The 72,089-nt window shown below is 37.5% G+C and overlaps 2 protein-coding genes and 2 pseudogenes across 2 annotated transcripts; all 4 read right to left on the reverse strand.

Annotated features, from left to right (window-relative positions):
- Nucleotides 1-9,084: 9,084 nt before the first annotated feature.
- On the reverse strand, nucleotides 9,085-10,013 carry LOC116752674 (olfactory receptor 5K1-like). The gene is given in 2 exon segments (XM_032629428.1): nucleotides 9,085-9,248; nucleotides 9,251-10,013. Coding segments are annotated over 2 exon segments (927 nt in total).
- A 26,630-nt stretch (nucleotides 10,014-36,643) lies between these two features.
- On the reverse strand, nucleotides 36,644-37,488 carry LOC116752675 (annotated as a pseudogene).
- Nucleotides 37,489-44,904: 7,416 nt separating this feature from the next.
- LOC116752676 lies at nucleotides 44,905-45,920 on the reverse strand (annotated as a pseudogene).
- Nucleotides 45,921-50,003: 4,083 nt separating this feature from the next.
- On the reverse strand, nucleotides 50,004-59,398 carry LOC116752677 (olfactory receptor 5H1-like). Its single transcript, XM_032629430.1, is given in 4 exon segments — nucleotides 50,004-50,096; nucleotides 51,665-51,741; nucleotides 58,838-58,987; nucleotides 58,990-59,398. Coding segments are annotated over 4 exon segments (708 nt in total). The 5' UTR covers nucleotides 59,378-59,398.
- Nucleotides 59,399-72,089: the final 12,691 nt, after the last annotated feature.

Consider the following 72,089-nt stretch of genomic DNA (forward strand, 5'->3'; position numbering starts at 1 on the left):
TGTTCTTCTGCCTCAGTTATTCTGCTGTTGATCCCTTCTAGAGTATTTTTAATTTCATTTATTGTGTTGTTCATCGTTGCTTGTTTCCTCTTTAGTTCTTTTACGTCCTTGTTAAATGTTTCTTGCATTTTCTGTATTCTATTTCCAAGATTTTGGATCATCTTTAGTATCATTATTCTGAATTCTTTTTCAGGTAGACTGCCTATTTCCTCTTCATTTGTTAGGTCTGGTGGGCTTTTATTTTGCTCCTTCATCTGCTGTGTGCTTTTCTGTCTTCTCATTTTGCTTATCTTACTGTGTTTGGGGTCTCCTTTTTGCAGGCTGCAGGTTTGTAGTTCCCGTTGTTTCTGTTGTCTGTCCCCAGTGGCTAAGGCTGGTTCAGTGGGTTGTGTAGGCTTCCTGGTAGAGGGGACTAGTGCCTGTGTTCTGGTGGATGAGTCTGGATCTTGTCTTTCTCGTGGGCAGGTCCACGTCTGGTGGTGTGTTTTGGGGTGTCTGTGGACTTATTATGATTTTAGGCAGCCCCTCTGCTAATGGGTGGCATTGTGTTCCTGTCTTGCTAGTTATTTGGCATAGGATGTCCAGTACTGTAGCTTGCTGGCCGTTGAGTGAAGTTGGGTGCTGGTGTTGAGGTGGAGATCTCTGGGAGATTTTCGTCATTTGATATTATGTGGAGCTGGGAGGTCTCTTGTGGACCAGTGTCCTGAAGTTGGCTCTCCCACCTCAGAGGCATAGCACTGACTCCTGGCTGCAGCACCAAGAGCCTTTCATCCACATGGCTCAGAATAAAAGGGAAAAAATGTAGAAAGAAAGAATTAGTAGAAGTAGAGAGAGAGAAAGAAAGAAAGAAGGGAGGGAGGGAGGAAGGAAGAAAGGAAGGAGGGAAGGAAAAAAGAAAGAAAGAAGATAAAGTAAAATAAAATAAAGTAAGATAAAATATAATAAAATTATTAAAATAAAAAAAAAATTATTAAGAGAAAAAAAATGGATGGATAGAACCCTAGGACAAATGGTGTAAGCAAAGCTATACAGACAAAATCTCACACAGAAGCATACACATACACACTCACAAAAAGGGGAAAAGGGGAAAAAATCATAAATCTTGCTTTCAAAGTCCGTCTCCTTAATTTGGGATGATTCGTTGTCTATTCATGTATTCCACAGATGCAGGGTACATCAAGTTGATTGTGGAACTTTAATCCGCTGCTTCTGAGGCTGCTGGGAGAGATTTCCCTTTCTCTTCTTTGTTCTCACAGCTCCCAGGGTCTCAGCTTTCGATTTGGCCCCGCCTCTGCATGTAGGTCGCTGGAGGGCGTTTGTTCTTTGCTAAGACAGGACGGGGTTAAAGGAGTCTCTGATTCGGCGGCTCTGGCTCACTCAGGCCGGCGGGAGGGAGGGGCACGGCGTGTGGGGCGTGTCTGCGGCGGCAGAGGCCGGCGTGACGTTGCACCAGCCTGAGGCCTGCCGTGTGTTCTCCCGGGGGAGTTGTCCCTGGATCCTGGGACCCTGGCAGTGGCGGGCTGCACAGGCTCCCCAGAAGGGGGGTGTGGATAGTGACCTGTGCTCGCACACAGGCCTCTTGGTGGAGGCAGCAGTAGCCTTAGCATCTCATGCCCGTCTCTGGGGTCCGCGCTTTTAGCCGCGGCTTGCGCCCATCTCTGGAGCTCCTTTAAGCAGCGCTCTTAATCCCCTCTCCTCGCGCACCAGGAAACAAAGAGGGAAGAAAAAGTCTCTTGCCTCTTCGTCAGGTCCAGACTTTTCCCTGGACTCCCTCCTGGCTAGCTGTGGCGCACTAACCCCCTGCAGGCTGTGTTCACGCTGCCAACCCCAGTCCTCTCCCGGTGCTCCGACAGAAGCCTGAGCCTCAACTCCCAGCCCCGCCCACCCCGGCGAGTGAGCAGACAAGACTCTCGGCCTGGTGAGTGCTGGTCGGCCCTGATCCTTTGTGCGGGAATCTCTCCGCTTTGCCCTCCTCATCCCTGTTGCTGTGCTCTCCTGCGCGGCTCCGAAGCGTTCCCCCTCCGCCCGCGAAGGTGCTTCTAGTGTGTGGAAACCTTTTCTCCTTCACAGCTCCCTCCCACTGGTGCAGGTCCCGTCCCTATTCTTTTGTCTCTGTTTATTCTTTTTTCTTTTGCCCTACCCAGGTATGTGGGGAGTTTCTTGCCTTTTGGGAGGTCTGAGGTCTTCTGCCAGCGTTCAGTAGGTGTTCTGTAGGAGTTGTTCCACGTGTCGATGTATTTCTGGTGTATCTGTGGGGAGGAAGGTGATCTCTGCCTCTTACTCTTCCGCCATCTTCCCGGAAGCCTCTGTTTTATTTTTTCCTATGCTTATTTTCTCTTGAGAACTCTGAACTCTTTTAGCTCTAGGGTATTTGTGGAGTCGGCACATGCTATCAGGGGTCTGTATTATATTGGGTCTCTCCCCCTGACAAATCCTTTAAAACTCTTTCTTCCACAAGAGTTATCCCCCAGGGCACTCTCTAATAAACATCCAGCACAGAAAAATCCATTGAACAGACTATTTCTCTGGAAATCTAACTTGTGACAATTAGTTTTGAGAGAGATAATTTTGGCATAAGAGGGAGAATATATATTTTTCATTCCTGGTCTGGCCCCTGTGGTGAATTTGGGCCCCTCTAAAGAAAAGTGTCAGAGGCAGAAATTAAAGTTTGCATGAAGTACCTGCTGAGATAGTGGGCAAAGACTGAGGGCCACTCTGATTATGGGATGACTCACAGATATTTTAATGAGATTCTGGGTATAAGAAAAGATGCTTGATGGTCATGCTACTATTGGAATTATTTGTGAATATATATTGGAATGAACCATGACATTGTCAATATTCTATCAATTTTTGTCCTACAAAAACATTTCACAAGGGTTAACCTGAAATAGCTTTGCTTCTTGAGAACAAATTCTATCCTTTCAAGTCAATATTAGGTCATATTTAATTTTTATTTCCACCCAGGATCTACCTTAGGGCTTCACATATTATAAACCTCAAAAATAGGTTGGCCAAATGCAAGGACAACTTTTGGAAAAAGTTAAAATGAAAGAAAAAGCCTTCTGATTTTGTCCAGAGACAAACAGGAAACAGGGAAACAGATAGAAAAACAAGCAAGAGACTGTTTTTTACAGTCAGTTTTAGGTGAAAATTGGAATTGTCATGTATTTGTTATTTTACAGAGAAGATGAGAAGAGGCCACATGGGAGAATTTATACCATAAAATAATCTGAACTTTTTCAGCTCAGCATCATAATGAGTATAGATGGCAAAAGAGCAGCAGAAACCAGAAATCAGATGAAGACTTTGAAGGGATAAAATGAGACTGGTCTTTGCTAGTAACTGATAAAATCACAGAGCACTTGGTTAGGCAGAGCTGAGATAAGAAGATTGCTGTGTGAGCTACAGACTGTGTTTGATTTTTGCTTATGTTTAATAGACATTATTTATGAGAACAGCTTTAGGTTCACAGCAAAATCGAGCAGAAAGTGCAGAGATTTTCTATATACCCCTTGTTCCCACACATGCATAGTCTTCTCCATTCTCAACATCCCCACCAGAGTGGTACATTTATTACATTGGTTGACACATCATTATCACCCAAAGTCTATAGTTTACATTAGAGTTCACTCTTGGTGTTGTACATTCTACGGCTTTGGATACCTTGATAGTGACAAGTATCCACCATTATAGTATCATACAGAATATTTTTACTGTCCTAATAATCCTCTATGTTCCTGCTATTTGTCCATCTTTTCCCCCAACCCCTGACAATCACTGATCTTTTTACTATCTCCATAGTTTTATGCCTTTTCCAGAATGCTATACATTTAGAATCACACAGTATATAGCTTTTTCAGATTGGCTTCCTTCACTTAATAAAATGCATGAAAGTTTCCTCCACGTCTTTTCATGGCTTTGATAGCTCATTTCTGAGTAATATTTCATTGTCTAGACATACAACAATTTATCCATTCACCTACTGAAGGGTAACTTGGTTGCTTCCAAGTTATGGCAATTATGAATAAAGCTGCTATAAACATACACAGGTTTTTGTGTGGACATAAGTTTTCAACTCCTTTGGGTAAATACCAAGGAGTGAGATTGCTGGATGATATAAGAATATGTTTAGTTTTGTAAGAAACTCCCTAACTGTCTTCCAAAGTGGCTGTACAATTTTGCATTTCTACCGGGAATGAATGAGAATTCCTGTTGCACCACATCTTTGCCAGCATTTGGTGGTGTCATTATTCCAGATTTTAGCCATTCTACTAGGTGTGTAACCGTGTCTCATTGTTTTAATTTGCATTTCGCTGATGGCTATGAGCACCTTTTTAAATCTGGTTGTTTGTTTTCTTATTGTTGAGTTTTCAGAGTTCTTTCTATATTTTGGATAACAGCCCTTTATCAGATGTGTCTTATGCAAATATTTTCTCCTGATTTGTGGCTTGTCTTTTCATTCTCTTGGCAGTGTCTTTTGCAAGCAGAAAATTTTAATTTTATTGAAGTCCAGCTTATCAATTCTTTCTTTTATGTATCATGGCTTTGGTCTTATATCTTAAAACTCATTGTCAATCCCAAAGTCATCTAGATTTTCTCCTGGTATCTTCTAGGAATTTTATAATACTGCATTTTTCCTTTATGTCTGCAATACATTTTTTAAAATTAATTTTTATTGGAGTATAGTTGCTTTACAATGTTGTGTTAGTTTCTATTGTACAGCAAAATGAATCAGCCACACATATACATTTATCCCCTCCTTTTGGACTTCCTTCACACTCAGGTCACCATAGTGCATTAAGTAGAGCTCCCTGTGCTATACAGTATGTTCTCATTAGTTATCTATTTTATACATAGTATCAATAGTGTATATGTGTCAATCCCAATCTCTCAATTCCTCCCACCCCTCTTCCCCCTTGGTGTCCATACATTTGTTCTCTATGTCTGTGTCTCTATTTCTGCTTTTCAAAAGGGATTATCTATACCATTTTTCTAGAGTCCACATATATGCCTTAATATACGATTTTTTTTTTCTCTTTCTGACTTACTTCACTCTGTATCACCAAAAAATCTACAAACAATGCTGGAGAGGGTATGAAGAAAAGGGAACCCTCATGTACTGTTGGTGGTAGTGTAAATTGATACAGCCACTATGGAAAACAGTATGGAGTTTCCTTAAAAAACTAAAAAAAGAACTACCATCTGACCCAGCAATCCCACTACTGGGCATATACCCAGAGAAAACCATAATTCAAAAAGACACATGCACCCCAATGTTCATAGCAGCACTATTTACAATAGTTAGGACATGGAGGCAACCTAAATGTCCATCAACAGAGGAAAGGATAAAGAAGATGTGGTACATATATACAATGGAATATTACTCAGCTCTAAAAGGGGACGAAATTGGGTCATTTGTAGAGATGTAGATGGACCTAGAGACTGTCATATGATACATTTTGAGTTAATTTTTGTGAAGGGTGTAAGGTATGTTAGACTTTTTTGTTTATTTGTTTTGTTTTGCATGTTCAGTTGTTCTAGCAGCATTTGTTGAAATGACAGTCTTGGCTCCATTGCATTGTTTTTGCTCCATTGTCAAAGATCTTATGATCATGTTTATGTGGGTCTATTTCTGGTCTCTCTCTTCTATCCATTGATCTATTTGTCTATTCTTATGCCAATACCATACTGTCTTGATTACTGTAGTTTTACAGTAAGTCTTGAAGTTAGGTGGTGTCAGTTCTCCAACTTTGTTCTCCTTAAATATTGTGTAGACTATTCTGGGTCTTTTGCCTCTTTATAGAAACTTGAGAATCAGTTTGTCAATAGCCACAAAATAACTTGCCTGGATTTTGATTGGGATTGCATTGAATCTATAGATCAATTTGGAGCACCTTTACAATATTGAACCTTTGTACCCATGAACATGGAATATCTCTCCATTGATTTTAGTCTCCTTTGATTTATCAAAGTTTGATAGTTTTCCTCATATAGATCTTATACATATTTTTAAAATATTTATACCTGAGTATTTCATTTTTATGGGTGCTAATGTAAATGGTACTGTGTTTTTAATTTCAAATTCCACTTGTTCATTTCTGTTATATAGAAAAGCAATACCTTAAAATATACTTTTGTGTAACCTTTGTACTAACCTTGTATCCTGCAACTTGGCTATAATTGCTTATTAGTTCCAAGAGTTTTTTGTTGATTCTTTCAGATTTTCTTCATAGCCAGTCATGTCATCTGTGAACAAAGACAGTTTTATTTCTTTCTTCTCAACAAGTATCCCTTTTATTTCCTTTTCCTGTTTCATTGCATTAGCTAGCACTTCCAGCACAATGTTGAAAAGCTTTGGTGCTTTTGCTTGCTTTGTTTCTGATCTTAGTGGGAAAGCTTCAAGTTTCTCACCATTAAGTTTGATGTTAACTCTAGGTTTTATGTAGATATTATTTGTCCAGTTGAGGAAGTTTTTCCCCATTTCTAGCTTACTGAGAGTTTCTATCATGAATGAATGTTGAATTTTGTTGGGTGTTGAATTTTGTCACATGCTCTTTATGTATCTATTAAGGTGATCATGTAATTTTTCTTCTTTAGCCAGTTGATGTAAAATATTACATTAATTCTTTTTTGAATATTGAGCCAGCCTTGCATACCTGCGATAAATTCCACTTGGTCATGGTGCATAGGCTTTATATACATTGTTAGATTCACTTTGCTAATATTTTGTTGAGAATTTTTGCATCTATGTTTATGAGAGATATTTGTCTGTAGTTTTCTTATATTGTCTTTGGTTTCGTTTTAGAGTAATGCTGGCTTTATAGAATGAGTTAGAAAGTATTCCCTTTGCCTCTATCTTCAGAAAAAAATTGTAGGGAATTGGTATAATTTCTTCCTTAAATGTTTTGTAGAATTTATCAGTTGAACTTATCTGGGCCTGGTACTTTTTGTTTTGGAAGGTTATTAATCATTGATTCAATTTCTTTAATAGGTATAAGCTTTTTAGATTGTCTATTTTTTTTTGTATGAGTTTTGACAGATTGTGTTTTTCAAGGAATTGGTCCATTTCATCCAGATTATCAAATTTATGGGCATAGAGTTGTTCATAATATTCCCTTATTATCCTTTTTTTTTTTTTTTTTTTTTTGCGGTAGGCGGGCCTCTCACTGCTGTGGCCTCTCCCGTCATGGAGCACAGGCTCCGGATGCGCAGGCTCAGCGGCCATGGCTCACGGGCCCAGCCGCTCCGCGGCTTGTGGGATCTTCCCAGACCGGGGCATGAACCCGTGTCCCCTGCATCGGCAGGCGGCCTCTCAACCACTGCGCCACCAGGGAAGCCCCCTTATTATCCTTTTAATGTCCAAAATATGTTTGATTTTTAAGAGTTTGTATAGTTAACCACTAAGTATTTCCTTAAGAAATATTTTAAATCATATTGTCTGTGTCATTATAGAGTCATAAAGAAAATTGTTACATATATTTTAAAAAATTTCTTTAATTTTTTAAAATTTTATTTTATATTGGAGTATAGTTGATTATGCTATATTTTTAAAAAACTATCTTTAAAATTCAGTTTTCTGAAGTTTTGAAAATTGTTTATCCATTAACTATAAGATCCGTGGAATATTAGTAAATTTTTGCTGAAACAAGTACAGTGTAAATATTTGTAGCAAAATGTAACCTTTTCTACTTGTGACTTGTGAGCTATACAAGATGGAACTAAGTTATGACTGTATCTGTTAAGTATTTATACATGAAATATTTTGAATAAATATAGTCACTATACTATGTTATATTGTATACTTATGTTGTTTTGTTTAATAGCATATTTCCTCTCCTACTTCATATATCCAGTTTTGATGCTACAGACATATTAATAAACATTTTTTCAAGTAATGAATGAACCCGATCCCATTAACAAGTTTACCTTCTTTGAAAAAAATGGGGAAATCATATCTTTATTTAGTCAAAAATTTATTTTAGTAAAAAATTAATGAAAACTTCAAATTAATAGAAATAATTTATGATACCAATTTTAAATTTCTGAAAGACATACAAGACTCGGGCATGTCCAAGGTTACCGTGAAACTATTAGTTTCAAGTTTATACCCTCAAACATCTCTCCAATTCTCCCATCCCCCTGCCCCTAGTAACCACGATTTTACCCTATTTTTATGAGTTTGGCTTTTTTATTTTTTTTGTGGTATGCGGGCCTCTCACTGTTGTGGCCTCTCCCGTTGCGGAGCACAGGCTCCGGACGCGCAGGCTCAGCAGCCATGGCTCATGGGCCCAGCCACTCTGCGGCTTGTGGGATCTTCCCGGACTGGGGCACGAACCCGTGTCCTCTGCATCAGCAGGAGGCCTCTCAACCACTGCGCCACCAGGGAAGCCCGACATTCCATCTTTAATTATGCAACTCCATAGGAAATTCAACTTGGAAATATAACATTCACTTTTATTTCACACCTTTGTTTCCTAACTGCCTCTATTCTAACTACAATGTCCTTCAAAATGCTATTAAAAGTAATTCCTCAAAATTCACTTGCCTCAGCTTTGTCACTCATGGTTGTAAGTGATTTCATTGGTTGAAGGTTCATATACCCTTAAACCCTTTTAGCATAACTGGAGTGCTCATGCTCCAAACTATTAATGTGGGCTGGCTATTAATGCGTAATCGGATTTTCCTTTATACTTGAAATTGCTAATTTTGTTGGTTTTCTTCCTTTTCTTTTCCTCAGTCTGAAAATTTAAAAACATTTTTCAGTTTTACTGAGATATAATTGTTTTTCTTTTGGGTGCTGATATTCCCCGATGCTGACACAATCCATGACCTTGGAAGCATACTGTGTTTTTCTTGAATTATTTCAAAATTTGGTTTTGATTTTTGTTAATTTGAATTAAGATTTAGTATAATTTTCTCCTTCTTGTATATTTTCTCCCTTATGTACTGCTACTTAAATTGAATGCATTATGATATGTTTTAATATTTTACATACAATTTGTGCATTTTCTCTGTGTAATTTCACTTAGAAGTTTTTTTTTCTGCATTTAAGTCATTAAGGTACAGTAGACCCCATTTGTTTCAAATTTCTTTCTTCAGAATTTTCCTCAAAACAATTATTACTTCCTTATTTCTCAGGCTACAAATAAAAGGGTTTAGTAAAGGAACTACTTCTGTAAACACAATAGCAGCTGGTATATCTTTATCCCATTCTTCAAGCAAATTTGGTCTAATGTACATGAAAAAAGAGATCCATAAAATAATGAAACTGACAAAAAGTGGGATGCACAGCTAGAAAAGGCTTTGACCCTTCCCTCTTTGGATTTCATTTTGAAAATAGTAAAGAGAATGTAGAGATAAGATATTAAGACACTACCTATTGTGAAGACTTGAATTGAGCCTGAAAAGATAAACAGTACCAGTTCATTGACATAAGGGTCAACACAGGAGAGCCTATATAAAGGAAGAATATCACAATAAAAGTGTTTGATGTGATTTGATCCACAGAAAACTAACCTAAATAGAAGCCCTATATGAATCATAGAACGCAGGTTTCCAGCTATGTAAGCCCCTGTGGTCATCTGAATGCAGAGTTCCTTTGACATCCTGGTATGGTACTGCAGAGGGCTGCATATGGCCATATAGTGATCATAGGCCATTACCACCAGAAGAAAGCAGTCTGCAGTTTCAACAGTGCAAAGATAATAAAATTGTGCCATGCATTCATAGAGGGAAACCGTTCTGTTTTCAGAAAAGAAGTTCCTTAACATCTTAGGAGTAATGGCACAGGCACAGCAAGAATCCACGAGAGCGGGGTTGCCCAGAAAGGTGTACATTGGTGTGAAAAGATGATGCTTTTTTGAAATCAGTATCACCAGGCCAAGATTCCCCACCATGGTGATCAGATACATGGCAAAGAACACCACAAACAGAAGGGTCTTCAGCTCTGGGTAGTCTGCAAATCCTGTGAGGATAAACTCATGTTTTACAGTATGATTTTCTTTAGCCATTCCTGACTCTGCTGTTGAGAAAAAGTTGTGGAGAAATGAGATACTAATTTATAATATGCCCAATTCAACTCTTGAGCTCTCTCTGGCCCAGAAGGACGAGGAACATCTTCCATAATGCCTTCACAAGTCACGTGGATTTTGGTGTATGCCCATTTCTCTGGGCGTATCAATCTCCAGGAGCTCTTAACTTTTAAGCTAGTTATTTAACATTTTCCCAGCATATTTTCAAGAGAAAACATCAGATTAGATGCACAAAGATGGCTTTTGAGGTCTTGAGAGGAATATTCAGTGCAAAAAACTTCTCTATATGGATTAGCTAAAGCTGATTCATAATTTAGGTGTCAGCAATTGGTATCAATGTTCCCAAACAATTTCAGTGACAGTATCTGTACAGATTAACAGTGTTGTTTGAAAGACTATTTTTGTACACCCATGTTCATAGAAACATTATTCAGGATGGTCATAGGTAGAAACAACCCAACTCTCCACTGCTGGATGAATGAATGAACAAAATGTGGTATAGACAAAAAGTGGAATATTATTCAGCCTTAGAAAGGAATGACATTCTGACACATGTTAAAACATGGGTGAAATTTGATGACTTTATGCTAAGTGAAATAAGCTAGGCATAAAAGACAAATATCGTGTGATTCCACTTACACGAATTAAAGGTTGTCTGGGGAGGGAAGGAATGGGGAATATTGTTTAATGGGTACAGAGTTTCAGTTTGGGAAGATGAAAAATTTCTGTAGTTGGATGGTGATGATAGTTGCACAACAATATAAACTTAACGCCACTGAACTGTAAATACTTAAATATAGTTAAAATGATAAATTTTATGTTATATATGTTTTCTACTATAAAACATTAAAAAAAACTATTTTCATGGTCTTTATGGTATTGATGATGTCATTTAGGCACACAATATAAAATTGCTCCTGTGTGCATGTGCATATTAAAATCTAAAGAAATTTAAATGCTATCAAAAGAAATTGAAGCATCCTTAAGGGTTAAAAATTGATAAATTCAGGGCTTCCCTGGTGGCGCAGTGGTTGAGAGTCTGCCTGCATTTTGGAGAGAAGATCTCTTTCCTTTGGCTTCCTGCAACTGTTTACTAACTTTTAAACTCAGACTATTTGTGACTGATACATTTAGAAACAATAATAGAAATGAACATTTGAAAGCTATATAATTTGAATTATTATTTTTTCATTAAATGCCTTACTCTTGATAACCTGAAGTCTAAAAAAAATGAACATTTTAAATCTACGTAATTTGAATAAGTTTTTTCATTAAATGCCTTACACTTGCCAACTTGAAGTCACATAACATAGTTTTCCTTCATTTTCCCTAGTCGATGATAATTAATCAGACAGAAATAAGTTTTACATTGATAGTTTATTTCCCTAAAAATCAAAAGATAAACTAAAAAGCTCCTTAAAATTACATCAGGGGTTTAAAAGAATGGTTTAAAAATATATTCCTTCCTCATATAATTTATTTAATACATAGGGAATGTCTGACACAAAAATTTTAAACAACATTTCATTGTAGAGGCTGTTAAGCTGTAAGTTATATGGCAAACCACATTTTTAAAAGAAGTTCACAAAACTTTGATAAGGTTTTCTGTAATTACTATAAACGTATGCTTTTACTTATCTATTTTTGGGTAAATTTAGGCTTCTCTTAAATTCAGAAGTGATGCAAATAAATGATAGTCATTTGTCCAGTTCTTACACAAATGGACCTTAGGGTAGAGGAAAGACTTTAAGGAACTTAAAAAATTTTTAAATAAGAATTGCAAGGCAAAAACCTTAAAGAACTTAAATAAATGTTTCTGGAGGTTAGTATTTCTACCAAAAATTTTTTTTAATTCTTTCCCACCTGGATTTCTCCAATAAGAGTTTAATAAAGGCTAGATGGTTGCCTGATGATGGTTATTAAAGTAGATCCAGAAATAAAACTCTATCGTCTTGATTGTTTAGGAGAATATTTCTACCAACAAGTCAATGATAATATTTGTATCATTGCTAGAGAATGGTTCAAATATTTTCAATAATTCTAAAGGGATTTAATTGGCGTTGACATCAGAGTATTTCCTGAGAGACCTAATCTCCTAAACATTACAAAGCTACTAAGTTGGAATAATTAAATGTATCATTTGAAACCTAAAGAGTAAGGCAAATGCCCATTTCTAAGCCAATTTTAAGGGACATGTTTTGATTTTAATTTATATAAGTTTATACTATTTATCTTTATTACCACTCTGAATATAAAATTCTAGGTGGGAAAAAAAATTCCCACTGGATTGGTCAGCAAAAGCCTCATAGAGGAAGTGGGAACTGAACTAGGACTTACTGACTCAGAGGAGAGGTTGTGTGAGCAGAGGTCTTAAAGTAGCACCTTTCTCACCTCTTTTTAAAGTCAATATGTAATTTCTAGAATATTCCTTTGAAGTTACATTCATAATATCTTTAATCTTATACCTTAGTTACTAGAAGTAACCTTTACATTTTTTAATAATAATAATTTAAAAAATAACCATTAAAATTTCCTTGAAAATCCAGAAGCACCTTCTGGAGATATTTCTTTCCTCAAAATATTCCCTTATTAGGACTTTCTCATCATTTATAGTGCAATGAATCCCTATTGCCCATCAATGACTAGTCGCAATTTGTTTGGTTAATTACATATCTTGATTTTCCTAATCTACATCATTTGAATTCACTTTATCTTCTTGTACTTTGCACTACCCTTTACCATCCCTAAGCGAAGCCTGTCTCTTCATGGCTTTCTGAATAAGTCACTGTCATTCTTCATGTGGTGCATTTTACCTTATCTATATTATCTTCACCATTTTCCTCCATCTATCCAAATCCTACCCCTTCCTTAATGGTCAATCCAAGGTCTACCCCGGACAAGCTCATCTGTCTTCTTCCCTCCTCCCAGGCTCTTATTACCCATGTAACACCTTCTCAAGTCTCAATATTTGCCTTGTGTGGTCCTCTGGCATTTATAGGTGTAAGTCTTATTCCCCCAGTTTGATTACAACCTCACTTATATCAGGATTATGCATATTTCTGAGATGTACCCTGAAGATACACCAAACAACAAAGCAGAAGTAAATCCCTTCCCTCAGAATTCGATTCTAGAGCAATATGATTATTTCAGGTGAGGGCTACATTACTATGACGATGCAGGACCAAGTCTGTGCTGAAGTACACTGAAGGGAAACTTTCTCCTATAATGAGAGTTTGTTAAGATTTCCTGGGACGAGGCTCTACCAAAGGAACTGTGGAAGAATGATGAACGTTGCTTCTAGTTCACCTCCTACCCGTGAAACAATGTGAGCTCAGCCAAATATTCATGGAGTCAGTGAAAGGGATCATGTAGCTCATTTCTTGTTATTTTAATTTTCTTACAAATATATAACAATTTTTAGGCTTACTTAAACATTTCGAAAAGTCCTTATGTTCAGTACCACAAAACAGCTGCCGTTTCTTGCATCATTTCTTTGCACATTCATGCGATAAATACTTTATAGTGCCTACTATTGTCAGAGGAGTCAGCCAGAGGACGTGACCACTGGTTGACCTGAAACCTGGACCTGGACAGTTGGGTAATTGCCCCCTCCCCGTCCTTAGAATGTACTTCTTGCCCACTGTTCCCACTGTGGAAGCTGTTCCAAGGATGCAGCCTTGAGAGAGCAAGGTGCTGTTGAGACCATCCAGATGGTATATGTGACTGAAAACATTTAAGGCCTCTACATAAACTTTTAAGATTCTGGCGGATGGGTGTGGAGATCTACTTGTCTTGCAACCAACTGCCCAAGACAAACCTGATATATAAGTTCTCTTGTTTATTAAAACTACCACCTACTAATCTAGAGTTGTTTGCCTCTTTCTTTGGTCTCTCCTTGCCCTCTGTGTATAGGGGCCAGTTTGCAAACCAACAACTCCGTATCATCACAGTTATAGATTCTGTTCTCATGGAGCTTACATTCTAATAGAGGAGACTGGGGAAGAAAACATAAATAAATACACAAATAAGAAAAATAGCAAAAATTAGTAAGTGCTGTGCTGTGGGTAAAATGGAGTGGTGTGATAAAGAATAACTGGGAGTCACTTTAGATCAGATGATTGGAAAAGGTCTATAGGAAAGGTGAACAGTCAAGCTGAGACATGAGTAGCAGGAAACCAGCTGTGGCAGTTTAGGGATGAGCATGTTAGGTACAGAGGCTATAGTGAAAATTCCTTAAGGCAGCTATAAGTTTTGCATGTTTGAGGAACCCATAAAAGGCAGAGAAAAGTGGATGATGATGGGATTGAAGAGTTGATCTTGCCGAGTTTGTAATGCAGAGTATGGAGTTTGCGTTTTATTTTCAGCTCAATGAGAATGCTTGGGAAGGTGTATTGATTTCCTATTGTTGCTCTAACAAATTGCCACAAACTCAGTAGCTTGAAACAACACATATTTTTATTCTTTCACAATTCTGGAGGTTAGAAATCAGAAATGATTCTCACTGGGCTAAAATTAAGGTGTCGACATCCTTCCTGGAAGCTGTAGGGGAGAATCCGTTTCCTTGCGTTTTTCAGCTTCTAGGGTCTGTCTGCATTCCTTCGCTCATGGCTCCCTTCCATCTTCAAAGCCTGAAAGGGCCGGTTTAATCTTTCTCACATTGTACTACTCTGATTCTGACTCCTCTGCTTCTGTTCCCACCATTTAAAAAATTACACTGGGCCCACCTGGATGATCCAGGAGTATGTAATTCACCCTTGTCGTGTAACATAACATACTTACAATTTCTGATTACTGTAGGTGGACAACTTTGGGGGGACCATCATTATGTCTACCAAACCAGAGTTTTTTAAAGCAGAGAAATGGCATTACCGTATTCACATGTTTGCAGAAAATGGATCATTACGGGTAAGGATGAAAGTGGGGAGACCAGCTAAAAGGACACTGTAGTAGTTCAGAATTAGGCCGATAGCAGTGGACATGGAGAAACGTAGATGGATTTGGGTTATGTTTGGGAGGATGAGTCAGCAGGATTTGCTAATGATTTCTATTTGAGAGGGGGGTAGAAAGAGCAAGTGGGGAAAATGCCTGGATTTTTTGCCTTGAGCATCTGAGAACATAGTAGCATTTATTGAGTTGAAGGAGACTTCAGGAGAAATATTCTAGGGGGGATAATGGAGCTAGACATATGAGTTTTATTTTATCCATGTTATGTTTGAAATGCTTATCAGTTATCTGAGTGGAGATGTCAAACAGGTAATCGAATATAAAAGACAAGGCTGGAGATTAGGAGTCATCAGCATATACATTTAAAGCCTTGGTACTGAGTGAGATCATTTAGGGAGAGTGGGAAGACAGAATAGAGAAGGGTGACTGAGAGAGAGCCCTCCGGTACTCTCTGGTTTAGATTAGACCAGATTATCTACCATACAAAATGCCTGGTGGGTATAGAATTCAGTGGTGTAGAAATTACAGGAGGTATCCTAAAAAAGATGAGGTCAGAATGCCAAATCAAGGAGCTTGAATTCTATTTAGTAGGACCTGAATAAATTTGTCAAAGGACTGACTCTATCAAATCTGAGTTTCAGAAAAACAATTCTGTGTGTGACTCATTGCTTTATTCTCTATGCTATATTTTGCATGTTGACATGGGATAAATGATAAATTAATAAACAAGTGTTTGGGTGCCCCTCATGTATCATGTTAAGATTAAAGCTGTGGAATAAAGATGACTTTAAGATTGTTATTAAAAAACCCTAAGACAACAAAAAGGACCCCAAATTTAATGATGAATTTTGGTTTGCTCTTCTGATAAGGTCTGACCCCTTGTTCAAGAGTTGACAGTGTGGGAATTCCCTGGTGGTCCAGTGGTTAAGACTCGGTGCTTTCGCTACTGAGGACCCGGGTTCAGTCCCTGGTTGGGGAACAGGATCCGTGTGGCGAAGCTATAAAGAAAAAAAAAAAGAGCTGCCAGTGCTTATTACAATGCCAAGCACAGTGCTAATAAGCAACAGTAATTCAAATCTGTGTAAGTCTCAGTCACTGTTTACAGTAACTTCTCAATGCACTAGGGAGGCAGTCATGTAAACAAATAATTAGAATGCAAGGTGAGAGAATCTATAGTATAATCATACGTTTGGAACTATGGGAGAAGAGATGAGAATGACTGAATTTGTCTGGGGGTGTTAAAAATGCTTTCTGGAACAAAACTGTCTCTTTCATAATAAAATAACATTCTAGTTTGGCAGTAGAGCAAATCTCCATGTGGGAGGGGCAAAACACATCCTTGAAACCTTTTCCCAGGTTCTCATATTCCCCCCTGGGGAAGTAGTCACCACTACTGCCAAAACCACGGCATTGGCTGCCAAAAAGGCATTGCTCTCCCAATCACTCTGGCCCAAGTGATTTCCTGTAGCAAAGAGAAGATTAAGAGGGATCATTCGTACATGCCCTGACTAGACTTAGAGGTAACCACCGGAAACAAAATGTAGTAATATGCAACTAGAGGAGTAGTACTCAAACCTTTCTCTCCACTGAGAAAGCAAGTTGGCAAATGATGTTGACTGCGTGATACATTCCTGTGGGCTTTGTCAGGTAACGAATAATTGCTCATTGGCTAGCTATGATACCCCTGCATTTCTCCCATTCAAGGTAGTATATTATAATGTAAAGGAATGAGGAAGGTATTATTGAGATAATATGGAATCCATCCTAGTTTATGTGTATATATATATGTATATATAATTATATTAAACTATGGTAGTTTATTATTAGAAATGGATTAATTGTGATGCATCTCATAACTGATTGTGACACATCAAGGCGTTGAAATCATCTGAATGCTGCTGATCTCGATAATCTGGTTTATATAAGTGGGTCAGTCATCCTGTCCTTAGGGTTCCCTATAGCAAGGCCTCCTTACCTATCCCTAAGTCTATCTCTGACAGGCAGATTTTGTGCTTTCCCAGTTGCCTGGAAATTTAGGCATGGCTAAAACCCACTAGATCTATTGCTAAGAATGAGAGAGACAGGAGCGCTCCTTCTGTTATTTTGTCTGAGGACTTAGTTCTTCCCCTTGAGATTGACATTAGGAATGCCCAACCCTTAAGGGAAGCTTCCAACCTTAACCACAAGAATAGAGCCACATCTTTAACAGAGAAATCATATTAAAATATCCTATGATTAGGCTCACTATCTCTATAAGAAATCCACATACAAACACACAACAAAAACAGTTGGGGGTATTTTATTATGGATTACTCAGGAGAAGACATTTGACCCTGGCCTTGAAAGATATGTAGACATTTTCTCAGCAGAGAAGGTTGGAAAGGGAATGCTAAGTTAAGTATCAGAGGCATGAAAGCTCATGAAGTGTTGGAGGAATGGAAAGCAGTCCCCAGACTGGCTGGAGTGTAGGGTGTATTAGCGAACTTCATTCTCATAATTATGTTATAGGTGGATTACTCAGTGCTTGATCTGGTTTTGACATCTTCTGCCTGAAATACATATTGAATGACTCAGCTATTCATAATCAAGTAATTACTCAGGAGAAGTTCTAAAGTCATTTAGTATATACCAGACAGCATTTCTGAATTTGTTCTTATAGTCAGAAGACTTCCTAAGACAAATGTAGAAATTAAGAGATAGAAAGTGGTATACTGAGCTGTACTTAATGGAATAATCCATAACTGGAGACATGGAACTTGCTTTCTTATTCTTTCCTCCTCCCTCCCTCGTTCCCTCCCCTATCTTCCTTCCTTTCTTCTTTCATATATACTTACAACTGTTTTTTTATCATTTTATTCACATATATTGTGTGTCTACTCTATGTCAGCCACAATACTCAGCACTAAGGTTAAGCGATAAACAAAAGCAGATGTGGTATCTGCCTCCCCTCACCTTATAGAATTGGGAAGAAGAGACGAGAGACAGACATTAACCAAATAATCACCCAGATGAATTGAAAATTACAACTTTGCTATTATGAAGGCAAGGTTATTGGAGATATAAGACTTACAATAGAGAGGTTTATCTTAGTCTGAAAACGCAAATAATGTAGCAGTTAACCCTGTGGGTTTTGAAAACAGGACCTAATTTTGAATCTTGGCTATGCCACTTTATAGCTGATAGTGGGAAAATTACGTAACCTCTCTGTGTGTCAAGTTCCTCATTAAAATATGGATATTATAATAGATTATACTCTGAAAATTGAGACTAAAAGGTAGTTTAGAAGACTTAGTGAATTATGTGTAAAACACCAGAAGAGAGCCTAGGTTATAGTAAGTGTTCAATAAATACTAAATGCTATCACTACCACCACCACCACTGTCATTATCACTTGAGGTAGGGAGGAGGTGACAGAAAGATTTCCTAAAGAAGTGATGACTGAACTGAAATTTGGTAAACAGAATTTTCAGGGAAAGGTGGATGGGTGAGTTGTGAGGTTAACATATACAAAGGCCCTATTTCTGGAGGATACATGACAATTTCAAGGCACCGAAACAAAATCAGTGAGGCAGAGAGAGTTAGGGGGAAAATGGTCTAAGGGAGGGTGGAGAGGTGGGCAGGGTATAGATAATATGGGGGTATGGTAAACAATATTAAGAATTTGGGTCTTTATTCTAACAGCAATAAGAATCCATGGGAATTTCTTATAAAGAAGGTTGACATGATCAGATTTAGGTTTTATAACTTAATTCTGGATGAAGCATGAAAAATAGATTGGAAGCTGGCAAAACTGGATATGGACAAACTATTGAAACTGTCCAGGAAAAAGATTATGGTAGCATGGATCAGGTGGTGGTGATGAGTGGAATGGAGAACTTAGAGCAGGTGAGCAGGATTTAGTGATAGATTGAATGTAGGGTTTAAAGACAAAGGATCTAAAATTCTGGCTAATGCAACAGAATGATGATGACCCACTGAGAGAGGTAACCCTGCAAGAGGATCAGGTTTGGGGAAAGAGGAGAGCAGGAGATAAGTTTGATTTCACATTTACTTAGCAAGAGGTGCCTTGGAGACTTCTAGAAAAAGGTGTTTAATTGGCAATTGAGGGCTTCCCTGGTGGCGCAGTGGTTGAGAGTCCGCCTGCCGATGCAGGGGACACGGGTTCATGCCCCGGTCCGGGAAGATCCCACATGCCGCGGAGTGGCTGGGCCCGTGAGCCATGGCCGCTGAGCCTGCGCGTCCGGAGCCTGTGCTCCGCAACGGGAGAGGCCACAACAGTGAGAGGCCTGCGTATCACCAAAAAAAAAAAAACCCTCTAACTGGAGACTCAGGTACCCTTAAGGTTTTGGATCAAGGATTTGCTCTCTTAGCAGAGTATTATAAACCATTCAGAAACAAAACAAAACAAACAAAAAACCCCCCAAACCCCAAAACTCCCTGGTGTACTATGAAACATGCTAGAGGAAGTGCTCCTGCCTTTGGGACATTAAGTGACCAAAACCAGAATTGCCTTCATGAGCTGGGATTTGTCACACTAACAAGTATAAGGTTGAGCAGAACCAGGAGCAATTCATTAGAAGCTGAAGGTGGCAAATTCAAGGATCTGGGCTAAGCAGGGCAGAGAATCCCATAAGCCTCACCAGCAGGTGACCCAGACCTTGTCATCTACCACCATTGCACTGACATCTTTCCCTCAGCTCACACATCTGGCCTCAGAAAGCCAAGTAGGTTCTTGGATGGTCATCTTGGTGTGTTGATGTCATAATGTACAGCTGTTGAACTATAGCTCCACCCAAGGTGACCATGAAAGGCATCACTAAGGGGAAATTCTCCCTTATAGCAGTGGAATGATCATCTATTTCCATTGTATAGAAATAGAAGTGGTCCAAGCTAAGAATATATAGACTCAGGGTAGAGGTGTAAAGTTGGGATATTGGTCAGTGTCCTGTGAGGGGAAACATGAGAAGGTCAGGGACAAGGAAATCTGAGGAAGAGGCATATGAGTGGATTTACTAGAGCGGATACAGTGTTTGGTGATCCTCATATTCCATATAAATGTCCGCCAGAGAGCATCTACCATGGAAGAGCTGTTAAACAGCCAAATAGACAGAATTAGCCAGTTGAGGTCATCCTGCTTTGTTCATCTGCCATGCCAGTGCTGGCACAATGGGCACATGAAAAAAGTGCTGTATTGGCTGGGATGGAGGAATGCATATGCATAGGCTCCAACATTTCCATGCTGATCTAGGTAATGTTGCTTCCAAATGCCTAACTTACCAGAAACCATCGTGGCCCCCAATATAGCAACATCCCTCAAGAAGATCAGCCAGCCGCTGGTGTCAGGTTTGCTGCTATGAACCTCTTATACTCTGAAAGTGGCAGAAATGCATCTTGACTAATATCAGCATAATTCAGATACGAGTTACCTTTGCTATCTGCAAGACCTCAGGTAGCACCAGTATCTGAGGCTGATAGAGTGGTGTATAACATGGCATTGGGCCAGAAATCCACTTTTCAGTAAAAGAAGTGTCATATTGGGCAGTGACTGGTCCACTGGTTCTCTCCCATTTCACATCAATGGGAAACTACTAGCTTAATAAACAGATGAAACGGCCTGTTGAAAGTATAATTGAGGTGTCAGTACTATGACCTCCAGAGTGTACCTTCCACCAGAAATCAGTGACCATTATATGGGGCTGTGTCTTCAGTGGGTTCAATACCTGAATCCAGGACTTCCCTAAGTGACCCACTTGGGGAATCTGTACTCTATGTCCCCACATACCTGCACTCTATGGGTTTAGAAGTCCTGTTTCTCAGAGGGGAAATGCTCTTACCAGGGAATGCAGCAAGAATTCTATTATACATAAAGCCTCAGCAGCTACCCAGTCACTTTGGATTCCTTGTCCAAGAGACCACCAGGAAAGAAAAGGAGTCCATGAGAATTGAAGGAGGTAATTGACCCTGTTTTCAGGAAGAGACAGGGTTGCTATTATGCAATGGAAGCAGGAAAAATTCTGTTTGGCATTCAGGTGATCCATAGGTATCGGCTGGTACTCCCTTGCTCAAGTTTGATAGTAAATAGACAAATGCAGCAATGAGGACTGAAAAGGGCATGGTGATGATGTAAGGTTCACATTCCCCAGGGATATGACTTCTGGATTATCCTCCCGTATTATCACCTAGAGCAGCAGAGGTATGAGGCAAATGTGAAGGGAACCAAGAGGAGGAAGACGGATATTAGTGTGGCTTTGAGACTAGCTGTAGCCGTTGGAACTGCAGGTGTCCCATTAACCTTCATTTTTTAAGATTCTCCAGGAAAATAGAAAAATCCAAATTCTGGCGGGGCTTTCCCCAGAACTTATTATAAAAATAAGTAGTTCTGAGCAGTATAAGAGGTAGCCAGTAACGGATCTACTGTTCACAGCCCAGATCCCACCTATTTCCCTAGCAGTAAGAGTGCTAGTGGCTGACAGCTCTCAACTAAGTCCCTTTCTAGGAAATATCCTTATCTGAAGATAAGTGTCTTATGAAGGTCATATTACTGCCTTGGGGTCAGCCTGTATCCAATGACTATTCTTGTATAAATTCCAGGCCCCCGACTTAGGGCTTGGGAACTTTGAAGAGACAACACAAACCCCACTTCCCCACAGGATTGGCTAAGGTCTTTGTTTTGTAACTACATTCAAATTATCTTTCTGTCTGATCTTACTTCCTTCATTCAGTTAATAAGCACTGTGCCTGAGGGCATTCCCCAACAGACTTCTTTCATGCACATCTCCATCTCAGAGTCTGTTTCTTTACCTTTAAATAAGCATTTGAAGATAATGGAAAAACACCTTTTATCAAAAATTCCAAAGCCAAATTAGAGATGGAGAAAACAAAATACATAAGATGAAAAACGACTAAATGTGGAAATGATTTGGAGAAAATTACATAATCATTTTGGACATTAAGATTAAATTACAAGATCCTCAAAGGTAAGAGATACTATTATCTTTAAAAGGGTAATTGAAGAGAGGAGAGGAAATGATTAAGAATGAATGTGAAAAAGAATCAGAGGATGATGGTATGGAAAATAAGCAAGGGTTATACACAAACAAAACTGGAATCCTTGAAAAAGAAAAAAAAATAATGGAACAGAAATAGTATTTAAAATAATTCAAGAAAAATCCATGTGGAAAGACAGCCTCACTTACAAAGAAAGGAAATCATATAGGCATCTCAACAGCACGTATTAACAGTGGATCGATCTCTTCTGAGCTGGCGATGGGATTATACAGGAGGAGCTTCAAGATGGCGGAAGACTAAGACGCGGAGATCACCTTCCTCCCCACAGATACACCAGAAATACATCGACACGTGGAACAACTCCTACAGAACACCTACTGAACGCTGGCAGAAGACCTCAGACCTTCCAAAAGGCAAGAAACTCCCCACGTACCTGGGTAGGGCAAAAGAAAAAACCGAGACAAAGAATAGGGACGGGACCTGCACCAGAGGGAGGGAGCTGTGAAGGAGGAACGGTTTCCACATACTAGCAGCCCCTTCGCGGGCGGAGACTGCGGGTGGTGGAGGGAGCCGTGGAGGGCAAAGCGGAGATATTCCCGCACAGAGGATCGGGCCGAACGGCACTCACCAGCCCGAGAGGCACGCCCGAGAGGCTTGTCTGCTCACCCGCCCGGGGCGGGTGGGGGCTGGGAGCTGAGGCTTGGGCTTCAGAGGTCAGATTGCAGGAAGAGGACTGGGGTTGGCGGCGTGAACACAGCCTGAAGGGGTTAGTGCGCCACAGCTAGCCGGGAGGGAGTCTGGGAAAAGGTCTGGAGCTGCCGAAGAGACAAGAGACTTTTTCTTGCCTCTTTGTTTCTTGGTGCACGAGGAGAGGGGATTAAGAGCTCCGCTTACAGGAGCTCCAGAAACGGGCATGAGCCGCGGCTATCAGCGCGGACCCCAGAGACAGGCATGGGACGCTAAGGCTGCTGCTGCCGCCACCAAGAAGCCTGTGTGCAAGCACAGGTCACTATTCACACCTCCCCTCCCGGGAGCCTGTGCAGCCCACCACTGCCAGGGTCCCGGGATCCAGGGACAACTTCCCCGAGAGAACGCACGGCGCGCCTCAGGCTGGTGCAATGTCACGCAGGCCTCTGCCGCCGCAGGCTCGCCGCACATCCATACCCCTCTCTCCCCCTGGCCTGAGTGAGCCAGAGCCCCCGAATCAGCTGTTCCTGTAACCCCGTCGTGTCTGAGCGAAGAGCAGTCGCCCTCAGGCGACCTACACGCAGAGGCGGGTCCAAATCCAAAGGTGAACCCCGGGAGCTGTGCGAACAAACAAGAGAAAGGAAAATCTCTCCCAGCAGCCTCAGGAGCAGCGGATTAAGTCTCCACAATCAACTTGATGTACCCCGCATCTGTGGAATACATGAATAGACAACAAATCATCCCAAATTGAGGAGGTGGACTTTGGGAGCAATGATATATATATATTTTCCCCCTTTTTCTCTTTTTGTGAGTGTGTATGTGTATGCTTCTTGTGTGATTTTGTCTGTATAGCTTTGCTTTACCATTTGTCCTAGGGTTCTGTGTGTCCTTTGTTTTTTTTATTACTTAAAAAAATTTTTTTTCTTAATTTTTTTTTTTAAATCTAACATTCCTTTTCTTTTTTTTTTTGGATGACCACAACAAAAGCAACAATGGTTACAATTACCAAACACGAAAAAAAACTCATACTATTTCATAATATTGACATTCAGTCCAGTAATCCTCCACTGTAACAGCTCCTTTACTTTGCAGTGAAAATTGATTTGTATATTTTTTGCCTTTGAGTCCTTGTGGGGTTTTTTTTATTCAAACAGAAAGCCACAAAAATTATAATCATCCTCATCAGTTCACTCACTCCCATGTAATTAATTTTTTTTCATCTTGATCTTTTGTTAGCACTTTTGTGAATTCATCAGTTTTCCATTAGAGTTCTGAAAATGCTTATTCATTCAGTTCAGCAGCATAGTCAGTTACCAGAAACCTGTACTTGTCAGAGAGTATTCCATGAATTCCTTGAAGATGAAACCCATTTATAGGAACATTTTTGCAAAAGCATCAAAGTACACCCAGAACTGTCTGTACATAACAAAAGACTTAGAAACGACCACGGTTAAAGATTTGATGAAAGTTCATAATAATGCAGTTGACAAGGAAATTTAGTTATTTCTGAGATATACATTTTAAAGTAATAACTAGAATTATGACTTATAACATTATACCAGAACATAAGATTTTTAGAAATTTCATGTAATGTCTGAAATATTTATATTAACATATTTCCATTCAAATAACCCAAAGAAAGTTAGTATTAGTTGTGTTTCTTTTGTTTGTTAGTTTTCTTATACTGCAGATTCTTTTTTTTTTTTTTTTTTTTTTAATTTTTTATTTATTTATATTTGACTGTGTTGGGTCTTCGTTTCTGTGCGAGGGCTTTCTCTAGTTGCGGCAAGTGGGGGCCACTCCTCATCGCGGTGCGTGGGCCTCTCACTATCGCGTCCTCTCTTGTTGCGGAGCACAGGCTCCAGACACGCAGGCTCAGTAATTGTGGCTCATGGGGCCAGCTGCTCCGCTGCATGTGGGATCTTCCCAGACCAGGGCTCGAACCCATGTCCCCTGCGTTGGCAGGCAGATTCTCAACCACTGAGCCACCAGGGAAGCCCTGCAGATTCTTATTAGTCATCAATTTTATACACATCAGTGTATACATGTCAATCCCAATCGCCCAATCCAGCACATAATAACTTTATTTTACTTTATCTTCTCTTCTTCATTCTTTCTTTTTATTCTCCCTTTTATTCTGAGCCGTGTGGAGAACAGGCTCTTGGTGCTCCAGCCAGGCGTCAGGGCTGTGCCACTGACGTGGGAGAGCCAAGTTCAGGACACTGGTCCACAAGAGACCTCCCAGCTCCATGTAATATCAAACGGTGAAAATATCCCAGAGATCTCCATCTCAATGCCAAGACCCAGCTCCACTCAATGACCAGCAAGCTACAGTGCAGGACACGCTATGCCAAACAACTACCAAGACAGGAGCACAATCCCATCCATTAGCACAGAGGCTGCCTAAAATCATAATAAGGCCACAGACACCCACAAACACACCACAAGACGTGGACCTGCCCACCAGAAAGACAAGATCCAGACTCATCCACCAGAACACAGGCACCCTCCACCAGGAAGGCTACACAACCCACTGAACCAACTTTAGCCACTGGGGACAGACACCAAAAACAATGGAAACTACGAACCTGCAGCCTGTGAAAAGTAGACCCCAAACACAGTAAGTTAAGCAAAATGAGAAGACAGAGAAACACACAGCAGATGAAGGAGGAGGTAAAAGCCCAACAGTCCTAACAAATGAAGAGGAAATAGGCAGTCTACCTGAAAAAGAATTCAGAATAATGATAGAAAAGATGATCCAAAATCTTGGAAATAGAATGAAGAAAATACAAGAAACGTATCATACAAGAACTAAAGAGCAAACAAACAGAGATGGACAACACAATAAATGAAATTAAAAATTCTCTAGAAGGGATCAATAGCAGAATAACTGAGGCAGAAGAACGGGTAAGTGACCTGGAAGATAAAATAGTGGAAATAACTACTGCACAGCAGAATAAAGAATGAAAAGAATTGAAGACAGTCTCAGAGACCTCTGGGACAACATTAAATGCACCAACATTTGAATTATAAGGGTTCCAGAAGAAGAAGAGAAAAAGAAAGGGACTGAAAAAGCATTTGAAGAGATTATAGTTGAAAACTTCCCTAATATGGGAAAGGAAATAGTTAATCAAGTCCAGGAAATGCAGAGAGTCCCATACAGGATAAATCCAAGGAGAAACATGCCAAGACACATATTAATCAAACTATCAAAAATTAAATTCAAAGAACAAATATTAAAAGCAGCAAGGGAGAAACAACAAGTAACACATAAGGGAATCCCCATAAGGTTAACAGCTGATCTTTCAGCAGAAACTCTGCAAGCTAGAAGGGAGTGGCAGGACATATTTAAAGTGATGAAAGAGAAAAACCTGCAACCAAGATTATCCAGCCAGGATCTCATTCAGATTTGACGGAGAAATTAAAACCTTTACAGACAAGCAAAAGCTAAGAGAATTCAGCACCACCAAGCCAGCTTTACAACAAATGCTAAAGGAACTTCTCTAGGCAGGAAACACAAGAGAAGGAAAAGACCTACAATAATAAACCCAAAACAATTAAGAAAATGGGAATAAGAACATACATATCGATAATTACCTTAAATGTAAATGGTTTAAATGCTCCAACCAAAAGACATAGACTGGCTGAACGGATACAAAAACAAGACCCATATATATGCTATCTACAAGACACCCACTTCAGACCTAGGGACACATACAGACTGAAAGTGAGTGGATGGAAAAAGATATTCCATGCAAACGGAAATCAAAAGAAAGCTGGAGTAGCAATTCTCATATCAGACAACAGAGACTAAAACAAAGACTATTACAAGAGACAAAGAACACTATATAATGATCAAGGGATCAATCCAAGAAGAAGATATAACAATAGTAAATATTTATGCACCCAAAATAGGAGCACACCAATCCATAAGGCAAATACTAACAGCCATAAAAGGGGAAATCAACAGTAACACAGTCATAGTAGGGGACTTTAACACTCCACTTTCACCAATGGACATTTCATCCAAAATGAAAATAAATAAGGAAACACAAGCTTTAAATGATACATTAAACAAGATGGACTTAATTGATATTTAGAGGACATTCCATCCAAAAACAACAGAATACACTTTCTTCTCAAGTGCTCATGGAACATTCTCCAGGAGAGATCATATCTTGGGTCACAAATCAAGCCTTGGTAAATTTAAGAAAATTGAAATTGTATCAAGTATCTATTCTGACCACAACACGATGAGACTAGATATCAATTACAGGAAAATATATGTAAGAAATACAAACACATGGAGGCTAAACAACACACTACTTAATGACCAAGAGATCACTGAAGAAATCAAAGAGGAAATCAAAAAATACCTAGAAACAAATGACAATGAAAACACAATGACTGAAAAACTATGGGATGAAGCAAAAGCAGTTCTAAGAGGGAAGTTTATAGCTATACAAGCCTAACTTAAGAAACAAGAAACATCTCAAATCAACAGCCTAAGGTGACACCTAAAGCAATTAGAGAAAGAAGAACAAAAAACCCTGAAAGTTAGCAGAAGGAAAGAAATCATAAAGATCAGATCAGAAATAAATGAAAAAGAAATGAAGGAAATGAGAGCAAAGATCAATAAAACTAGAAGGTGGTTCTTTGAGAAGGTAAACAAAATTGATAAACCATTAGCCAGACTCATCAAGAAAAAAAGGGAGAAGACTCAAATCAATAGGATTAGAAATGAAAAAGGAGAAGTAACAACTGACACTGCCGAAATACAAAAGATCATGAGAGATTACTAAAAGTAACTATATGCCAATAAAAAGGACAACCTGGAAGAAATGGACACATTCTTAGAAATGCACAGTGTTCTGAGACTGAACCAGGAAGAAATAGAAAATATGAACAGACCAATCACAATCACTGAAATTGAAACTGTGATTAAAAACCTTCTGACAAACAAAAGCCCAGGACCAGATGGCTTCACAGGCGAATTCTATCAAACATTTAGAGAAGAGCTAACACCTATCCTCAAACTCTTCCAAACTATAACAGAGGGAGGAACACTCCCAAACTCATTCTACAAGGCCACCATCACTCTGATACCAAAACCAGACAAGGATGTCACAAAGAAAGAAAACTACAGGCCGATATCACTGATGAACATAGATGCAAAAATCCTCAACAAAATACTAGCAAACAGCATCCAACAGCACATTAAAATGATCATACCTTATGATCAAGTGGGGTTTATCCCAGGAATGCAAGGATTCTTCAATATACACAAATCAATCAATGTGATACACCATATTAACAAATTGAAGGAGAAAAACCATATGATTATCTCAATACATGCAGAGAAATCTTTCAACAAAATTCAACACCCATTTATGATAAAAACCTTCCAGAAAGTAGGCATAGAGGGAACTTTCCTCAACATAATAAAGGCCATATATGACAAACCCACAGCCAACATCATCCTCAATGGTGAAAAACTGAAACCATCTCCACTAAGGTCAGTAACAATACAGGATGTCCACTCTCACCATTATTATTTAACATAGTTTTGGAAGTCCTAGCCACAGCAATCAGAGAAGAAAAATTAATAAAAGGAATACAAACTGGAAAAGAAGAAGTAAAACTGTCACTGTTTGCAGATGACATGATAGTATACATAGAGAATCCTAAAGATTCCATCAGAAAACTACTAGAGCTAATCAATGAATTTGGTAAAGTAGCTGGATACAAAATTAATGCACCGAAAACTCTTTCATTCCTATACACTAATGATGAATAATCTGAAAGTGAAATTAAGAAAACACTCCCATTTACCATTGCAACAAAAAGAATAAAAGATGTAGGAATGAACCTACCTAAGGAAACAAAAGACCTGTATACAGAAAATTATAAGACACTGATGAAAGAAATTAAAGATGATCCAAATAGATGGAGAGATATTCCATGTTCTTTGATTGGAAGAATCAACATTGTGAAAATGACTCTACTACCCAAAGCAACCTGCAAATTCAATGCAATCCCTATCAAACTACCACTGGCATGTTTTGCAGAACTAGAACAAAGAATTTCACAATTTGTGTGGAAACACAAAAGACCCCGAATTGCCAAAGCAATCTTGAGAAGGAAAACCCAAGCTGCATGAATCAGGCTCCCTGGCTTCAGACTATACTACAAAGCTACAGTAATCAAGACAGTATGGTACTGCCACAGAAACAGAAATATAGATCAATGGAACAGGATAGAAAGCCCAGAGATAAACCCACACACATATGGTCATCTTATGTTTTATAAAGGAGGCAAGAATATACAATGGAGAAAAGACAGCCTCTTAAATAAGTGGTGCTGGGAAAACTGGACAGCTACATGTAAAAGAATGAAATTAGAACACACTCCCTAACACCATACAGAGAAATAAACTCAAAGTGGATTAAAGATCTAAACGTAAGGCCAGACACCATCAAACTCTTAGAGGAAAACATAGGCAGAACCCTCTATGACATAAATCACAGCAAGATCCTTTTGACCCACCTTCTAGTGAAATGGAAATAAAATAAATGGGACCTAATGAAACTTAAAAGCTTTTGCACAGCAAAGGAAACCATAAAGAAGACGAAAAGACAACGCTCAGAATGGGAGAAAATATTTGCAAATGATGCAACTGACAAAGGATTAATCTCCAAAACTTACAAGCGACTCAATATCAAAAAAACAAACAACCCAATCAAAAAATGGGCAGAAGACCTAAGTAGACATTTCTCCAAAGAAGATATACAGATTGCCAACAAACACATGAAAGAATGCTCAACATCATTAATCATTAGAGAAATGCAAATCAATACTACAATGAGGGCTTCCCTGGTGGCACAGTGCTTGAGAGTCCACCTGCTGATGCAGGGGACACGGGTTCGTGCCCTGGTCCGGGAAGATCCCACATGCCACAGAGTGGCTGGGCCCATGAGCCATGGCCGCTGAGCCTGCGCGTCTGGAGCCTGTGCTCTGCAACGGGAGAGGCCACAACAGTGAAGGGCCCCCGTACCGCAAAGAAAAAAAAAAAAGCTACAATGAGATATCATCTCACACCGGTCAAAATGGCCATCATCAAAAAATCTACAAACAATAAGTGTTGAAGAGGGTGTGGAGAAAAGGGAACCCTCTTGCACTGTTGGTGGGAATGTAAATTGATACAGCCACTATGGCGAACATTATGGAGTTTCCTTAAAAAACTAAACATAGAACTACCATGTGACCCAGCCATCCCACTACTGGGCATATACCCTGAGAAAACCATAATTCAAAAAGAGTCATGTACCAAACTGTTCATTGCAGCTCTATTTACAGTAGCCAGGGCATAGAATCAACCTAAGTGTCCATCAACAGATGGATGGATAAAGAAGATGTGGCACATATATACAATGGAATATTACTCAGTCATAAAAAGTAACTTAACTGAGTTTTTGTAGTGAGGTGGATGGAGCTAGAGACTGTCATACAGAGTGAAGTAAGTCAGAAAGAGAAAAACAAATACCATATGCTAACACATATATATGGAATCTAAAAAAAAAAAAATGAAAGAAAATGGTCAGAAGAACCTAGAGGCAAGATGGGAATAATGATGCATACCTGCTAGAGAATGGACTTGAGGATATGGGGAGGGGGAAGGTTAAGCTGGGACAAAGTGAGAGAGTGGCATGGACATATATATACTACCAAATGTAAAATAGATAGCTACTGGGAAGCAGCCACATAGCACAGGGAAATCAGCTCAGTGCTTTGTGACCACCTAGAGGGGTGGGATAGGGAGGGTGGGCGGGAGGGAGATGTAAGAGGAAGGGAGATGCAAGAGGGAAGAGATACGGGGACATATGTATATGTATAACTGATTCACTTTTTTCTATAGCAGAAACTGACACACCATTGTAAAGCAATTATACTCTAATAAAGATGTTAAAAAAATAGATAATAGTGGATCACTATTGTCAATAATTTATTGTCAATGAATTCAAGGAAAAGAGTGTAAGCCAAGGGTTTTATGTCTATTTATAAGCTATATTTTCCAATTAATACATGTAGAAAAAATCAGGGAAATAGAAAATTGCTATGAAAGTAAAAAGTAATAATTGCTACAGGTAAGATCCACTGATGCAAAACTTAAAGGAGAAACAAGATAGTTTATAGTCTCAAAATATCTCTACCAAATATTTATTAATTGCTAAGGTGGTGTTAATGTATTTTCATAGATTTTTTGATTCTCCTCCCTCCAGGCAATAGAGCATAGTATCTCTTGTTCCTGATCTTAGTGGAGATGCTTTTAGCTTTTCACCATTGAGTATGATGTAAGCTGTGGGCTTAGCATTTATGGCTTTTATTATATTGAGGTATGTAACCTCTATACCCACTTTCTGGAGAGTATTTTTCATAAATTGATGTTAAATTTTTTCAGAATGTTTTTTCTGAATGTATTGAGATGATCATATGATTTTTATTCTTCAATTTTTTTGCTGTGGTGTATCACATTGAGTTGCAGAATTTGAACCATTCTTGCATACTTGGGATAAATCCCACTTGATCATGGTGTATGACTCTTTTAATGTATTGTCGAATTTGGTTTGCTAATATTTATTTGAAAATTTTTCTGCCTCTATGTTCATCATTGATATTGAACTGTAATTTTTTTGTGTGTGATATATTTTTCTGGTTTTGATATCAGGGTAATCCTGGCAATGTAAAATGAGTTTGGAAGCTTTCCTTCCTCTGTAATTTTTTAGAATAATTTGAGAAGAATGGGTGTTAACTCTTCTCTAAATGTTTGGTAGAATTCACCTGTGAAGCTCTCTGGTCCTGGACTTTTATTTGTTGGGAGTTTCTTTTCTTTTTTTTTTTTTTAACTGATTCAATTTCTGTACTGGCAATTGGTCTGTTCATATTTTCTGTTTCTTCCTGGTTCTGTCTTGGGAGATTGTACACTTCTAGGCATTTATCCTATTCTTCTAGGTTGTCCATTTTATCGGCATATAGTTGTTCATAATAATCTCTTATGATCTTTTGTAATTCTGTGGTGTTGATTGTCACTTCTTCTTTTTCATTTCTGGTTCATTGATTCAGGCCCTCTCTCTTTTTCTCTTGATGAGTCTAGCTAAAGGTTTAACAGTTTTGTTTATCTTTTCAAAGAACCAGTTTTTAGTTTCATTGATCTTTTCTATTTTTTTCTTTTAGTCTCTGTTTCATTTATTTCTGCTCTGATCTGTATGATTTCATTCCTTCTAGTAACTTTGGTTTTTGTTTGTTCCTTTTTTCTAGTTCCTTTAGGTGTAAGGATGGGTTGTTTATCTGAGATTTTTCTTACTTCCTGAGGTAAGCTTGTTTCGCCATAAACTTTCCTCTAATAACTGCTTTTGATGCATACCATAGATTTTGGATCACTGTATTTTCATTTTCACTTTTTCCTGTTTTTTAAAATTTCTTCTTTGATTTCATCATTGATCCATTGATTGTTTAGTAGCATGTTGTTTAGCTTCCACATGTTTGTGTTTTCTGGAGGGATTTTTTTTCTCATTATTGATTTCTAGTCTCATAACATTGTGGTCAGAATGCTTGATATGATTTCAACTTTCTTAAATTTCCTGAGGCTTGTTTTGTGCCCTACCATGTGTGATGTATCCTGGAGAATGTTCTAAGTATACTTGAAACAATGTGTTTTCTTCTGTTATGGGATGGAATGTTCTATATACATATCTATTAAGTTCATTCAGTCTAATGTGTCCTTTAAGGCCAGTGTTTCCTTACTGATTTTCTGTCTGGATGATCCATCCATTGATGTAAGTGGAGTGTCAATGTCCACTACTATTATTGTGTTATTATCAATATCTCCTTTTATGTTCACCAATATTTGCTTTATGTATTGAGGTGCTCCTATGTTGGGTGCATACATATTTACAATTGTTGTATCTTCTTGGATTGATCCCTTGATCATTATGTTATGTACTTCTTTGTCTCCTATTACAGTCCTTGTTTTAAAGTCTATTTTGTCTGATATAAGTATTGCTACCCTAACTTTATTTTGATTTCCATTTGCATGGAATAACTTTTTCTTACTTTTTCAGTCACTGTGTGTCTTTAGATCTGTTGGGAGTGTCTTGTAGGCAGGATAAATATGGGTGTTGTTTTTGTATCCCTTCAGCCATTCTACGTCTTTGGATTAGAGCATTTGGTCCTTTTACATTTAAAGTAATTCTTGATAGTATGTACTTACTGCTATTTTGTTAATTGTTTCAGGGTTGTTTTTGTACTTCATTTTTGTTCCTTCTTCTTTTGTTTTCTTCCCTTATGATTTGAATACTGTTTTTACTGTTATATTTGGATTCCTTTCTATTTTTTTGTGTTGTATCTATTATGATTCTTGGTTTGTGGTTACCATGAGGTTTATATGTAGCAATCTATATAGGGGTATAGGTCTTGATTATACCACAACTCTGCCCCTGTTACCTATCTCTATGTGGTTCCTTCTTTATATCTTTAGTTGTAGATATTTTCTGGTAGATTCTGGTCTTATCATGTTCTGTAAATAGATGTAATTTTGACGTGTCTGTAAGAAGAGGTGAGCTCAGGGTTTTTGTACTCTGCCATGTTGGCCCAGGTAACCTATTGTCTCTGTTTGAAGTTTAAATATAGTTTAAGAAATTATGTGTGGTAGCCAAGTTGACAACAGGTGGACTTGTGATGGTTAATTTTTTGTGTCAAGTTGACATGGCCTAGGGATGCCCAGATATCCAGTTAACATTATTTTTTTGTGTGTCTGTGAGGGTGTTTCTAGAACAGATTAGTACTGAACTAGTGGACTAAGTAAAGTTGATTGCAGCACCCTTTGTGGGTGGGTGTCATCTCATCCATTATGGGCTTGAATGGAACAGAAAGGCAGAGGAAGGCTGATTGATCAGGAACATGAATCTTATTTTGCCCTCCATGCTCTTGTTTCTCAGGGTTTCATACATGTAGTGGAATATATACCATTGGCTCTCCAATTTCAAGCCTAAAACTACCATCAGCTTTCCTGGATCTCTACCTTGCCGATAGCAGATCATGGGTCTCCTAAGCCTCCATAATAAGGTGAGTCACATCTAATAATACAGGTCTTTAGATATAGGTGTAGATATGGATATGGAAGTACATGAAGATGTAGATTTATATAGAGAGTGATGTAGGTTGATCTCTATATCTGTCTACATGTATGTGTGTGTATGTGTGTATATGTATTGTGGAGATAGATATAGATTTCCTATTCTATCCTGGACAATTCTGACTAATACAAACACTGAATATTTAGTGAACCACATTCTTTATATTGAAAAATAAATGGAAATATCATGATGCTGTTGTTAACTGTAACCCCCAAATGAAGCTGACTTAGAACGTACCTTCTCAAACAAGGTATCATCATATTTTTATAGCACAAGGAATAACTTGTATATGAAACTTCTTTGAGAATGGTGGTCCAAAATTTGATCCAGCCTGACAGCTAATTTTTTTCTAGTGAAATCAATGTATCTCTCCTGGAAGTTGACCTGGTCTAATCTTGTACCCACCTCCTGAAATATGTAATAATGACATTGTTAGAAATACTTTAATCCAAAGATCTAACTAAAGGGCTTCTCCTGATATATCCCAGGAGCTAATCCTCATGATAAAAAGAATAAGATTAATTCACTTTATGTGTATGATACTTGTGATTATCTTAAAAGAAACAGGGTGGTGAACTGACATGCAGTAGCCATCCCAGGCAAAGTGATCTCCCTGAACTTATTACAAGATTGAAAATAAGGGATGCACTCTTACTTCATCTGAAGTATTTTTGAAGTCATATTTATTTCAATTGTTTGTATATTTCATAAATACTTATTTAGGACCTCATGTGTGTAAACAGCTGTGCTAAGTACCACAAAAGATTGAAGAATAATCAGACTTGTAAGTCACAGTCTGAAAAAAAATGCTTGTAGGCCAAAAATAAGTATTATAGGTCATTTGTGGTCTAAAAGAACAAATAAACTACTCAGTGTTTCAAACGAGGAAGCATTCCTATTCTCTCTGAGGTAATCTGGAAATGCATCATGGAAACTGTAACATTTAAGATAGACTTTGAAGAAAGGGCCATTTCAATTGTAAACAAAGACAGATGCACCTGTAGAGAGCATTCTCAGTGGACAGACCTGTATGAACAAAACCATGTACCTGAGAGGAAGGTTTATCCAGAGGCTGTCAGTAATTCATTTTGGGTATAACATATGGTCCATTAGGAAAATTGTGGAGGCAGAGATTTCAGAATTAAATCAAATCTGGGGGGAAAGTCCTCAAATAATGCCAGCATAAGCAAATGCAAGGTAATATATTTAGATGTAGGTGTGTTTTTATATCATGTTATCTATACATAGATCTGAAAATTAAACATGTCTATTCATATATGAAGTTCTGCATACATGTACCATATATACACACAATCTGGTAGCAATGGCAATCCACTAAAATTTATTGAAGAGGAATATTATTTAATCAGAGTTTTGTTTATGAAGAATAATCTGACACTAATGTTTGGGAAGTAAGAGAATATCAACATAGTATAAAGGAAGTAACAAGACTATTGCAAATGACAAATATGAGTAATTTTAGGGTGAGGGCCTCAGTGGTGTCAGTAGGAATGTGTATGGAATCAGTGGTGAGATTTGAAGGTCAGGGATGGACCTGAAGATGAATCACTTATTATTCATAGAGTATGGAGTGAGACAAAAGCTAACATTTAAGGACTTTGGGGGGCACAAATCATGCCCCCATGATTTGGGGGACTTTGGGGGAACAACTCTTGTTCATTTTTATGTCTTTTCTAGCTACTCACTGGACTCACCAATATCATATCATCTTAAAACTATTTGAACTTTGATAATACGCATATGAAGCCTCTTTTACTCAATAATATATTCTAATAACCTTTATATATTACTTCTTTTTCTCTTATCAGTTTCTTTATTTTTAAATTGTAGGAAGGATTAATCCATTTCCTTCCTATTCTATCATTTCTCTTTTCTTCTCTATGCCCATCCCAGTTAAATCTGAAATCTCATCTCTTAGCTTTCTGAATTAGTAAAGCTTTTCAGATTACCATACAACATACAAGAAAACTGGACAGTGCCTTTCAAGGCATCATAGACAGTGAGAGGCAGCTTCCCTCTTCTCATTATTTATAGACACACACCGAGCTGAAAACATCCTGTTACAATTTGTTCTGACTTTCACTAATTTAACTCCTTTCTCATTTTTTCTTATTGCCTTCTCATTTCTGCTGATTTCTCTGTGTAATATGAGAATTAAGTCCCCACAAGAAATAAATTTCACCATGTCCCAAATAGAATGTAATGAAAGTCCTTTTGGTGGCTAGCAAAATTCCTGTAATTGGCCTCTGTTTCCTTAAACACAAACCTGCCTCCACTGTGGAGGTAAACATGATATGAGCTTCCAGGCTGCACAGCTGTTTTACTATCAAAAAATCATATTCAGTTTTTTTTCAGAGCAATTGTGCTGTTATAGTGCATCGTGCATTTATGGAGCCACATTGAGAACATATGTGTAAAATATATTAATTTGTTTTCCTCTTTAATTAATTTGACTTGAACACTTGATTAAATTTTTCTATGGTTTTTATACTTTTGACTAATATATGCACATATTTTAATATATTTATTACTACTCCTAACTTAAGTTGTAAAATCTCTAGGGCAATTGTAAGTGCAAAAACTTTGAACACTAATCAACATGTGTCTAATCTGCACACTTATGTGACTTTTAATGAATGGAGAACAGATATTAGTATGAGATCTAAGCATTTTCTTTAGCATTTTTGCCAGAGAACCTATGATTTTCTTATTTCCCAGACTATAGATGACTGGATTTAACAAAGGAATTATGACAGTTCAAAACAGAGAGTCCACTGTATCTTGAGCATCTGCTTCTGCAGATCCAGGGAGCACATACATGGAGAATAGAGGGTCATATTATAAAGAGATAGTTAAGAGATGGGCTCCACATGTGTAGAAGGCTTTCCTTATGCTTTGTATAGACTTCTTTTTTAATATTGTAAAGAGAGCAACTTTATAAGGGACAAGAATAGTCAGAATTATGCACAACTGTATTGACCCAGAGAAAATAAATACAATCAGAAAATTAATGGAAGGGTCAGTACAGGAAATTTTAAACAATGGTACAATGTCACAGTATATGTCCTGTATATGATAGAATTTTAGAACATTAAACTGAATTTAAAAACATTATGAAGTATGGCATGAGCAAGGCTACCTAAAAATGACCAAACCAACAGCTGGATGCTTAGTCTATTGGTTATAATTACTGGATAATGTAACGGTTTGCATATGGTCACATAGCGATCATATGCCATTGTTACCAACAAAAACCATTTTGTGGTTACACTGATACAAAGGGAAAAAATTGTATCTTCCATTCAGTGAGAGATATCATTTTGCTCTTGGCAAAGAAATTCACCAACATCTGGCTGGGGCCAGGAGGAGGTCACTGTGGATGATATCCAGGCATCCACAAAAGCCAAATTCCCAAGGAATAAGTATATGGGGATGTGAAGATGAAGGTCCTTACATAAAAGAGCAATCAGACCAAGATGCCCCATGACAGTGATGAGATATATCACCAAGAATACCAGTAACAAGGGGATTTGCCATTTTTGTTGATATGTAAGTCCTATGAAAATAAACTCTATCAGTAACATTGCATTTTCTTTTTCCATCTCCTCACTGGGCAGTGTCTGAAGTACATGGAGTAAATGAAAGGAATAGTCAGTAAGAAATTATAAAGTGAACCTATGGAGGAAGAGAGTTGAAATGAAACATGCACTTCAGAATTTCCTCTTAATTTTGTTTATTATACCTCCTTAATAGATGGGATCTTTTTTTTGCGGGGGGGATGGGAATAAATGCAATCATTTAAATTCAAAAAATGTGAATCAATGGACAGACTTAGAAAAATGAAAGACATTCTAAATATGTGCTAAATTTATGGACTTTATTATGTTGAGATATGTTCCCTTTATACCCACTTTGAGGAGAGTTTTTATCATGAATAGATGTTGAATCTTGGCAAGTGCTTTTTCTGCATCTGTTGAGATGATCATATGATTTTTATCATTCCTTTTATTAATATGGTGTATCACATTATTTGTGAATACTGAACCATCTTTTCATCCCTGGAATAAATCCAACTTGATCATGGTATACGATCCTTTTTATATTTGTTGGATATGGTTTGCTAATATTTTGTTGAGGATTTTTGCATCTATCTTGATCAAAGATATTGGCCTATTATTTTCTTTCTTTAGTGTCTTTGTCTGGTTTTGGTATCAGGATAGTGGTGGCCTCATAGGATGAATTTGGGACTGTTCCCTCCACTTCAGTTTTTGAAATGTGTTGAGAAGTTTAGGTATTACCTCTTCTTTATATGTTTAGTACAATTCCCCAGTGAAGCTGTCTGGTCCTGTACTTTTTTTTTTTCTTTTAATAGATCTTTATTGGAGTGTAATTGCTTCACAATACTGTTAGCTTCTGTTGTACGCCAAAGTGAATCAGCCATATGCATACATATGTCCCCATATCCCCTCCCTCTTGAGCCTCCCTCCCATCCTCCCTATCCCACCCCTCTAGGTGGTCACAAAGCACTAAGCTGATCTCCCTGTGCTATGCTGCTGCTTCCCACTAGCTATTGGTTTTACATTCGGTAGTGTATATATATCAATGCTACCCTCACTTCACCCCAGCTTGCCCCTCCCACCCCATGTCCTCAAGTCCATTCTCTATGTCTACATCTTTAAATTGCCTGTTTCTACTTGATTCAGTTTTGGCAAGGGGCAAATTTCTTGAAATATACACCCTGCCAAAACTGAATCAAGAAGATGCAGGACCATTGGTCCTGTATTTTGTTTGAAGGGACTTTTAAAAATTACAGATTCTATTTCACTACTGGTGACCAGTCTGTTCAAATTGCTTGTTTCTTCTTGATTCAGTTTTGACAGGGTGTATATTTCAATAAATTTGCCCATTTTTTCTAGGTTGTCCAATGTGTTGGCACATGACCATTTGTAGTATTCTCGTAAGATTTTTTGGATCTCTGTGTTATCAGCTGTTATTTCTCCGCTTTCATTTCTTATTTTATTTATTTGGGTCCTTTCTTTTCTTATTGGTTAGCCTGGTTAATGGTTTATCAATTTTTTATCATATCAAAGAACCAGTTCTAGATTTCTTTGATCTTTTCTATTGTCATTTTGATCTCCATTTTGTTTATTTCCTCTCTGACCTTTATTATTTCCTTCCTTCTGCTAACTTCGGGCTTTGTTCTTCTTTTTCTAAATCTTTTAGTTGGTTAGGTTGTTTATTTGCTTTTTGTTTGTTTATTTGTTATTGAGAATGGCCTGAATGGCTATAAAGCCTCCTCTTAGAAATGCTTTCGCTGAATCGTATAGATTTTGGAGTGTTGTGCTTCCATTTTCATTTGTCTCAAGGTATTTTCTGATTTCTGCTTTGATTTCATCATTGACCCATTGGTTTTTTAGTAGCATGTTCTGTCATCTCCACTTGTTTGTTCTTTCCTCATTTTTCTTCTTGTAATTGACTTCTAGTTTCATAATGTTGTGGTTGGAAAAAATGCTTTATATAATTTCTATTCTCTTAATTTTGTTGAGACTTGTTTTGTGGCCTAACTTGTAATCTGTCCTGGGGAACATTCCATATGCACTTGAAAAGAAAGTATATTCTGCTATTTTTAGCTGTAGTGTCCTGTATATATCTATTAAGTTCTACTGGGCTTACATGTCATTTAAGACCACTCTTGCCTTATTGCTTTTCTGTCTGGATGATCTGTCCATTGATGTAAGTGGACTGTTAAAGTACCCTACTATTATTGTATTATTTTCAATTTCTCCCTTTATGTCTGCTAGTATTTGTTTGATATATTTAGGTGCTCTTGTATTAGGTGCATATATGTTAATGAGTATAACATCTTCTTGTATTAATACTTTGATCATAATATAATGCCCTTCTCTGTCTTTCATTATAGCCTTTGTATTTTTTTTTTGTTTTTTTGTTTTTTTTTTTTTAAGTCTGGCCGCACAGTTGATTGGTCCCTCTTCCCGCCCTCTAGCCTTTGTTTTAAAGTCTATTTTGTCTGATGTGAATATTGCTAACCCCCACTTACTGGTCATTTCTGTTTATATGAAATATCTTTTTCCAACTCTTCCTTTTCAGTCTGTTTGTCTTTATCCCTGAAAGCAGTCTCTTGAAAGCAGCCTATTGAAGAGTCCAATGAGCCATTCTTTGTCTTTTGATTGGAGCATTTGGTCCATTGTCATTTACAGTAATTATTGACATTTTATTACTTGTTTTCTGGTTGTTTTTGTAGTTCTTCTCTGTTCATTCTTTCTTCCTTTTTCTTCCTTTGTGGTTTTATTATTTTCTTTAAGAGTATGCTTGCATTCTTTGTGTGTGTGTGTGTGTGTGTGTGTGTGTGTGTGTATGTGTGTGTGAATCTATTGTACATTTTTGCTTTGTGGTTACCATGGGATTCCTAAATGTTGACCTGTATATCTACTTGCTTTAAACTGGTAGTTTGCACTCAAACACAATCTAAAAGATGTACATTTTGGGGCTTCCCTGGTGGCGCAGTGGTTGAGAGTCCGCCTGCCGATGCAGGGGACGGGGGTTTGTGCCCCGGTCTGGGAAGATCCCACATGCCGCAGAGCGGCTGGGCCCGTGAGCCATGGCTGCTGAGCCTGCGCGTCCGGAGCCTGTGCTCCGCAATGGGAGAGGCCACAACAGTGAGAGGCCTGTGTACAAAAAAAAAAAAAAAAAAAAAAAAAAAAAAGATGTACATTTTTACTCCTCTACCTAACATTTTGTGTATTTGATGTCATATTTTATATCTTCATGCTTACCCCTTGACTATTTACTGTAGTTAAAGTTGCTCATACAATTTTTTGTCTTTTAATCTACACACTGGCTTATTTAATTGATTGGTCCTCCCTCCTTACTATATATTTGCCTTTCCTAGTGAGATTTTTTCCCCTTTCTTACAGATTCTTATTTCTTTTCCATTTGGAGAAGACCCTTCACCATTTTAGTATTGATGAATTTCTTTAGTTTTTGCTTGTTTGAGAATTTCTTTATCTCTCATTCTATTCTAAATCATAATCTTGAGGGGTAGAGTATCCTAGGTTTCAAGTTTTTCCCTTTCAGGACTTTGAATACATTATGCTACTCTCTTCTGGCCTGCAAAGTTTCTGCAAAGAAATCAGCTGATAGTCTTATGGGGATTCATTTGAATATGGCTCTTCTTTTTCTTGCTGCCTTAGAGTTCTCTCTTTAACTTTTGTTAGGATATGTCTTGGTATGGATCTATTTGGGTTCATCTTCTTTGGGACCCTCTGTGCTTCATGTACCTGGATATCTATTCCTTCTTCAGGTTTGGGAAATTTTCAACTACAGTTTCCTCAAATACATTTTTTCCACCATTTTCTCTATTTTCTCCTTCTGGAACCCCTATAATGTGAATGTAGAAACACTTCATGGTATTCCAGAGTGCTTTTATTTTTTAAACTTGTTTTTCTTCCTATTGGTTGATTTTCATTATTCTGTCTTCCAAATCACTTATGCATTCTTCTGTATCAGTTGATCTGCTATTCATTTCTTCTAGTGTGTTTTTTATTTCAGCTATTAAATTATTCATTTTTGACTGGGTCTTTTTTGCATTCTAGTCCCTTGTCAAATTGTTCAGTGTTTAGATCAATTATTTTCCCCAATTCAGTTCACATTTTTCCTACCAGTGTTTGAATTTTTTATCTGGTAAATTGTTTATTTATGTTTTATTATTTTTTCAGAAGCCATGAGGATTGGGCTTTGAGGGGGCCCTGTTCCCTTTAAGTGTGTCTTTTTCCCTCTCCCTGTGCTAGAACACTTGCCCCAGCAGAGGGGAGTGTTAAAATGAGTGGGTCACATGCACAGAGGTTCAGTGTGCTGCCTGTGTAGGTGTCCATGGCTCTGCTAAGAGATCTGGGTGGCTTCTGAGGTGCCACTTTAGTAAGTGCCATCAATGGCCACTACTGTCCCACCCAGGCTCTACTCTGGGCCCGGATGACCTCTAAGTCCCATGATCAAGATTCTTCCCCAGTTGTGGCCACCCCCAATCTAATCTATTTTGTTTACTGTCCTCATAAAGACTATCAATCTTAGCAGTAAAACTGCTCCATTATATTCCCACAAATTGGCTATCATTATCCTTTTAAATGTTTTCCAAACAGATAGCTCTTCTTTCCCCTCACCCCATAGAAGTAAAATAAATAAAACAAAAAATTTTTAATTTCATTTATTTAAATTGAAATAAGTTAAATATATTTCTTAAACGTATTGGATATTTTAAATTCTTCAGTTGAATGTTCACTGGCCCTTCCTTCCATTCAGATGTTTGCATGTTTTAATGAATTGTAAGAGTTCCTTATATATTAAAGGTGTTAAACTTTTTCTTTCCCTCATAAATGTCTTAAATATCTTTTCTTGTATTTTTATGTGGCTGTTAACTCTTCTATTTTATTATTATATAAAAGTTTTTAAATTTTATGTAGTCATTGTAAGAGGAACAATTCAGGAAAACAAAGACCTTACCCACCAGTTAAGAAGAGAAAATTTAATTTAGCAAATGGTTTGAAAGTGTTGTAAAATCAAAAAGTCAAACAGGGAATAGTAAGGCAGCCCAGAGATTACTAATGGTAGGAAGCTCCCATGAGGATGAGTGGTTAGTTAACAGAACCCATGATTTGACCCGCATGAGCAGTTTCCCTGCAGGAGGTGGACTCAGTGATAAGATGCAGCTTGTGCTGGAGACATTCCCTACAGCAGTGGAACAGGGCAGAAATATTGTGGGTTTCCCCCCACTCTTTAATTACAGTGCTCATCATTGTCCAAATCTAGCCAGAAGACATTTGAAAGGGAGGGAGTCTGGGAAATAGAGTTTACAGTGGTCCTTAATTATAAAACAAAACACAGGAGAGGAAGTTGGAAAATGGATTGAGGCCAAAAGGCAAATGATCAGAGAATCACATACATCAATTAATCTGCTTATTATTTCTAGATTTGGTCTTTTGGTAATAAATCCTTTCCTTGATATTTCAAAGCATGAAATTTTTTACTGAGGAAAATCGTGAAAAATCATGTCTAACTCTTTAGTAGGTAATATATATGAGTTCTAGCTTAGTGCCTAGCAGATAGTAGGTTCTCAGTAAATTATTTTTTTCTTTCATAATTGTACATATAAGAATCAATAAGTGTTTTGTTTATAAATGTAGAATTTTTAACATTTTATATCTCAATATGCTTGATCAGCATCTCCAGGTTTTTGTTAATGCTATGCATATAACAATACTCATAATTGGAATCAGTCCAGGTTAGTGGTATTCCTAATCTGAATTGACTCATCTACAATTTTTCTGATTCTAAGAAAATTGTGTAAAATTTTCCAGAGTATATCAGAGTAGATTAAAAGCTTGCTTTTATACTTTAGTTTTTCTAACATTTAGAAGAGAAAACCCTTTAAATCTTAATATAATTTTTGAGAACAAATTTTGTTTGGGCTTTTGCTTTTTGTTTGTTTGGAGGCCCAACCTCCAGCCTGGGAACCAAGATCCCACAAGCCATGTGGCTCAGTGGAAAAAAAAAAAAAAGAAAAAGAGGAGCAGTACAATAACAAAGAATAAAAAATAAAATAAAATTAGAAAGGTAAAAAATATATTATGAAAAATAAAAATATAATCGAAACAACTGCAACAAGGTAAAACAAAACCAAAACAGAAAAAAGAAAAAAAAAAAGAAGGGGGGAACAAGCCAAAAGGAGCAGAACAATAACAAAGTATAAAGAATAAAATAAATTTTTAAAAATAAAAGATTTATTAGAAAAAATAAAAATATACACGTGTCAACAACAACAAGGTAAAACGGAACCCCAATCTAAAAGAAGAAGAAGAAAAAAAAAGTCCTTGGCTATAGGGGGCGTGGAGTTTAGGCGGGGGTGGAACTTAGGCAGGGGTGGGGCCTAGGCAGGGCTTAGGCTCAGGACGCACACAGCCAGAAAAGGCCTTTGGGGCGGGGCCTAGGCAGGGCGATGTTAAAGCGAGGTGCAGGGCCTCTGCTTAGGACCTGTGTGGAAGGGGAGAGGCAGCATGAGTGGAGTGTGGGGTTCTGGAGTTTGGAGGTAGGGCCCTGGGTGAGGGTGTGTGGGTGGGGTTTAGGCCCAGCACATTGGAGGGGGTCTCTGAGTGTAGAGGTAGGGCCCTCAGTGCGGGTGTAGGGACAGGGCTTGGGCTCTGTGCGGTAAGAGGGAAGCTCCGAGGGCAGAGGATTAGGCCTGAGAGCCCAACAGGCTCCCCAGTGCCTAAGTGGACAGGGAAAGTGCTGGCCACATTCCCTTCCATTCCTCCGTTCCCCCCTCAGGGTCTCCCACAGGGTCTCCCCCATCCCCCCTGGACCCCTAACCATGGGTGGATCCCGCTGGGTGTAGAAACTCCTCTCCTCCCCCAGCCGCCCCTCAGAGGTGCCGGCCTGTAGGTCCATCCTTTACTGTTGCTCCCCCTTCCCTCCCCCCACTCCCTCAGGACCTGCGCGGCTGGAGGGGGCCTCGGTGGGCAGAGGATCAGGCCCAGGATCTCAGCAGGTTCCTGGGGCCCCAGGTGGGCAGGGGAAACCTGGCTATGCTCCCTTTTGATCCTCTGTCCTCCCGATGGTCCCCCAGTTTCCCCCTTCGGGTGTGGGATCCCTTCTTCTCCCCCAGCTGCCCCTCAGGAGTGCCAGTCCCGTCCCGCCTCCACTTCTCCTCCCCCTTCACTCCCCCCATGCTCCATGTCCTACCCAGTCGCTGGGGGTTCCTCCCGTACCCTAGGTGTCCATGGTACCCCACCAGTGCCTGGTAGGTGCCCTAGTGGACAGGGAATGTGGACGCAAATTCCGCGTCCTCCTAGTCCGCCATCTTGCCTCCACCCCCTCCTTACATATTTTTGAATAAGATATGCAAATACTTTAAGGAATCTGTTAGGCACTAACATCTTAAGTCATTAAAATGGTAGGACAATTATAAATGCAAAAAACTTTGAACACTAGTCAACACATAGCAACATCTAACCTGTACAATTATGTGTTGTTTTAATGAAAGAAGAACACCTATTAGCATTTCTCTTTAACATTTTTGTCAGTGAATCTATGACTTTCTTATTTCTCAGGCTGTAGATAATTGGATTTAACAAAGGAATTATGACAGTGTAAAATAAAGAATCCATCATATCTTGATTATCTGCTTGTGTGGATCCAGGGCACACATACATGAAGAGAAGAGGCCCATAGTATAAAGAGACACATAGGAGTTGGGCTCCACAGGTGGAGAAGTCCTTCCTTATGCCTTCTACAGACTTCTTGTTTAAGATTGTAAAGAGAATAAGTGTGTAAGACACAAGAACGACGAAAATAGTGAACAACTATATTGATCAGAGAAAATAAAAATCATCAGAAAATTAATGGAAGGATCAGTACAGGAAATCTTAAATAATGGTATAATGTCACAGTAAAAGTGATGTACTATGATGGAACTGCAAAAAGTTAATCTGAATAAAAAAGCATTATGAAATATGGCATGGAAAAGGCTACCTATAAATGAAAAAACTAATAGCCAGATGCATAGCCTAGTCGTCATAATCACTGGATAGTGTAATGGTTTGCATATGGCCACATAGCGATCATATGCCATTGTCAGCAAAAAACATTCCATGATTACAGATTGCAAGGGAAAAAAATTGTATCTTGCAATCAAAGAGAGAGATCATTTTGCTGTTGGCAAAGAAGTTGACCAGCATCTTGGGGGCCACTGTGGGTGATAACCAAGTATCTACAAAAGCCAAGCTCCCAAGGAATAAGTACATGGGAGTGTGAAGGTGAGGGTCATTACAGATGAGAGCAATCAGACCACGGTTTCCCACATGGTGATGAGGTGTAGCATTAAGAACAGCAGGAACAAGAGGATTTGCCACTCTGGTTGGTATGTAAGTCCTGTGAGAGCAAACTCTGTCAGCTCTGTTGCATTTTCCGTTTCCATATCCTTAGATGGCCTCTAAAATACAATGCAGTAAATGTAAAGTAACATTTATCAGAAGTTTAAAAAGAAGATTTGGTTAAGCTAATATAAATAAAACCATACACTAGACTGAATGCCATTTATTTTATTTACTCTTTAATACATGAAAAGTATTTCAGGAAATTGCTATATTGGAAAAATGTGATTATTTCAGTTCAAAATATGTATAGGAATAAACAGATTTAGAAGAAAAGAAAGAAATTCTGAACATGGGCAAATTTATGGGGAAGCTATTGAATGAGGTAGGGAAATTCTGTGTGTTTGACATGGATGCACATCAAAAAAATCTTAGAAAGGCCTGGATTATCAAACGAATTGAAAGCCATGTGAATGATCTTCCATTTTATTCTTCAAGTAATAGTCAAGCACTGAAAACTTTTAAGATGTGGAGTGTCATCATCAGTTAGTTTTGAAATTAAATATTTGGTTGTAGAAATAGTCTGCAGGAAGAAGAACCTTGTTTCATGAATACTCTTCAGGAAGTTATGACTGTTGTCCAGTAATTCCCAAACCAGATTACACATCCGAATTGTTTGGGGTAGTTTTCCATGCAAAACATTGAGTCTGAGGTACTACTGTAGAAATTGATTTAGTAGATCATGAATGTGGTCAAGTAATATGCATTTTTAAATGCTCCCCAGGTGATTAAAATGTATGTGAGGTTCTTGGTTCATGTGTGATATGATTAGGATGATGAGGGAGACAAAGAGATAGATCAAAATAAATCAGAATGTAGAGTCACTAAGGTTTGGTGACAGATTAAATGTGAAGGAGTAATTAGTAAAGGAGAGAGAGTCACTCTCTTTAATGACTGGATAGGTAGTCATTAAAAATTGAGATTGAAGACTCAGATGCAGTAGCTAGTTTTTGCAAGGAGCATCCTCTGAACATCCAGGTGAGATAAACTTAGCAGTATGATTCTACAAGTGCTTAATAGAAATAATGACTTGGGTGTCATTGAGGTGGCTGAAAACATACTTATATATGGCCTATACATTGGACAGTGTGCATAAGGTAAAAAGAAAAAGAGGAAGGAATGAAAATAAACTTGAAGAAGTTACATTAAAGAGATTAAAAATGGATGTACATCATTTATTAGATGGTTCACATCTGATCCTCTTTTCTACCAAATGAGTCTTGGTGGCAGACTAAAGCTCTCATCCTCTCTAGAAGCCAAAGTTTCTGGAAACTAACTTTCCCATTCCCCTGGTACCTAGAATGAGGGGGCTTGATATAGGGTTAGCCAAAAAAAACTCATTTACACTCTATTTGGGATATGGAGAGGGGAGAAAGAGGTCAAATGTGGACAAAGAGAATTTTGGTTGTAAAGTCAACCAAGGAAACAATATCATGATCCCAGAAACTCCTGTACCCATAGCAATGGCATTGAGAGTGTGAATTGTGGCATTCAAGTTCAGCAGCAATGACAACAGGTCTTATTGAGCTAGAGATGGGACATGATTTTGGCTGTTGATTGTCTGACTTCTTTCTTTGTGTCCTGCCAATTTCTCTAGTGGATTTCCCCAACTTCCCTAACATTTCTATGTCCAAGCCAATTTTCATTCAATTAACTCATTTCATCTTGCAGCCAAGAGCTCTGGCTCACACAAAAGGAGAAAAGGAAAGACCAGAAAAGGCTACAGAGCAGAGTGTCAGAGAAGCAGGAGGGAACTGGAAAGCTGAGTGTTGGGAACTTAAAGAGAGGAAAATACTCAAGAAGGACAAAGGAAAATACAGTGCCTAAAATGAAATAATTGCTCTGGTAGGATAAGGAGTGAATAGAGATCATTGTGTGTAGGAATTAAGAGAGTTTTTAGTGAGAGCAATTTCCATTTTGGGATAGAGTTGAGGTCGGAGAATAATGAGAAATGAAAAGGAAGCAAATGGCACAGCAGTGAGGAGAATGAAATAAAGTATCTAAGTTGTGGACAACAGTTGACATTTGTTTACCACCGCCCATAGACAGATGCGATATTTTTCCTTATAGAACAATGTCATGAAAGTTTTCAAAAGAGAGGGGAGAGGTCATTGAGATGAGAGTGGGTAGAGAAGTGGAATGGAAAATTTGTGTGGGTGACAAGGAACAACAAAAAACTGGAAGAGACAAACGAACATAGATGAATAAGTGTAGGAAAGACAAGCAAACAGAGAGAGGAAGTATCAGAGGAAGGCTGAAGATGAAATAAGGGGAAAGTCTCAGCGTTTGGAGGATAAATATCTGTCAACTCTGGCTTTAACAGAAGTTGTCAACACAGGGTCACCTTTCTTTTTCGTTTATTAAAAACTCCAAGTTTATTTTCCTATGGAATTAGTGTATTAATTAGAAACTTTCATTTTCTTTTTAGGTTTTTTAATTAAGAATTTTTTTTAAACATCTTTATTGGAGTATAATTGCTTTACAATGGTGTGTTAAAAACTTTCATTTTAATTTTACTTTTTGCTCATAAATATACTAGCATGGCCTCAAAGTTCTTTTCGTATATAAAAGATGCTTTATCTTTGTTATTACTATGATTAGAGCTGACTTTCTTTAGAAATCCTCCTGGTTTGCAATTAAAGCATTTGCTTCTCCACAAGTTTTATTAGTGGAATAAAATTGATCCAAAGACTGGAACTTAATACAGGCAATATAAATAACCAGTGCCAATAACTGCAGTTGTTAAATGTATATTTATTTCGAGTGAACATCCTTCCATGCAATATCAAATCACTAAACATTTCAAAACTTCTCAATTTGATGTGTGGTTAGTTATTAAGTCATAAATCTGAGAAAAGCACTGGAGAAACATTTTCTTCATTTTTCTGTATATATATATGTGTATATACATGTATGTATAACGAAATTATTGTCAGAAGTAGGTGAAAGAATAGAGAGGTTATTATTTAAGTGATTTAACTTAAAATTTAAATCAAATAAATATTTTGAATGCAATTATCAGAAAGATTTCTTATGTAGAAAACATTGACCTAAATCCTTAAACTACTGTTCATTTGTTTAATGTTCTAATTCACCAAAACTTATCCTATAGAGTCATTGTAAGTATGCTAACCAGATGATTGAATATTTAAAGAGTACAATGTGTTCTTAGAGCTATCTTGCTCATCCAGATTTTACTCACAATAATAAAGCATGCAGATTATTCACTATTTTCCATTTTCAACTGGCTATTTTGGTATCTTGTAAATCAAATCAAAATTATTACAAATTTAACAGTATTTTAACTTTCTATGAAAAATTAATGAATATTACAAAAAGCATTCTCTCTTACCTATATCTGTTAGAAATTGTTGAGCTCCTTTCAGTGTTTGGCTTTCTGAAGTAGAAACTAATATAAGAGCACTGCAATGACAATAACACAGGTGACAATTCTTTGCGCACTGATTCACTTTGGAGGCTTCATTATCCAAGCTCAGGAAAATGTTGTTTACATAAGTTTATATAAATTTGTGTTGAACACAAGAGTTAACCAATTGTATAACTGTGTGCTTTTGCCAGAAGAGGAAGGAGTGAAGAACTTAAATTCCCCTGATAGCACCCATTTGATTACCTTTTGGACAAAGCTAAGCTGTTCTGGGCATTGTGGATTTGGACATGTATGAGAAATCCAGGTTGCTGCACGGGGCACCACAGTCTCTGAAATCATAAATGTCAGTCATTGCAGACAGTTCTGGTTTTAACGATAGAAATTACACTTTATGGCACTATTTTCAACCACAGAGGACACTTCTGACATGTTTTTGCAAACTCCAGTTTATCAATAAATGTTGATGCTCTGAGTGCTTTGATCAGTATGGTCTTATCTGAGCTAATCACACATGATTTTAATGAGGCCTAATTTCTAGATTCCTGTCAAGACCCAACCCAAGTAAATTTGTCCTCCTCATGCAAACTGTAGCTCACGTTCCAGACCCATAGCTAACTCCCAACTTTAAGCTGAAATCTGGTGAGAAATCTTACCAAGCAAACGTCTGGGGAAGGAGTAAAGGAAAAACAAAACAAAGGACCACAGTGGGAGACAACCTATAGCAGTGCTTCTCAAACTTTAATGCCTGTGAGTCTCCTGGAGATCTTGTTAAAAAGCAAATTCTGTTTCAGTAGATCAGTGGTGGGGCCTGAGCGTCTTCATTTCCAAGAGATGATGCCTGTGAACAGGTGCCATCCACAGGGTCTTTATCATGGAGAGCCTAGATTATCAGAGAGCCTAGATAATTGGAGAAGCACAGCATAGTAAATGTAGCTGGCTTGCGAAGAGGGATGCAGGGAGGAGCCAGATGGGTCAGGGAGGCCAGCATATAGGGGTAACACAGGGCCTTGGAGGCCAGATCAGGGACTTTGTTCTATACCTTAATTTAAAGGAAAGCTATTGAGGGGTTTAGAAATGATGGTACCATGATGATCAGATTTACCTTTTTTGCATTAACAGAGAAAGTTGTCAGTGTACATTCATTCAGAAAAATAAAACTTAACTTATTTGTGGTATTTTGGTACGATATCTGAGTAACAAAAGAAAATGCTTAGCCTCCACTTGGGACTTGGATGGCTAGGTGGGGGAAAGCAAACAGCATCATTTTAGTAGATTGATTGATCAATTAATCTGCTTCCTTACAATTTTGCTGATGAAAGCCAAAGTAGAGGAGAAAGTAACATAGAAGAGTCGAGTCCTGTGAAAAGTGCACAGAAGAGTGGAGTGGGGAGTATGATGTGCAGAGGTAGCTTCAACATAACCAACACTTGACTAAAATTTACTGCCCTCTTCAATTTTGTATAATTATCTCCTAACTTATTTGGTTGCCTCTCTCTGAGCGCAAAGGCCTGTATTACTGCTTCCACTCTGGGTAGTCTTTTCAGTTTTGGTCATTTTACTAGGTAATATCTCATAGCACTTTCATTTGCATTTCCCTAGTAACTAATTTTATAAAGCATCTTTTTGCATCCTTCTTTGACATCTGTATATCTCTTTTGGTAAAGTGTTCAAATATTTTACCCATTTTTAATTGGTTTAGTTGGTTTTTATTATGAATTTTGAGAGTGCTTCATATATCCTGGAAACAAGCCTTTTATCACACATGATTTGTAAATATTATATCACACTAGTCTGTTACATGGATGACATTGTGCTGATTGGTCTTAGTGAGCAAGAAATAATATTTATTAGTTAGCCATTTGTAGGACAGAGGTGGAAAACAAATCTGACAAAATTTCAGGGGCCTTCTACTTCAGTGAAATTTCTAGGTGTCCAGTGATATAGGGCACGTCAAGAAAACCCTTCTAAGGTGAAGGATAAGTTGTTACACCTGACCCTTCCTGAAACCAAAAGAGAGGCACAACACATAATGTGCCCCTGCGGATTTTGGAGCAGTATTAGCATTATTTGGGTGTGTTACTCCAACCCATTTACCAGCTGCTAGTTTTGAGTGGGTCTCAGAGCAAAAGAAGGCTTTGCAACATGTCTTGGCTTCTGTGCAAGCTGTTCTGCTCTGTGAACCATATCCAGCAGATCCAGTGGAGCCTGAAATGGCAGTGGCAGATGCTTGGAGCCTTTAATAAGCCTCTAGAGGTTGATCACAGTGCAGGCCTTTAGAATGTTGAGCAAAGCACTGCCATCCTCTGTGGATAATTACTGTACTTTAGAGAAACAGCTGTTGGACTGCTAGTGAGCCTTGGTAAAAAATGAACGTTTAACAGTGGGCCACCAATTTGCCATGATACCAGAGCTGCCCTTGACACACTGAATGTTATTTGACCCACTAACCATAAAGTTCAGTGTGCACAGCAGCATTCCTTCATCGAACAGAAGTAGTAGACACTTGATCAAGGCAGGAACAGGTCCTGAAGGCACAAGTAAGTTACATGAAGAAGTGGTTCAAATGCTATTGGCCTCTACTCCTGCTGCAATGGCTTCTGTCTCCCAGCCTGGACCTGTGGTCCTATAGGGAATTCTCTATGATGAGTTGACAGAGAAGAGAAGACTGGGTGGGGCCTGATTTACAGATGGTTCTGCATGGTATGCAGGCACCATCATAAAGTGGACAGCTGTTGCATGACAACTCCTCTCTGTGACATTTAGGAAGGGAAAACCTTACAGTGGGCAGTCCTGCTTCCACCAGGACACACAACAATGCTTCCGTTGAGCTGAAAAGTAGACTGCCCCTTGGTCCCTTTGACTTTACGTTCCTTTGACTCATGAGACAAAGAAGTGAGTTACTGTGCTGGCTGAGGTGATTGATGGCAACTACCAAGAGGAAACTGGACTATTCCACAAAGAGGGTAAGGAAGAGTATGTCTGGAATACAGAAGATACCTTAGGCTATTTCTTAGCATTATCATTCCCATGGTTAAGATCAATGGAAAACTTTAACAGGCCAAACCACATAGTAGTTCTAATGGCTCAGACTCTTCAGGAGTGAACCTTTGGCTTATTCCACAAGGTGAAGAACAATGACCACCTGAGTGAGGTGTTTGCTGGAGGCGAAGAGAATGCAGAATGGGTACTGAAAGAAGTTAGTTAAAATACCAGCAACAATCACATGTCCAGTTACAGATATGAGGTGTAATTTGCCAAGAGATTTCCTTCTTAGTTTGATATGAAAACATTTGTGGGTGTGTATAGCAAACAGCTTTGTTTTCTTTCCACTCTTATTCCCTTATCATGAGACATAAGATGTACTGACTTTATAGTATAATAATTGAGTGTTGTTAATTTGACATCTTAGTATTTGTATTACCAGATATCAAGGAGAATCAATAGTAAACATCACTCAAAGATTTTACCTCCACTCCGGGGAAGAAGTAATACATTTTTGGTTGTACATAGTATAGTTGTATCATGTTAGGTGACCTTGCTATTATCATTATTTAGAAATAGAATAGTTTTAAGATATGTGTATGGGTGCTAAGTTGACAAAAGGTGAACCTGTAATGGTTAATTTTATGTGTCAACTGGTCCGTGGACTGTCTATATATCTAATTAAACATTATTTGGGGGTGTTTCTGTGAGGAAGTTCCAAATTAGTGTGGAATTGGTGGACTCAGTAAAGCTGATGACTCTCCACAGTGTAGCTGGGCATTAGCCAGTCTGGTGTGGGCTTGGATGGAACAAAGAGGCAGAGGAAGGTGGAATTCACTTTCTGTTTGACTGGTTAGCATTGATATTCTCCTGCCCTTGATGATCTGATTCTCAGGACTTCATACTCAAAAAGGAATCTATACAATTGGCCCTACTACCTGAGACCTTTGAAGTAGGACACTGCTGTCCTCACTCTCCAGCTTGCAGAGGGAAAATCATGGAACCTCTCAGACTCCATATCATGTCAGCCAATATCTTATAATAAATGTCTTGGTATAAATATAGATAGATAGATAGATAAATAGATGATAGATATATAGGGAGGTAGTGAGATAGAGAGATAGATTCTCCTGGTTCTGTTACTCTAGACAACCATGACTATAACCAAAACTCACTGTATGTTTAGTGAACATCTTGTTTTATCTTGCAAAGTGAGGGAAATATTATGATGTAACCGTTAGCTATTGCTCTAAATAAGTCTCACTATGAAGGTACCTTTTCAGAAGAGGTAAACGTCACGTACTACAGCATAAGGAATATTGTGTATATGAAGTTGTACTTGAAAGGGGTGATCTAAATGCTGATCTGGCTTGGTAATTAATTTTTAGAAAGGGACAGAGAACCCTCCCATTAACCATATTGAAATTAGACAATGTGGTTTTTATTGGCTATCAATCATGGTTCCCGAGAAAAAATTATTTAAAACTCCACAATACTTCATCCTTTGAAATAGATGCCCTATTTGCATCTTTCTGTCCAAAACTGAAAGGAAAGTATAAATAGAGGGTGCAAACTGTCAAAATATTTTCAGAGTGCTGTTTAAGTAGGGAATAGAGTATATGGAAACTCTGTTTCATCTGATATCTAAATGTCCTAATACTATAACAATTTTGCTTCACTGATTACTTTAAAACAGTGATTATCTTAGCTCAGGCTACTGTAACAGAACATCATAGATTGTGTTGCTTATACCGCCAACATTTATTTCTTACATTCTGGAAGATGGGACGTTCAAGAACAAGGGGCCAGCAGATATTTATTGTACATGGTGAGAGATTGCTTCCTGGCCTAGTAGGCAGCAGCCTTCTCACTTGGCCTTTGCAGGTTGAGTATTCCTGGGGGTGGTGGGGAGGAGTTAGTTCTCTTGCCTCTTTCTCTTCTTATAAGGGCACTAATACCATCATGAAAACCTGACCCTTATGATCTATTCCTACCCTAATTACCTCCTAAAGTCCTCATTCCAAATACCACCACATTAGGGGATTAGTGCTTCAATGTATGAATTTGGGGGGAAATCAACATTCAGTTCACAACAGTAGTTTGCTATGTATAGTCCCAAAACAACAGGATTAGCATGACTGAATTAGAAACTCTAATGATAATGCCCATCAGTCTGTGTTTTCATAAGCTCTCCAGGTGATTCTGATGCCCACTAAATTTTTCAAACCTTTGTTTTAAAAGACCAACAAAAAGAGCTAAAATGAAAGCCTATACCAGAGAGGTTTTGACACTTTCCTAATACTACATGTACTAAGACTACATGCCATAATTAGTCAACAAAACAGACTCTAGTTATACAGTTCTAATTTTGATTTATATTTGTTTGCTTTTGCCCAATCCTAGTTATGTTATTTCTTTGAACACAGTCTAGGATAAAATTATCAACAATCTCCTGAACAGTAGAAGTCTTACTTAGTAGAAGGTATTGGAAGGCAAAGAGAAAAAAACATATGCACATATACATAAAGAGAGATAATTTATTATGTGTTCTTTTCAATCTCCAGGTTAAGAAAATGAATACAACTTCATAATAAAGAATATCTCAAGTATATTATTTGTATTTCCAACAAATGATCTAATCTAGCATCAGCAGTGTCCAGACAACTGGATGAACTTAGCAAAATTATATCATCCTCTAAATCTAAATAACCATTAAACAATACAGATTTCATTTCATAGTTTCTTTTTAAAGGAATCTGCAGAATATCTGGTCCCAAAATGTGGATTTTTCACAGGTGTATCTTTTACCTCTTTACCAACATACCACTGAAATGACAAAAAAATGTACAAATGAATAAATCTATAACAGAAGTGAATGAGATCACATCATTTGAGTAGGGATTTTGGTAATTTCTGGAAGGCATAAAGTAGTTGAGATTGTACTGAAGATCAATACAGAGCAGAGGAATCTGTAGACTAGATGTCTACAAGAGAAGGCTTCAAGGAAGTCTGCACTTCTGATAGGCCTCCAACTGTCTGTTCTGTACTCAGCAACCTAAATTAAGATGTGATGGGTTATACACCCACTCATATACTCATAGCTTGACACCAGACTTCTCATTCAAAGAAAAATTCTTTAGGAAACAGTGCTAATGATGGCAGAAGAAATACATACCGCTGCCTATACTTTCAGTTAGTCTTTGGGTCATGACAATGTATGAAGAAGCAAAAATCTAAATAATTGAAGGAATCCATCTAAACAATGGAAACCTTATACAGTAATGAAAATCATTGAACTATGTACATATGCAATAACAATTATCCTTTTTTATTCTTTTTAATTTTTTTAAATTGAAGCATAGGTGATTTACAATGTCATGTTAGTTTCAGATGTACAGCAAAGTGATTCAGTTATACATATATATGTATCTATTCTTTTTCAGATTCTTTTCCCCTATATGTTATTACAAAATATTGAGTAAAGTTCTCTGTGCTATACAGTAGGCCCCTGTTGGTTATCTGTGCTATACATAGTAGTGTGTATATGTTGATCCCAAACTCCTAACTTATCCCTCCACCACCTTCCCCTTTGATAACCATAAGTTTATTCTCTATGTCTTTGGGCCTATTTCTGTTTTGTATATAAGTTCATTTGTATCATTTTTTAAAAGATTCCACATATAAGCGATATCATATGATATTTGTGTTTCTCTGTCTGGCTTACTTCACTTAGTAGGTAATCTCTAGGTTCATGCATGTTCTGCAAATGGCATTGTTTCATTCTTTTGTGCGGCTGAGTAATATTCCACCGCATATATTATACCACATCTTCTTTATCCATTCATCCATTGATGGACATTTAAGTTGCTTCCATGTCTTGGCTATTGCTACAATGAACATTGGGGTGCATGTATCATTTTAAGTCATGTTTTTCTCCAGATATATGCCCAGGAGTGGGATTGCAGGATCATATGGTAGCTCTATTTTAATGGAACAGGATAAAAAGCCCAGAAATAAATCCACACACCTATGGTCAATTAATCTATGACAAAGGAGGCAATAATATACAATGGAGAAAAGACAGTCTCTTCAATAAGTGGTGCAGAGAAAACTGGTCAGCTACATGTAAAGCAATTAAATTAGAATATTCTCTAACACCATACACAAAAATAAACTCAAAATAGATTAAAGACCTAAATGTAAAACCAGTTACTATAAAACTCTTAAAGGAAAACATAGGCAGAACACTATTTGACATAAATCACAGCAATATTTTTTTGGATCCACCTCCTAGAGGAATTGAAATAACAAATAAACATATGGGACCTAATTAAACTTAAAAGCTTTTGCACAGCAAAGGAAACTATAAACAAACCAAAAAGACAACCTACAGTATGGGAGAAAATGTTTGCAAACAATGAGACTGACAAGGGTTTAATCTCCAAAATATACAAACAGCTCATATAGCAAAATATCAAACAAACAAACAGCACAATCAAAAAATGGGCAGCAGACCTAAATAGACATTTCTCCAAAGAAGATATACAGATGGCCAAAAGGCACATGAAAATATGCTCAGCATCGCCAATTATTAGAGAAATGCAAGTCAAAACTACAATGAGGTATCACCTCACACCAGTCAGAATGGCCGTCATCAAAATGTCTACAAATAATAAATGCTGGAGAGGGTGTGGAAAAAAAGGAACCCTCCTGCAGTGTTGGTGGGAACGTAAATTGATACAGCCACTATGGAGAACAGTATGGAGTTTCCTTAAAAAAAAAAAAAAAAGACTCTTTAGGGAGAAACAGTAAAAGCAACTGGAATATGATGAATGCATTCCCTTTTTGGGACATAGGGGGATGTCTCAGAGGAGTAAAAAGAAGGCAGATGACCTGGTCTAATCTTGTGACTCGCACTTCCAGGAATATAGAGTAATGATTTTTGTTTTAAATAATTATATGTCTTGCATCTTTAAACCAAACCTCTGATTAAGGGCTTCTCCCTGATATTTTATCATACTCTATCCCAGGAACCGATCCTACTGATAATATTTTCAATTGTCATGAAAGAAATTTAAGAAAGTGAGCTGGCATGCAGCAGCCGTGCCAGGTCCAGTAATTTCCCTGGGCTCATTACCGGGTTGAAAAAGAGTGATGCACTCTTACTGTCTTCTATGTATGTGAGCTGTCAGATCATTTTAAGTTTATAAATATTTTGTGAATACTTATTTAGGAGCTCATGTGAGTAAGCCACTGTGCTATCTACTACAAAAGACAGAAGGATTTCTAAATTGTAATTTAAAAGAGTTTGTAGGCCAAAAATATTATTATACGAGGCCAAGTGTGACCAAGAAGAATAAATAAACTGCTAAACATTTGAGATGAGTGAGCATTCCTATTATCTTTGAGGTACACTGGAAAAACATCGCAGAAGCTGTAAAATTTGAGAGAGATGTTGAGGAAATGATACCTTTTCAATTTTAAATGAAAATAGAGAAGTTGGGTGGGGAGGATTCTCTGTGGAGAGACCTGTGTGAGCAAAAGCATGAACCTGAGAGAGAGAGGTTTGTCCGGAAAGCTTTCAGTAACTCAGTTTGGGTATAATGTAGAGTCCACAGGAGAATTGTGGAGGAAGAGCCTTCAGAGTTAAAGCAAGGTTTTATTTGAATGCTGGGATGAACATATGCAGGGTGAAATATGAAGAAAGAAAGAGAGAAGAAAGAAAAAAAAGAAAGAAAAGAAAGAGAAAAAGAAAGAAGAAAGAAGAAAGAAAGAAAGAAAAGAGAAAGAAAGAAGGAAGGAGGAAGGAGGGAGGGAGGGAGGAAGGAAGGAAGAAGTCTGTATATATAGATATATATGCATATATATTTACTTGTATTTATATACCATATAATCTTAACATAAATGAAGAAATAATCATAATGCATATGTACGTATACAGCTCTAGATACATTTCCCATATATGTGAAAAATCTGGTAGCAATGACAATCTATTAAAAGTTATTGAAGAAAGATATCATGTAATCAGAGTCCTGTTTATAAAGGTTAATCCTGCAGGTATGTTTGGAAAGGAAAAGAATATCAACAGGATGGAAGGGGTAAATAACAGAGGTCAGTAGTTTTGAGGGTTAGGACCTGAGTGGTATGGAATGTGTATGGAATTTAAGTGTCAGGAGAGGAAAGGCAAAATGGCTCTGAAAATGGATCGCTTATTATACTTGAATAGTATGACATGTGAGGAGAGCAACCTTTCAAGGACTTTTAGAGCATGAAACAGCCAAATTCTTGCTCATTTTCAAGTATTTCTCAGCTACCCACTGGGAACTATGGAATCATATCATCTTAACATTATTTGAGCTTTGATAATATGCATTTAAAGCCCCTTGTTGTCAACAACACATTTGAATAACTTTTACATACTACTGATCTCTTTATCTTACAAACTTCTTTCTTTCTTTCTTTCTTTTTTTTTTTTTGCTGTATGCGGGCCTCTCACTGTTGTGGCCTCTCCCGTTGCGGAGCACAGGCTCCGGACGCGCAGGCTCAGCGGCCATGGCTCACAGGCCCAGCCGCTCCGCGGCATGTGGGATCTTCCCGGACCGGGGCACGAACCCGTGTCCCCTGCATCGGCAGGCGGACTCTCACAGTAAAAGTTATATATCATGTTGTAATTACAGAAGGTTAATCTGAATAAAAATCCTATATGAATAAAGGCATGTAGGACACCACCTACAAATGATGAGACGAACAGTCGCATACATAGTCTATTGGTCATAATCACTGGGTAAATAAAGGGTTGCATATGGCCACATAGCGATCATATGCCATACTTTCCAAGAGAAAACATTCCGTGGTTGCACTGACTGTAAAGGGAAAAAATTGTACCATGCATTCAGAGAGAAATATCATCTTACTCTTGGAGGAGAAGTTGACCAGCATCTTGGGGGTCACTATGGATGATACTGAAGTATCCACAAAAGCCAAACTCCCGAGGAATAAGTACATGCGGGTGTGAAGTTGAGAGTCATTCCAGATGAGAGCAATAAGACCAAGGTTCCCCACAATGGTGATGAGGTATATCACCAGGAATACCAGGAACCAGGGGATTTGCCACTCCTGTTGATATGAAAATCCTGAGAAAAAAAACTCTGTCAGCAATGTTGCATTTTCCTTTTCCATATCTTCACTGGATGTCCCCTGAAATAAAATGCAATAAATATAAAAATAACATTCACTATGGATTTATGAATTGAAAACTTGTAAAGTGGAGTCGAAATCATACTCCTATCAGAATGCCCTTTTAATTTCATAAAATATCACTATATAAACTGGGGGATTTGAAGAAATGCCACTCAATATGATAATTTCAGTTCAAATAATGTGCAGAAATTAATAGATTTATATAAAAGAGACATTCTAACCATTTGCTAAATTTGTGGGGACCTGATAGTGTGGTAGGGAAATTCTGAGTCTGGGACATGGATTATTAGTCAAGGGAATAGATGTTTAAGGGATCTGGATTATAAAATGAATTGAATGCCACGTGAAGGATCATGAACTCTTTGCCTCAGGTAATATGTATATACTGAAAATTTTCAAGACAGGGAGAGGCCTCAGAAAGTATTTTAAATTAATTTTTTGTCAGCACAGAAAATAGGTGTCATGGAGGGAAAGCCGGAGTCAGGGATACTATTCAGGAGATATTGCTATTTATTGTCCAATGGTTTTCTAACCAGATTATACATCAGAATTGATTGTGGAGCTTTTTATGCAGAATATACATTGTGAGACATTACTGTAGAAATTAATTCAGTGGGTCAAGATTCAGTTCTAGGAATCTGTACTTTAAAAAATGCTCCACAAATGCATGTGTAGTGCCTAGTCCGTTGGTGATATAACTTTGGTTGTCATGAGGAAGACAGAGAGATAGATGCAAAAGAATTCAAAATGCAGAGACACTAGGACCTTGTGACATTAGATGTGAAAGGGGTGGTCAGTGAAGGAGAGAAGAGTCACTTGGTGACTGGCTAGATGGACATCAAAAGTTGAAATCAAGATCTCAGCTGCAGTGGCCAGTTTGTGGAGAGAGCATCCTCTGAACATCAAGATGAGATGTACTTAGTAATATGAGTCTACAAATGGCTTAATAGAAGTAATGTCTTAGGAGTTTTGGGGGTAGCTGAAGGCATATTTATTGATAACCTATCCATTGAAGAGTATGCATAAGAAGAAGAAGGGCACAGAAAGAAACTTGAGGAACTTATATTAAAGAGGTTACACAGTGAATACTCAGCATATATTAGATAGCCAACATCTGATCCCCTTTTCTCCCACATAGTCGTGGTGGCTGGTAGAGGGTATCACCCATTCAAGAAGCCAAAAGATGATAGCCATAATGACCTATATGGGAATAGAATCTAAAAAGAGTGGTTATATGTATATTTATAACTGATTCACTTTTCTGTACAGCAGAAACTAACACAACATTGTAAACCAACTATACTCCAATAAAAAATTAATTAAAAAAAAAAGAAGCCAAAAAACTAGAAACTGACTTTCCCATTCCCCTTGCACATAGAGTGAGGGAACTTTACCTAGATTTGTCAAATCAAATCCACAAAACCTACATTTGGAATAAGAAGAGAGAGAGAAAAAAAATGTACCGGGACAAAAGAGAATATTGGTTGCAAAGACAGCAATATCAAGACTCCAGCAAACGCATCCTGCATCCACAACCATGGCACTGTGAGTGTGAGCTGGCATTCCAACCTCAACAGGAGTGGCAGCAGGTCTCATTGAGCTGGTGTTGGGCCATGATTTGGGCTGTTGATTAGCTCCTTTGGTTCCTTCTCTTCCTGATCATTTTTTCACCTGATTTCTCCATTGTCTCGTGCATTTCTTTGTTAGAGCCATTTCCATTCAATTAACTCATTTCCTGTGGCAACCAAGAGGCCTGGTTCACAGCAGAGAAAGGCTAGGGTGAGACCAGAAAAGGATACTGAGCTGAGAAGCAGGAGGGAGACTGGAAAACTGAGTGTTATGAACTTAGAGAAAAGATATTCAAAATGAACGAAGAGAATGATGTGTCAAATGCCAAAATAAATGGTCTAGTAGGACAAAGGGTGATCAGATTTCACTGAGTGTGGAAATTAAGGGACTTTTAGTGGCCTTAGTGAGAGCAGTTTGCATTTTGTGATTGAGTTAAGGCCAGAGAATAATGAGAAGTGAAAGGGAAACAAGTGGGTGGAAGGATTTGGAGTACTCCACGAAAGGTGGAGAACCATTGACATTTTCCTACTTCTCCTAGACACATATGGGTTTTTTTTTCCTCTAGAACATTTTAATGAAAGGTTTTAAAAGAGAGGAGAGTAAGGAGTTGAGAGGAGAAAGGGAACAGGAAAAGTGGGAAGATAATGTGTGTTGGTGAAAAGAAAACAGCGGGGAGATAACAGATGGAAAATATCAGAGACATAGATGGATAAGTATAGGAAAGACAAGCCAAAGTAGAGCTGAGAAGGAAGTATCTGAGAGAGCAAATGTCCAAGAAAAGCTGAAGAGGAAATATAGGTATGCCCCGCTTTTCAAAAGTTTGCTTTACCACCACTTCTCTTTTATGAACGAACTATATTAATAATTGTTTTCACTAACCAAAAGAGATCCGAAAAGGATTTTTGCTATTACCAATAAAAGGCAAAAACAGTGTTCAGCATTTCTTTTGCAGCAAGCAGCTATAGAGACAACACACACCCCCAGCAGCCAGAATGGCCCCACCAAGCTCCTTCCCTGGGAACTACATTTATCATTATCAGCATCAAGCCATCATATCTTTGAACTGTGTCTGTATCTGTGCTTTGTCTTGATTTATTTTGTCCGTCTGTTAGGAAGATGTGTCTTAAGTTAATAGCTTCTTCTCTTTATGCCATTTCAGCTTTTAAAAGGTTTCATAGGAATGTTCTACTTTCAGATAGCAAGGGAAACCTGTAAAGGGAAAGGGTCAGAGACTTGGGGGTGAGTGTTTTAACTCTGGTGTTCCCTAAGGTTGTCTCTCCTGAATCTATTTTTTTATGCAAAGTTTATTTTCCTCTAGAATTTGTATATGAAAAGGAGACTTCTGGGCTTCCCTGGTGGCGCAGTGGTTGAGAGTCCACCTGCCGATGCAGGGGACGCGGGTTTGTGCCCCGGTCTGGGAGGATCCCACATGCCGCGGAGTGTCTGGGCCTGTGAGCCATGGCCGCTGGACCTGCGCATCCGGAGCCTGTGCTCCACAGCGGGAGAGGCCACAACAGTGAGAGACCCGCGTACCGCAAAAAAAAAAAAAAAAGAAAAAAGGAAAAGAGCCTTCTATTTTAAATTGTATCTTACAAATTGTGTGTTGTTAATAAATATATTGGCACTGACAGAAAGTTCTTTCCATATTTAAAATTACTTTCTCTCTGTTATTAGAGTAATTAGAACTCACCTTATCTAGAAATCCTGCTCACTTAACTTGAGAGCACTTTACTCTCCACCAATTGTGGGCTTTTTAGTTTTGGGGGGAGAATCAAAAACTGATCCCAAACTGGGTCTTGAATATAGGTGATATAAATAATGAACATCAAGAATTTCAGTTGTTAAGTAGATTTTTATATGAAATTTCCTTCCTTCTCTTCAATCCCAATCTCTAAGTAATTGAAAGTTCTCAAATTTATTTTGTGTGTGGGTACTTATTAATTCATAAATGCTGGAAAACGTAGTGGAGAAACATTGTCTATATATTTCCTAACATATATATATGATTTATATACTTTTTTCATTTATATTCTAATACATGTATATATTTCTATGCCATATGTACAAAATATTCAATAAAATTGTTCTCATAAGTATGTGAAGGAATACAGGAATTAATATTTAAGTGATTTACCTTAAAAGTTTTAATCAGTTAACTAATCAGAGTGGGTCTTTTTGTCAGAAAGCTGTAAATGATTTCTTATATAAGAATCATATGACCTGAAACATTAAACCCAATTTAAAATTATTTAACTTTCTGGTTCACCAGAATTTACCTTATAAATCTTTATAGTTATGTTAACAAAATAATAAAACATCATTAAATTAAAGGGAACAATTCTGTCTTACAGCTATTTTACATGTCTAAATTTTAATCACAAAAGTAAAATACACAATTAATTTACTTTTTTTCATTTCTACGTGGCTATTTTGACATCTTATGAACCCAATCTAAAATTATTATAAACAGTATTTTAATTTTTATATAAAGAATATTATACAAATCATTTCTGTCTTACCCATATCTTATGAGAAATTGTGGATATCCTGTCAATACATTAGGCTTTCTCTACAACAGCACAGAAATGACAATAACATAGGAAGCAATTCTTTGCACACTGATTCATTTTGGAGACTTCCCAAGTTCAAGAAATTATAGTTTATATTAATTTGCTTTGAACAGAAGGGTCAACCAATTATACAACTGTGTACTTTTGCCAGAAGAAGGAGGACTGAAGAACTAAAATTCCCTTGATACCCCCTGCAAGGATTCCCTTTAGGGCAAAGCTAAGCATTTACTGGGCACTGTAGACTTGGACATGTATGAGAAAGGCAGGTTGTCCCATGGGGCATCATAGGCTCTGAAATTATAAACATCAATCATTGTAGATAGTTCCAGTTTTAACAGTAGAAACCACACTTTATGCCATTACTTTTCACCACAGATGACACATCTGATATGTTTATGAAAACTTCAATTTATCTATGAATTTTGTTGCTCTGCTTAGTACCCTATTGTCTGAGCTAATCATACATGATTTTAATGAGGTCAAAGTTCTAGACTCCCTTCAGGAGTGAACCCCAAGTAAAGTTGTCCTCCTCATGCAAAATGTAGCTCACATTCCAGACTCACACCTAACTCCCAATTTTAAGCTGAAATCTGATGAGAAATCTTACTAAGCAAAGATCTGGGGAGGAGCAAAGGAAAAACAAAAGATCACAGTGAGAGGTGATCTAGATCAGTGCTCCTCAAACTTTATTGCCTGTGAATCTCCTGGAAATCTTGATAAAATGCAGATTTTGTTTCAGGGGCCCAGGGGTCTTCAACTCTAACAAAGTGATTGTTGCCTGTGGACAGGTCCCATCCACAGGGCCTTCATCATTGGAGGGACTATCAGATTATCAGAGAACCTAGGTAACTGGAGAAGCATGGTAAATGTGGCTTGCAAAAAGAGAAGCAGGGAGGAGCCCGATGGGGTCGGAGAGGCCAGCATATTTAGATAACACAGGGCTTTGGAGGCCAGGTCAGGGACTTTGTTCTTTACCCCAACTTAAAGAAAAATTATTAACATGATTTTGAACATGGTGGTAATGTGTTCAGATTTGCTTTTTGTGCATTAACAGAGAAAATTATCCATGAACATTCATAAAATAAACCTTAATTTACTTACTTGTGACATTTTGATTTTATATCTAAAAAGTTTTTAAAAAATAATTTCCAATTGAAATGTGTCTGGCAACGTACTGGGGAAAAAGGGCATATTGTTTGATAGATGCATTAATCCTTTTCCTGCTTCCTTAGAATTTTACTAATGAAAGGCAAAAAAGTGGAGAAAAAATAACATAGATTAAAGAGGATTCACTGCAAAAACTCTGCAGAAGGGCTGAGTAAGCAGTAGGATGTGCAGAGATAACTAGAATGTGCTGAGGGAACTTTTAACATAAAGAAAATTTGACGTAAATTTACTGCCCCCTTCAATTTTGTGTAATTATCTTCTAATTTATTGTGTTGCCTATCTATGATACAAAGGTCTGTATTGCTGCTTCTGGAGTGGATTGTCCTTTCAATTTCAGTTATTTTAACAGGTGGGTTGTGGTATCTCATTGAGGTTTTAATTCGCATTTCCCTGATGGCTAATGATGATTAAGAATTTTTCTGCCCTTATTTGACATCTGTAGGCCATCTTTAATGAAGTGTCTCTTCAAATTTTTTTGCCCATTTTTAACTGTTTCAGTAGTTAAAATTTGTTTTCTAATTTTTGAGCTTTGAGAGTTCTTCACATATCCTATATATGAGTGTTTTATCAGATATATGATTTAAACATGTTTCCTGAAATTCTATGGTTTGTCATTTCATTTTAGCAATTTTTAACAGCAATATATTTAATTTAATTCTTTATTTAATGAAGTTAATTTATGAATATTTTTTCTTTTATAGGTTGTGCTTTTGATGTCATATTTCTTGGTTGTTCATTTAGGTTTATGATCCATCTTGAGTTAATTTTTGTATATGATTTGGATTATAGTTCATTTTTCTTCATATAGGTATCCAGATGTTCCAGCATCATTTGTTGAAAAGACTGTCCTTTCTCCACTGAATTACCTTCTCAGCTTTGTTCAAAATCAGCTATCCATATATTTATGAGTTTATTTCTGGACTGTATTCTAGTCTACTCATCTGCTTGTCTATCTTTACAACAATTCCACACTATCTTGATAATAAAGTTCTATGTTAAATCTTAGAATCAGATAGTGTTAGATCTCTAACTTTGCTCCTTTTTCAAAGTTGTCTTGGCTATTCTATATTCTTTGCATTCCCATGTGAGTATTAGAATCAGCTTGTCAATATCTACAAGAAATCCTGCTGGAATTTTGATTGGAATTTTATTAAATGTATAAGTGCATTTGGGGAGAATTGACATTTTTTCAATATTGGATCCTCTAACCCATCTTTCCATTTATTTAAGTATTCTTTAATTTCCCTCAGAAAAGCTTTTGCTCTTTTTCCATTTATAGGTCTTGCACATTATTTGCCAGATTTAAAACTAAGTTTTCATATGCTTATTATAATTGTACACAGTATTTTAAACTTCAATTTCTGAGTGTTTATTACCACTATACAGAAGTGCAGTTGATTTTTGAATATTGATCTTGTATTCTGGAAACTTGCTAAACTCATCTATTAGTTGTAGTAGCTTTTTGTGGATTCCATTTGATTTTTCTGCATAGATTATTATATTATCTGTTTAAAATACATTTATTTCTTTTCATCCAATCTGGATGCTATTAAGGAAAAGCTCATTCAGTGACACTTGTTGAAGATGGTAAGGAAGACTTTATTCAAGCATAGGCTATTTTACTAGGTGTAGGGACCACTTCAGTGGGGGAGAGATGTTGAGCTCAACTCTGAATACAACATAAGCAAGTGGGTATTTATAGCCAAGGAGCAGGGAGGGGGGCAGTGGATGGAAAATTACCAAGAAACAACAGAAGTAAGGGGATTCTGGATAAACCCACCTCATAGTATTGCTGAAGGCAGTCTAGGGTGATCAGACATCACCTGGGGTATGGTGGAGGATAAGGAACCTAATTATGTATCAAGGATGATCAGATATCAAGGATAGGGGTACTGGTCAGACTTAGCAGGAGTTTTGCTAAAACTGGACAATTCAGGGACGAATATGGAAGTCCAAAAATCAGGCCTGGTTGAAAAAGAGCTCGAAGGAACCTGAGTAGAGTTTGATCAATGACAGAATCTTTGTCAATATCTTCCATTCACTCTAAAATTATTTTATTTCACAAATAAAACTGTCCATTACAGAAATATTTGAAAATACTGCTAAGTAATAAAAATATTTTATAATCATCTAGAAATATATACTACTAATATTTTAGTATGAATATTTTAAAATTTTCGATCATATATTATACAAACATGCATGTTTTCTGATAGAGAAATTATGCAAATACATACAGTTTTGCAAACTGCTATTCCTGATTACTATATTTGGAGTGATAACAGTGAGAAGGGAGTTCAAGTTCCTACTCTGATCCCTTTTGCACTTCCCTTTTTCCTTCTCCCAAAGTAAGGAGATAATGTGTTGTGTGAAGTAACAAGATTCTGGTGGGACCACATGGGTGGGCTTAGGGGGCATCTAAAAATCAGACTGTGGCTTTGATTTACCATAGCTTGTCTCTTCTTTTAACAGAATGCTAAATAGTCCCCAGGCATGCTCCCTTGAAACAGGCCAGTCACCTCTTCTTTTTTCTTTCACTTTTCTTTTTCTTCCAGTTTTATTGAGATATAATTGACATAGAGCACTGTATAAGTTTAAGGTGTACAGCATAACGATTTGACTTAATACATCATGAAATGATGACTACAATAAGTTTAGTGAACATCCCACCATCTCATATAGATAAAAGTTAAATAGAAAAAAAATTTTTCCTTATGATTGGAACTCTTAGATTTACTCTCTTAACAACTTTCATATATAACATATAACAGTGTTCATTATATTTATCATGTTGTACGTTACATCCCTAGTAACATCTCACTTTATTTTTTTAATTTTTATTTTATATTGGAGCATAGTTGATTAGCAATGTTGTGTTAGTTTCAGGTGTACAGCAAAGTGATTCCATTATGTATGTACAAAAAATAGTTAGGTACATGTACATGTATCTCTTCTTTTTTGAATTCTTTTCCCATTTAGGTTATTACAGAATATTGAGCAGAGTTCCCTGTACTATACAGTAGGTCCTTGTTGGTTATCTATTTTAAAAATAGTAGTGTGTACATGTCAATCTCAAACTCCCAGTCTATCCCTTCTCCCACCCTTCCCAACTGTAACCATAAGTTCGCTCTCTAAGTCTGCAAGTCTGTTTCTGTTTTGTAAATAAGTTCATTTGTATCATATTTTTTTTTAGATTCCACATATAAGCGATATTGTATGATGTTTGTCTTTCTCAGTCTGACTTACCTCACTTAGTATGATAATCTCCAGGTCCATCCATGTTGCTGCAAATGGCAGAATTTCATTCTGTTTCATGGCAGAGTAAAATTCCATTGTATATATGTACCACATCTTCTTTATCCATTCCTCTGTCGATGGACATTTTGGTCCCTTCCATGTCTTGGCTATTGTAAACAGTGCTACAATGAACATTGGGTTGCATATATCTTTTTGAATTACAGTTTTCTCCATATATATGCCCAGGAGCAGGATTGCTGGGTCATATGGTAGCTCTATTTTTAGTTTTTTAAGGAACCTCCACACTGTTCTCCATAGTGGCTGTACCAATTTACATTCCCACCAACACTGTAGGAGGGTTCCCTTTTCTCCATTATCTCTTCTTCCTGACTGGAGAAATAAGTTCACCCTGGACTTTTCTTTCCAAACACGGCCAGCTCCACTTCACTCTTTCTTTTCCGAACTGGCCACCAGCCTTTGGTCTGGCCAGTGTAGGCCAGATTTGTGCACCAAGGCTTAACTTGTACACCTTTGGCTCCATCTCTACCAGAGCTAGAAATCAAGATTCAGATTAGGCTTAACAGTGAAAAATTCCTTGGACCTCTAGTCTAGGCCACAATATTCTGTCTTATTTCTGTCTTATTTTGACCAAGGCTCAGAGTAGCAATACATTTTACTCTGCTTTCTTTTCCTTGCACTTATATCTTTCTCTAGAACGTCAAAAAGAATGTTTAGGTACTTTTCCCCAAAACTCCTAGAAGATAATTTAGCTATTTCTGTTTATCTGTTTTATATAAAATATATGGACTTGGACTTTTTTTGGTTTGAAAACTTTTAACTAAAAATCCAAAATTTAAAAAAGCATATGAGTATTCAGATTACCTAGTTATTCTTAGGTAATATCAAATAAGCTTTGATATTTTATATTTTTTCTAGGGAATTTGCTCACTTCATCTAGATTGACAAATTTTCAGACATAAAACTGTTCAAGATATTTCTTTGCTGTCCTTTAAACATTATAGCCTCTGTAATAATGTTTCTCTTTCTCTTCTGATGTTTGCATTTTCTGTCATTTAGTAATTTAAGTTTTTTCTCTTTTTTTCTTGGCCAGTTTGGCTAGAAGCTTATCAATTTTATTGATCTTGTCAAATAACCAGCTTTTCATTTTATTGATTTTCTCTATTACTTTTGTTTCAATTTAATTGATTTCTGCTCTTATATTTATTATTTATTTCTGCTTGCTTTGGGTTTAATTTGCTCTTCTTTTATAGTATGTTAATGTGGAAGCTTAAAACATTGATTCAGTCCTTTCTTCTTTTCTAATGTACGTATTTAATACTATAGATTTCTCTTTAAACATTCTCTTAGCTATATTCCACATATTTAAATATTTGTATTTTCATTATCATTGAATTTAAAATATATTCTTATTTTCCTTGGACTATTTCTTTGATCCATGGATATTTAGAAAGATGGTTTTTAATTGCCAAATACATGGAGATTTTAGAGATATCTTTCTCTTATTGATATCTAATTTAATTATGTTATGGGTTTATAGTTTGTATTCATTCAATTATTTCATTCTAATTTTTTAATCTTTAAAATATTATTTAAAGCCCATTATTGAAGTTTAAATGGAAAAATTATCAAAGTATGTTTTGCTATTATATTCAAAGACTTGGTATCTATACAAAATACCTTAATTTTTTTTGTTTTCTTTTTTTTTTCCTTTATTAAAAATTGAGGTATAGTTGATATACAGTATTATGTTTCAGGTGTATAACCTAGTGATTCACAATTTTTAAAGCTTATACTCCATTTATAGTTATTACAAAATATTGGCTAATATTCCCTGTGCTGTACAATATATCATTGTACTTTATTTATTTTATTCATAGTAGTTTGTACCTCTTAATCATCTACCCCTATATTGCCCCTCTCCCTTTCCCTCTCCCCATCAGTAACCACCAGTTTGTTCTCTATATCTGGGAGCCTGTTTCTGTTTTGTTAAATTCACTAGTTTGTTTAATTTTTTTAGAATCCAAATGTAAGTGATATCATAGAGTATTTGTCTTTCTCTGACTGATTTATTTCACTTAGCATAATGCCCTCCAAGTCCATGCATGTTTGTACAAATGGCAAAGTTTTATTCTTTCTTATGGCTGAGTAGTATTCCATTGTATATATAAACCATATCTTCTTTGTTGATGGACATTTGGGTTGCTTCCATATCTTGGCAATTGTAAATAATGTTGCTATAAACCTTGGGGTGCATACACCTTTTCAAATTAGTGTTTTCACTTTCTTCAGATATATACCCAGAAGTGAAATTCCTGGATTGCACGGTAGTTCTATTTTAAGTTTTTTGAGGAACCTCGTACTGTGTTCCACAGTGGTTGCACCAATTTACATTCCCACCAACAGTGTATGAGGGTTCTCTTTTCTCCACATCCTTGCCAACATTTGTTATATGTGTTCTTTTTGATGACAGCCATACTGGCAAGTATGAGGTGATATTTTATTGTGGTTTTGATTTGCACTTCTCTGATGATTAATGATGTTGAACATCTTTCCATGTGCCTGTTAGCCATCTGTATGTCTTCTTTGGAAAATTGTCTATTCAGGCTTTGGGCTCAGAGGGTCTTAAGGCAGTCTGTCTGCTAATGGGTGGGGCTGTGTCCCTGCCCATTTAATTGCTTGGCCTGAGATGTCCCAGTACTAGTGCCTATGGGCTGGTGGGCATGGGTGGGGCTGGGTCCTGAGGATCATAAGCTAGAAGGAGGATTCCTAAATGGTGAATGCCAGCACCAGTGTCCACATGGTAGAACAAGCTCTCCAAAATGGCTTCTGCCAGTGTCTATGTCCCCAAGGTGAGCTGAAGTTGCCTTCTGCCTCTCCAGGAGATTCTCCAGATCAGTAGGTGGGTCTGACCCAGACTCCTTTCAAATTACTGCTTCTGCCCTGGATCCCAGTGCATATGAGATTTTGTGGTGTCCTTTAAAAGTTGAGTCTCTATTTCCCACAGCCCTCTGGAACTCCTAAAATAAGCCCCACTGACCTTCAAAGCCAAACTTTCTGGGGTCTCACCTTTCTAGGACGAACCCCTGGTCTAGGGAGCCCGATGTAGGGCTCAGACCCCTTACTCCTTTGGGAAAACCTCTGCAATTGTAATTATTCTCCCATTTGTGGGTCCAAGGGTATGAGAATTGACTATATCATGACTCCTACCCATCTTGTTGTCATTCCTTCTTTATATCTTTAGCTGTAGAAGATCTTTCAGGTAGGTTCCAGTCTTTTTTGTTGATGGTTGTTCTGTAAATAGTTGTAAATTTGGTGGGCCCGTAAGAAGAGGTGAGCTCAGGGTCTTTCTACTCCATGATCTTGGCCCTCCCCTAATTCAATTATTTTAAATATTACACAGAATAGAGTTTATTTTGGTGAATGTTCAGTGCACACATAAAAAAATAATGTATATTCTACTGTTGTTTGATATAGTATTCTATAACTATCAAGTTGGTTGATAATGTTCTTTAGGTCTTCTCTACTTTCATTGATTTTCTCTCTACTTGTTCTATCAATTATTGAAAGAGGAGTATTGAAGTCTTAATCTGTAATTGTCTCTTTCTTCTTTGTCTCTTTCTCCTTCCCATTCTATCAGTTTTTGCTTCAAGTATTTTAAAGCTCCATTGTTCAGTGCTTACAGACTTAGTATTATTTTGTCTTTTTGATAAATTGAATCCTTTATCATTTTGCAATGTCCCTCTTTATCTCTGGTAATATTCCTATTTTGTTTGCTAACCACTCCAGCTTTCTTCTGATTAGTGTTCGCATAGTATGTCTGTTTTTCATACTTTTATTTCTAATTTATCTGTGTCTTTGTATTTGATGTGTGTTTCTTCTCAACAGTATATAATTATAGTATGTGGTTAGATCTTGCTTTTGAATCCAATCTGACAATCTTTTATTTGGTATATTATACCATTTATATTCAATGAATTATTGATGTGATTGGATTAAAATCTATCATTTTGCTGGATATTTTTCTATCCATTCCATTGTTCTTTGTTCTTCTTTCCTCTTTTCCTGCCTGCTTTTGGAGTATAGAAACTTTTTTATGATTCCATTTTATATCTACATTTGGCTTATTG

This window comes from Phocoena sinus, chromosome 4, assembly GCF_008692025.1.
Source record: "Phocoena sinus isolate mPhoSin1 chromosome 4, mPhoSin1.pri, whole genome shotgun sequence".
In the NCBI taxonomy this organism is placed as follows: domain Eukaryota; kingdom Metazoa; phylum Chordata; class Mammalia; order Artiodactyla; family Phocoenidae; genus Phocoena; species Phocoena sinus.